Source organism: Lepidochelys olivacea (genome assembly GCF_965140295.1).
Source record: "Lepidochelys olivacea isolate rLepOli2 genome assembly, chromosome: 9".
NCBI lineage: Eukaryota > Metazoa > Chordata > Testudines > Cheloniidae > Lepidochelys > Lepidochelys olivacea.
In genome coordinates, this window is record NC_140419.1 from 3,216,468 (window position 1) to 3,280,498 (window position 64,031).

At 46.0% G+C, this 64,031-nt stretch overlaps 1 protein-coding gene across 7 annotated transcripts; it reads left to right on the forward strand.

Annotated features, from left to right (window-relative positions):
* Positions 1-20,294: 20,294 nt before the first annotated feature.
* Positions 20,295-57,676, forward strand: LOC311526705 (uncharacterized protein). Of its 7 annotated transcripts, XM_084640001.1 has the most exons (6): positions 20,295-20,422; positions 23,266-23,335; positions 23,453-23,549; positions 25,586-25,673; positions 27,430-27,556; positions 28,141-28,489. In XM_084640001.1, exons 1-6 carry the CDS (start codon positions 20,316-20,318, stop codon positions 28,180-28,182), a joined length of 531 nt encoding a protein of 176 aa, XP_084496127.1. In that variant the 5' UTR covers positions 20,295-20,315; the 3' UTR covers positions 28,183-28,489. The 7 variants fall into 7 exon arrangements, 1 of the variants encoding a protein (XP_084496127.1); XR_014713103.1 differs by lacking the exons at positions 27,430-27,556; positions 28,141-28,489 and adding exons at positions 56,959-57,348; positions 57,603-57,676 and having other exon boundaries at positions 23,266-23,549; XR_014713104.1 differs by lacking the exons at positions 27,430-27,556; positions 28,141-28,489 and adding an exon at positions 56,959-57,670 and having other exon boundaries at positions 23,266-23,549.
* The last annotated feature ends 6,355 nt before the right edge of the window (positions 57,677-64,031 follow it).

Below are 64,031 nucleotides of genomic sequence, written 5' to 3' on the forward strand. Positions count from 1 at the left end.
AAAAAATAGAGCCAAATAATTCTTTCTCTAATCTCTCTCAGTGACAGCAAGCTTTAGGTTTTACTTGTGAAACCTAAAGAAGGTGAAACAAAATTAAAAAGGGAAGTGTGATTTCAAGTTGTCAGTGCCCCTTTAAATCAAAAGAAGAACACACAATTTTATTTTGCTCTGCACCAACACAAATACATTAGGAAAAGGTAGGCAAATTATCAAGAATACAAAGAAACCTGGAAAAGCTGATTGATGAGGGAAAAATCAAAGGAGATGTTCAGAGGACACACGTTTGCACTCTGTTTTGGGATAGCTGTCAGGGGATTATTTTTTTTTATGTGCTCGGCTAGTGGCTACATTAATAAGCACCATCAAATGCAAAATAGCTCCTTCCAATCAGCCCTACCCCAGCAGTAAACTCCACTTTCTCATCTGTCCAAAATGCTTTTCTTCTTCACCATCATCTACAGAAGCCAGTCGCATAAAAAAAAAAAAAAAAAAAAAGAGGTCAGAGACAGAGGAATGAAAGAGCCTGGGAGAGAATGAAATTGAAGCTTCCCCTAGAGCTAGTTAATCAAATGAATTAGGATTTCCAATTTATGAAGCCATTAGTGCAAAAGCAAGCCTTGGCACCCAGGCATAACTGGAGGTTACATAATAAATGTCATTTGTACAGCAGATGACTCAGCAAGAGGATTTCCCAAGACATTTTCCTGTGCAAGACTCTAATAGATCTTGCACCTAGAAGTGGTTGGGAATTTTTTGATGAAATATTTTTTCATCAGAAAATCCTGATCCATTGAAACCAAAACAGTTCGTAGAAAGAATCAGTTTTGATGAATTTCTCATATGAAAAAAATGTCAAAATGTGAAAAGTTCTGGGGTTTGAGTCAAAATGACTTTTCATTTAGAAATTTAAAGTTAATTTAAGGTAAAATATGAAAAGACACTTTAAAAGGTCAAGATCGAAACACAATGTTTTAAAATTATTGAATGAAATGTTTCAATTGATCTGATCTGAATTTTTTACCCCCAGAGTTTTGGTTCATGAAAATTTTCTGTCCTGAAAAGGGATGTGGAAAAAATTGGAAATCTCAGAAATTCTTGCGGGATTTGCACATAGCTCTCCTTACACCAGGACATTTTCTCTGACCTGCTGTTGAAACTTTTCTGTGCACAGTTTCATCCCATTCCCCCTAGTTATGACCACTTGGAACACACCAAAGAATTCTTCTCTGACCTTGATGTTTACGCCCAGCTTGCAATATCTCCAGTTTTGCTGTAACAAATTGACTCTCTCTTTTCTCTGCAGCCCGGGAAGCTGCGTATTCCACACATCATGTCTCTGAAGAAAGGACATGCTCCCCAAGGTCTAGCTCATAATCATGCGGTCTTGCGATCACATGCACAAAAGATCACAGAATGACAAAATTGGGGGGGGGGCAAATGATCTGCTCATGCAAACAGCATATATGTGTAAACTGAGTTGCGTGTCCTTTAAAATTTGGCCTTCCTCGTAACTGCAAACTATAGAGTACGAGTCCTGACAAAACTCAGCCATATTCTAACAATGTTCCAGAATGGAAAACAGTACTGTGCAGAAAGCCAGCCCAAAGGAAGCTGCAGAAATGGAGTTGGAGACCAGGGTGCAGCAGCAAAAAGTCAGGGAACCACTCAGAGGAATGGACAATCCTCACTCATTTTTCTGGGGTAGAATTAAGTGATATTAAAAATGGAGTGTAGATACAATGATGTCATATTAAGACAAGTACCTGAAGATCTGCTGGGCAGTCTGGCTCCTTGGCTCAAGTCCTGGGTTCCCATGTTGCTAGTTTGGAAGGTTGATTTATATGCAAATGGACGATCCAAGTCCTATTGAGTTGGTCCTACTTTTCTACCAGCCAGGCTCAGTCTCTGAGTGCTCATTGGAACATAAAGAATAATGATGATTCTTCATAATGGAGTCTTTCTTTTCATTATCCTTAGAAACGTACCTCTCTTCTAACACTGGGTCCTCCTCAGTTCTTGCAGAAGGCAACGTTATGAGCTTGACAATTATATGAGGTGGGAAAGTTGAAATTCTGTCCCTCTGGATCTGCTGTCTAAAAAGCTTTTGAACCCGTAAAGCAGTTTCCCTGAAAGTCCCTGAGCTCTTGTGGAGAGCGGAACAGGTAGTGATAGAGGAAAGGGGAATGAGTAAAAATTAGCTCCAACTCTGGGTTCTAGTGGAAATCTCTTCAAGCAACTGTAAGCAGAGTCAGGATGAGCTCCACCCTGACATCTGGTGGTGAGGTGTGGCAAGTTGTGGAAAAGAACTTCAGGGGCTGATCTCATTTGCATAGGCACACCCACCCCACCTAGAATAAGGCCATAGCTGCCCAAATGGTCACTTTGGCTGCCGTGGGATCCCCAGTGTCTCTGTTATTGGGGCAGGAAGAATAAATTGTTATTACCCTGATTATGGGAATCAAGGACAGTGGAACTGTATTTGGCCTTTTGTTATGATGGAGGGACTCGCCATCAACTAAATAGCACCCGCTAGGCAAGGGACATGGGTTCCAAAACTCTGTGAATTGAGAGAGGCTGGGGACAAGTATTTATACTTGGTGGCATGGGCTCCCTGGCAAGGGCCTTACATGCTAATTGCACTTCCTCCTCTCTCCACTGTGGAATATCAGAGATAACGTTGACTCCTTTAGGCGTCTAGTTACAGGCTGCTGAGCTGAATTCCCTTTGGGCTAATGGTGCACCAGCCCTGAGGCTCCCCTCCTACAAGCTGAAATCACAAAAGAGCTAAAAACTGACTAAGAGCTGAAATCACTAAGTGTTGTGTTAAGTAGTGGGGGAGCCTGAAGCTATATGGTGGAGCAGTTTGCGGGAGGGGCGAGCAGAGCAGAGCAGAGCGGCTGGTGGAGAATTGCAGTTTGTGGGATGGCGAGCAGACCAGAGTGGCTGGTGGAGCAGAGCAGTTTGCGGGATGTTGAGCAGAGCGGAGCGGCTGGTGGAGTCGAGCAGTTTGTTGGATGCCTAGAGCAGCTCATGGGGCGGCTGGCAGAGCGGAGCCCCATGGAGAGAATCATAGAATATCAGGGTTGGAAGGGACCTCAGGAGGTCATCTAGTCCAACCCCCTGCTCAAAAGCAGGACCAATCCCCAATTAAATCATCCCAGCCAGGGCTTTGTCAAGAGGTGGGGCCATCAGCTTTGGACCACATAAGGTGCCCCTTAACCCCTTCTCCCCCCTCCCCCCCAGGTTGGGAGGTAAAACTCTGCAGATAATCTTTTGAAGTCTGGGGCTGCCCTGACCAAGTACAGAGATTTTTGGGCCATTAGACTTTTGGGACTTTGGGTGATTTTGGGTTGCTGGACTCAAGAACCAAAGGGAAAGGACACGCCCCAATTTGCTTGGGATGGGTTTTGCTCATGGGTTGTGTTATGAATCCTGTTGGTGGTGTTTCCCCAACATAATGCCACATTGTTTCTCTCTGTTATTAAAAGGCTTTTTTGCCACACTCAGACTCTGTGCTTGTGAGAGGGGAAGTATTGCCTCTTGGAGGCGCCCAGCGGGGGTGGTATATATTTGTCCCAGGTCACTGGGTGGGGGCTCGAGCCGGTTTTGCATTGTGTTATTGGAATGGATCCCCTAGATATTGAACCCGGCCCTTGTTGCTGCCAACTCCGACAGGCAGAAGGATTTCACAACGTTAAAGAAAAGAGTTTGGGGAGGTGTAACAGGTCTGTCTGCTCCTTCCAGGGACACGTGGCCTGGCGCCTGCCAGCCCTGCTGGATCATCAGACCCAGCTGGGAAGGGGTCAGGTGACCCTTATAAAGGGGGGGTGGGAGAGTTCAGCTGGAAAGAAGCTGCAGGAGGGAGATGGGCTCCTGCAGTAGGCCCCGAAGCAGGGGGATTGAAGGGAAAGGGGTGTCCCGCTTTCAGCGAGAAGCACGGGGAAATGCCTCTGGGAGCCATAGCCCATGGAGGGCAGAGGAACTGCTTTGTTTGGATAGTTTGCATGTGTTTTGAGTTGCAGTTAATAACCTAGGCCCGAAGGGAAGGGCCTGACAAGAGACTTGGGCTGGGCACTGAGTCCTTTCTGGGCTGGTGACAGAGCCCACTGCCCTACAGACAGGTACAACCATCAAGTTTCAGAGCAGAGTCTATCTCTAGCTAATGATCAGAAGGAAACTCTCCCTGCATGTAGGCTATTCCATCCCTGCAGAGTCTCTTGCGCCTTCCTCTGAAGCAGCTGGGGTTGGCCTCTGATGGACACTGGACGCTGAATTAGATGGACGCCTGGTTTGATCCAGTCTGGCAATTCCTGTGTTCTCATTCAAAAGCCTTTGTATCCTCCACCTTCAGGCTCGTTTGAACTGAAAGCTCTGAACCAGAAACTCTGTCACTTATACGTAGAGGATGAGGATGGACAGGACCGATATCACGAGAAAACCATTCTGCCAGCTACACAAGAGTGCGAACCCCCAGCCAAATGTACAAGGCAGCCTTCAGCTCTTTAACAGCCTGCACTCCAGAGATATGCAGAAGCAATTTTTCCTTAGTTGTTCTCTGAATCTTACAAACTACCCTTTGTAACAGGCCATTGTTGGACATGCTCTTGGGGAAAAAATGGTTCACAGGGAGAGTGCACCTCACCCAGAAACCACCAGAACCCGAAAGAGTTCAGTGTGGAAACAGACCAGCTTGTTGTCCATACAAATGAGTGAGTCTCTGGCTGCACAAGAATGGACCTGGTTACTGTAAGTTCTTGCACAAGCTACTGGGGTCTGATCACATAGTCCCTCTTGCATGTAACTCCCACTGAAAGCAGCGAGCGTTTGCAGTGCATGAAGAGGGCAGGTTGGTCAAGCCCAAACGTTCAGTAACACAGAGGCACCACGACTGAGGGTGCCATTTGGCCGGACAAGCTTGGACACTGCGCAGGTTCGCTCCGTCACACAAAGATGGAACGTTACACAGAAGTAGGGGCAGCATAGACGATAGCTCTTAGTTCAGGCTAAAGGTGCAGGGTACGTTGCTTGCTGCCACCTTGGAGCCTTCTGACCAGAGCGGTTTGGGTTTTACAATAGGCAGGTGATGGCTTTAAAGGCCTCTGTAGAAACGTCCCCATTTAAAAAAAAAAAAAAAAAAAAGAAACAGGTTTAAGCGAAACAGCCCAGCTGAGGCAGGCAATCTAAAAAGGAGACTGGCAAAGCAGCCACTGCCTTGCAGGGACACCCAGCCGCGTTTGAGGTGCCGAAGGTGGAGTGGCGAGGAGCTGCGTTCTGTCCAAAGAGAGAGAAATGACCATCGAGCCTTTGGGGTGGAAGAGGGACCAGCCCAGCTCAGTCGGCCACAGACAAAGGAGGGATCACCATATCATGTTCCGTCTGAGCTGCAGTTGCCACCAGCCCAAAGCACGGGAAAACCCTAAAGCTTACAGCCAAAATGAGAGAGATAATGCAATCACCAATGACACCAGAGAGCCTGAGGATTAAACCATGGCTCGTGGGGATGGAATCCCTCCTCCCAGCCTTTGAGATGGTCTTTCCAGGCTGACACAGGGAAATGGCACACCAAATGGCAGGAGCTGAGAATATTTTGCATTGGTGCTGCTCTTGTTGTACTTGTTTGGTGGACAGGCCCTCAGTCTTCGAGGCTCTGGTGCCTTTTCCTGGTGCTAAATTCACAATAAAGGGGGTGGAGGGGAACAGTCATGGGAGAAATGGATGGACACTGCTTGGCTGGGGACATTCTAGCTCTTTCCATGTTGGGCATAAAGAATCGGTTTCAAGGCAAAATGTGAGTGTTACTGGCGCAGAAGACCACCTAAAAATAACACTGACAGCTCCTCACTGCCACGGAGCCAGAAACGGAGCCTGAAACACAATCTTGTATTCCACCAGCAAGCCAGGATAGCACAAAGGGGACAGCCGTGAAGCTGAGACATAAATAGTGGATGACATTCTCCTTGCATTGTGCCCAGTAAATACATTTGTCTCAGAAGACAGCCGGAGCAAGAAGATGTCCATATCTTAATACTGATGGAGAACCTGTTTGTGTCCAATACATTAGAGAAATTATTCAAGAACCGTTCATCCTTGTAAAAATATTACTTTTGTGAGGCTGCCAAGTTCAGCGAGTGTTCAGGTTATTGCCATGCAGGCGGTGGCGGGAGCAGTTTAAAGTTGCTCAGAGGATGTGTTCAACTTGCAAACTTGCTTTCAGATAAAATGTCAGAGCACGGCTCTGCACAATGGAGTCCCTGGCACTCGCTGCATTATCCTGGCTTCACCACTCTCTAGAGATTAAACTTCTCAAGCTGTTTATCCCGCATCATCTCTCCATGACACACTAGCTAGGTTAAGGCTTCCAGAAGTGGCTAGAGGCTTTTGGATGCCCAACACGAGACACTTCAAAGGGGCTTGATTTTCAGAGGACGGGTTCTCAGCCCTTTCTGTAAAGTGCCCCTCCCTTTAAGGCATCCCAAGCTGGCACCCAAAATCACTAGCCCCTTTTGAAAATCTTGGCCTACATAGCTATTAATCAGCTATTTAAACAAGGGCTATTTAAACATGCCTTCAGAAGCATTGATGGGAGAGGACCAGGAGTCAGCATGAATGAGACTTTACAGAGAATTCCTGGCTGTTAATATTTGTTTATTTTAGCAGCCCAGGTGGCACACTCATACTCCTCTCTCATCCGAGATCTCAATGTGCCTTGCAAACATTGATCCATTTGGACTCAAAATACCCCTGCAGCTTACGTAAAATATGACGCCCATTTATAGATGGGGAAACCGAGGCCCAATGAGTTTGAGACCACTTGTTCAAGGACGCACACAACATCAGCAGCACACCTGGGCATGGAAGTGGGATCCCTGCCTCCCAATCCTGTGTGGACAGTAGGTGTGAATTTCTCTCTCTGATCTTGTCTGCCCTCGGGGATATCCCTGATTCTGGTGTCGCTGGCCAGCAATGGCCATAACTGCACCACTGCTGACCCCTAAGTGACAGCAAGTTCAAGTCAGAGTTTGTACCGATCTAGCTAACCAGGATCCGGACATTCCCTCGACAGCGATATGGCTGGATAAAGGAATGTCACACCTTGTCACACCTTTGTACACTGTCCTGGAGGCTGAGCATGCGGCACTCACTGCTGCAGTAAACGTGAGCTCTGTTCATATGAGCTAGTCCTCAGGGTTGCAATAAAAACATTAATGCCATCTCTGTTCCTCTGTGCCTTGACCCTGCTCTTACTCCCCCTCCCACCAGGAGCTGCTGTCCTTTCAGAGTGGGTAAGGGCTGGGGAGAGAGCCCAGGCACCCGTCCTTCTAGGTGAAAAATGAAGAGCTGAATTCACTTCAGATATTTCATACCTTTCTGTCCCTGGGGAGCAGGCTTTGTATGGTTCCTGCAACCACCTCCTCCCAGTAGCAGCCGTTCCAGACATATGCACAGCTTTACAAACCTCCTCATCATATGGTTTGCCAGCACACTGCAGCAGGCTACTAAGTCTCTCATCTGTGGGAACTCCCAACCCATCCTTCATGTTCAACTGCAAAGGGGGAGACAGAATTCTGGAGCGTGGGTGGCTGGCGTGCAGAGACGTACGGGAGGTGGCATCTCTAAAGTCACCAGAGCCTCCTGTCGCAGGTGACACTTGGCTGCTCTCTTATTTCTGAGGCTGCTTGAGATCTTTGTGGGGTGCGATGAGAATGGCTCAGTCTGGCACTGCATTGCATTTCAAACTCAGGGCCCGATGCTGAGTTGCAGGTACTCAGCGCTCAAGTCCCAGTTCCTTCAGAGTATGTCTTGACGGGCAAAAAGGGTGTATTGGTCAATCCAGGCTTTTCAGCCTAGGCTACAACACACGCAGCTAACACGGCTTCAGACTCCGAAGCCTGCAAGGCTTTCCAAGCATACTAAGCTAATGCCACTGCAATAGACTTTGCAGAGGAGGCTGTACTGACTTGGCCAAGCCTCCCGCAAGAACAAGAGAGCAAAGTCTTCCCAGCACCATGTTGCCCTAGAGGTGGGTACAAGCGCAGACAGTGTGGGATGGGCACTCCTGAAGTGCAGGTGAGATTAGGGCAGATAAATTTAAGCCAGATGGGTTCCAGCAGCTCCCCACGGCAGCGTGATGCCGTGTCAGCCCATCTCAGCGTGTAAACTTAAAAGAACTCAGTGGTGAATCTCTTAATGGGATGAGGAAAGAGAGGGACTGGGCTGGAGAACTGGGGAGGATAACGGCTCCTAGCCATGGGAAAATAGGCCCAGAGCTCACAGAGACTGGGGCACCCAGCTCCCAGAGGTGCTGGCTTTTGTTTTTGCTGGTTGGTGTTTTCCACCTTCTGGTTTCACTGTGCGCCATGTACGTGCTCCTGCCACCTACTGCTGACTCGTGGGTGCTGATCACCCCTTATTTTGTTGTCAGTGGGTGCTCAAGCTCTGGATCACACATGGAGTCCGTGTCTATGCCGACTCCAATTGATTTCAGTGGAAGTTAGGTGCCAAAATACCTTTGAGGATCTGGGCCCTGGGGCTCCCCTTGTCAGACCAGACCATTAGCCCATCACTCAGAGAGCTCACCATATACATAAGAACAGCCAGACTGGGTCAGGCCAATGGCCCATCTAACCCTGTATCCTGTCTTCCAACGGTGGCCAATGCCAGATGCTTCAGAGGAAATGAACAGAATGGGGCCATCATCCAGTGATCCGTCCACTGTCATCCAGTCTTAGTATCTGGCAGTAAGAGGCTTAGGGACACCCAGGGCATGGGGTTGCATCCTGGCCATCTTGGCTAATAGCTATTGATGGACCTAACCACCAGGAACTTATCTAGTTCTTTTTTGAATCCAATTATTTTTTGGCGTTCACAAAATCCCCTGGCAATGAGTGCCTTAGATTAACTGTGCACTGTGTGAATAACCAAATAGGGTAGGGAGAGAGGACAAAACAAGGACCCTTCCTTCTTGGGAGTGCATCAGGTGACCTCCTTGTATGGTACAAGGAGAAGTGAATGCCCTGCCCTATAGCTTTCTTCCTGGAGATGACAATTATATGATTGAGGCAATATTTTCAGGGCTATTTCTCCCCGATTTAACACATCCAGTTAGCATCTCTGAGACACCATCAATCAACACTTCTTAAAGGAAGGAAGAAAGGAGCCTCTCTCTTTAGGCTTTATCAGTGACTGCAACAATATTCTTTTGGTTAGCTTGACTCAAAAAGCACATTATCATCATCATCTTTGAAGCGCTCACTTCAAACTTAGTGGAGTACAAAAAAGCCCAAATAACCACTCTCAGCTGAGCTATGAAAGTAGCAATTTAGCTCAGCCTGAGGCTAGCATGTATAATAAAAGAAAACTTTCCCCCACGATACAGTGCAGATAATCTTAATGGACTCCCTTCCACCCCAACCCCTTTTAATTTTAACAGCTGCTGCAAAGCAACTTGCTCTTAGATCTTCAATTAAACGTATGATGGAGCTTCTGGAGGTCCTGGTGCGGCAATGCTGTCTGGGCAACAGAATTCCTAGCGCTAAGTTAATTAACTGAAGATCTGGCCAGACTTTAAGGGAACACAAAATAGCTGTGGAATCCCTGGATTTTCTCTCCAGATAAATTCCTCTTGCTGAAGTTGAAGGTGACACGGAAGAGAAACCATCAAAAGTTACTTTACTAGGTGGGGCCACGTCAGGGCCTCTGCTAGACAAAGTCAGGTTCTTACTGGGCTCAGTCTGTCTCCCACTGAGGCCAGTGAGGGACGAATCAAGCTCATAATGCATAGTCCAGTGCAATAGAGAATGAATCGGAAGACATTTGTATTAGCAAAACTGATATAGGGGCTTTGGTACTCCAGTAGTGAGCACTTAGACAGACAGATGGCTTTAACGATTACTTTACTCTCTGCCAGATCCTCCCTTCGTACGCAGCTTCATTTCAACTAACCCTCCTGCAGGGAGCCATAGGGCTATTTCACTGCCCCAAATCTCCCACGAGACTGAAGATAACAATTTCCCACCATATTGCCTGCATCCTGTCACTCCTGGCTGTGATCTTGTCTCTATTCTCTTACTATTGTGGTGGCACCAAGGGGCATGTCTACACTCAAGCCCCAGGGCTTGGGGGACTTGAGTCAGCTGACCCTGGGTTAGAGAGCCCAGGGCTTAAGTGTCTACACTGATCGTTAACCTTACATTAAGAATTTTCTAACCCAGGCTTCTGACATCCACACTGCAGACCACAGGCATGAATCAAACCAGCCATATCCCAGACTGCCTAGCGCCCTCCCCAAATGTGGCCATGACACATTCCAGGGAGCAGTCCACACCAGTGAGGGGTTATGTCACTGCCTGCCCTGCAACCTTGGGTGCCTCACAATGCTTTGCTGCTGTAGCTCCCACTTGGGCCGCTCTCAAACAGCCTGCAGCTCACACCCCGAGTGTCTGGGTATAGCCACGCCCTGGTCTGGCAACTCTGACAGCATCCTGTCAGCAAACACCAGCCATACCCTGGCTTCCAGCAGCCTCGGTTACCACCTGCAGGGTGACCCCAACACACTCCCAGTCCTGAATTTTCCCCCAAACGTGTTCTGTGCTGTCCAGCCCTCTCCTGCACCATTCAGGTAAGGGAGGTCCGTTACCCCTGTAAAGGGTCAATATTCAACAGATGTAACTGGAGTTCCCAGTCAGTTCTGTTTAAACACAGCACTGGATTGGTTTTGATTAAAAAATAAAGCAAGGCTATTGAACTAAAGAGAGAGAGAGATTTTAAGTGAGCACAAGTACAAAGCATTAAGGTAAAAAATGTCTACAAGAGAAATAAAGATAAAAGAATCTCTAGTAGCTGAAACTTAACACACTAGACTTGGTTCATGGTAAAACCCTTACCAAACGATCCCAGCAACAGGGCTGACCCAATTCTCAGGTCAGGATCGGCCCCCAAAGTCAAAGGACTGGTTCCTTTGGCTTCTTAGTTGAGAGAAAGAGATGGGGAGAGGTATCTTGGGGTGTTTTGCCCCCCACTTTTATAGTCCAGCCACCCTTTCAAGTGGATTCTTCTGAGGTTTATCCCTCAAAGCAAAGTTTATTCAAGCAGTAAAGATGATGACATGGAGTCTGATGGTGAAGATGGCTCCATGCTCTTTCTTCTTCCCTGTGTTTGCTGAAATGCAGATTCCCCTTGTCTCCAGCAATTTCCCCCTCTTGCTGTCTCAAGCCCCCTGTTTACTATAAGAGGTAAATTGAGGTAAACACACATTCCTTTGTTTAGGATAGACCTGTTTAACAACTTTTGCCTAGGCAGGGCTGTCAGGTGCCCGCCACCCAGCCAAACTCCTCATAAAATGGGAATGATGTCAGTACTTTGCCCAAAGTGGGGTTCTGCTCCCTGGTTTTCCTGTATTCAGTCTTTAGAGGCTTAATTCGCTTCCTGTACTGATCACTGGTCCAGTACATTTCCAATGCTGCCAGCTTCTTTGCTATTTGCTGGGATGTGGGATCATTCCTGGTACTCTTAGGAAAGTCCACTGTTTTGTTAGCCTCACAACAGAAATTTACCAAACTCTGGTAAACCTGGCTGTGCTCCCATGTTACGAAGCAGTGTGTTTTGGAAAAGGCTTCTTCTGTTCCATCTCCATTGCAAACATAAAAGATTTTCTGGTGGGGTGTTTGCATCCCAGGGGTCAGAAAACGATGGAAGGGTTAAACACTGACTTGCTGAGCAGCTGCATTGCACCAAGTCAGGTTGCTTCCCTTTTCCCTGGAGTCATTCGGAGAGTTTGGGGACAGAGAGGATATCGGAAGTTGACCCACAGGATTGTGGGATACTTTCTGAAGACCCGAGTCATGGGAGAAATGTGTCTATACTGCAAATCAATAGGGCTCAAACCCTGGGTGCACACACACACACAGACCCCTGAGTCTGAGCAATGTGTGTGTGGAAGAAGGGGGGGCGGCATTCAGCTCAAGCCTGAGCCTGGCTCTGGGCTTACATTGTAGTGTAGACATACCCTGGAACTGCCAGCCCGATTGCCCCAGGCACATAACAAAAAGCTGTTCTTGGTCTCAAAGAGGTCACAATCTAAGAGCCATCTTCAGACGAGCACTGGAGCATATGTTTAACTTTAATCATATACTAAGGTGCTTTCTGGAATTGCAGCCTAAGTAATCTTCTCAAGGTAATATCTTAGAGATATGGCAGCACAGAGCACTCACAGTCTGTTCTGTAACCTATATGGGAAAAAAACCCAACTGGTTAAAAAATAAAAGCGATGAGAAATGTCCTTTCCTGTAATAATAACAGCCCTGAGAATGTGAAAACATAGAATCTGGGTTGTGGATTTATTTATGAGCTCTGTTTACTTTTTGCATTTTTCTCCGCTCAGCCCATGAAATCAGATAAATTGGTTTCTGTTTAGTTTTTAGTTTTCACTTTTTGGTTCTTCTCAGTCACTGTCAACATGCTGCAAAACATGGGTGCCTAGATCTGCTCCACACACAGGTACCTCCTGTCCTGCATGGTGGGCACAGGGCAGGGAAGACACTGGGGCAAGCTCTCCTTATGTCACCGGCACCCCACCCCCTCTTGCATGCCCCAGACAAATGTACATTTGAGAGGGTGAGGGGCAACACCATGGAGATGGCTGTTGTCTTGTGGCAGCTGAAGCAGTGTCGACTGCCTCCATTGGCTCTCCAGGAAGCCCTGCACACAGCCCCGTTGCTTGAGCTCAGCATTCGGCCCTTAATGAATCACAAATGAAAAGGAACCAAGCTGTCAAATAAACGAACGGTAACTACGTCAACGATGGAACTAAAAGGAATAAACTCATTGAAGGAATCGCTTTCTGCACCGCTATTTCAACGTAGTACACTCTGTGGGGACAATTATTACTTTAATTCAGCCTCACCATGCATTATTAATAGGATCTTCCAACCTCAAATCCCCAAGCAGCCTTAAAACAGATCTATGATACACTCCTCAGCAGGAAATAGGCAACCATCCATCGCCCACGATGGACTGCACAGGTAAGTCAATGTCCTTTTCAGACTGGATTTGTTCTGGCATGCATACAAAAGTCCCGCTCTTCCCCGCTACCTCAGCTCCCTCCCCCAAAGACCTTGTCAGGTCAGGAGCAGCATTTCCATAACTCTCCAGTAAACAAGCAGGGTAACCACTTGATGGCTGTGGAAAGTTTCCAGGTGAGTCCTGCGGAATGCACCTGCTGCTTTGATGAAACATATCAGGTGCATGCCAGGAATCCAACCACGTAAACAGAATGGCTGCAGAACAGGTGGTGGTTTGGAAGATCAGAGGATAAAAGGTTACTAATTGTGAGGGGGCGGGGAGGGTCTTTCCTGTGTTTACTGTTGCTGAGTAGAAGCTTTGGAGTTCCTCTTGAAGTTACTCCTTTACTTGTATTAATACAAAGATAAACACCAGTTTACCCAGTTCCTGATTTAAAACGTTAGCTTAAGTGTCCTGGCCAAATTCAGATTTGGGTAACTACATTTGGCTGCCCTAAATTCCTTCTGCAGTTTCAAATGCAGTAGCATATGTCTTGTCCTCAGCTGTTTGTAGTGTTGTTATACGCTGTTAAACAGATCCACTTCAGAAGCGGGTGCATTTCAGAAGCAAATGATAGAGACATGGGCCAGAGCTGGGATTCCCCATATTTTGGGGGAAGACCATTCTGACTCCAAACCAGGACACAGATCCAAATTTCATAGCTGGCACTTATAGGCTAAAACAAAACCCTTGCTTCAAATACGCCAAATGTGTGTTTTCTTGGGGGATTGAGGGAGAAGAGGGAAGGTTAGAGAATGAGGGATGTCAAACTTTAAATCCAGATCTCAACTCTGCGACTTGGGCTCATCACAAACTGTGCATATATTATGGTGTGCTTTAGGGTCTTCCCTAATGACATATGAATAGTACTGAGTGATTCAAAACACAAAACTGGCCTGTTAAATGTAACCGCATCTGAGCCTGGCCTAAGAAATGCTGCCAAATGAAACAGGTGACAGAAAATGTTTGCCATGATGGAGACGTGTGGTTAACATGTTACAGAAAATCAGACAATTAGACAATATTAGCAGAGGTATAAAATGGCCTTCATCAGCGAGGCAGGGGAGAGCGCATGTGCGTAAGGCCACAGTTGATTCTGACTGCTGTCAGAGAGGCCGTACATGACACTAGAAATGAGCATACAGCTGGCCTGAAAGACAAAGTTGTCAATCCGGCTTGCGGCTAAGGGCGCCCCTTGCACTTCTGTTTGTTGCTGGGAAGTCTACACTATTTGACATTTGTTATCATTAAAAATGAGCACGGAAAGTTTCTGCTCACTGGGCTGAGAAGATTCTGGAGGAAACATTATGTCGCGTGTAGCTCTGTTAAGAGGAAGCCAGGCACCTAATGTTAATGATACGTGCAGCCACATTCAGTTCATTAACTCATCTTCAACTCTTTTACCGAACAGCTCTCTGTTTTCTGCCAGTCTTAAGGGACAGATCAAAATTTGACCTAAAAATTATTATTTATTACATCCTTCTCATGCCAGGGCAGAAACTAGTCTCTTCCATCCCTCTCTGATATTAGCTGTTGCTTCCATCTCCTCTACGGCGTTGAGATCACCAATTCTGCCCTCTCTGCTAAGGGTTGTTTCTCTTGGGCATCCTCATTTCCTCACACCAGCTGGTTTCCACTAGACAGCTTCTTGTGGGAGTCTGTGTGTTGGCATCTGGAGTACTTGCCCTAGTTATGTCCAACAAGTCCTTCTAATTCTGGAGGAGACAAGTTGCTGGCTGGGATTTCACAGATCTCTCCATTCAGTACACAGGATTTTTCAGAGACACTTATTTTCAATGGCTATTTTCATTTTCTGTCTAACGTTTGAATAGCTCTCCAGCACTCGCAGCCGCAGATTCATACTGAGATTACATTTGAGTTTGAGTTGAAAATTCTGAGTTTTATTTTGGCACTATCTTTAATTTCCATGAGCTGTTGACTTCAGCGACCTTGACCTTCCCTGTCCTTGACGTCACTTCTTTCCTGAAGTCTTTGTTGGCTAAGATGGTGCTGCCCAGGTAAAAGAACTGTTCTACTTCCCTGATGTTTTTTCCTTCTGAAATCGCCTAAAATTTAGATTGCATAAAAATAAATATAACATTAATATTAACAACTCTCAAAAACAACCCCCCCAGGAAAAATAGAGCGTTAAAAGCAAAACAAAAAATATTGCCAGGATCTTTTTAAATTACTGTATAAAACATTTTTTAAAACCCTAAAAAAATCATTCCCTGCTGCAGCATTTCTAGCCAGAGCATTGCAATGTCATTCCAGAGCTTGAAAGTGAACCTGATGAGAAAAGGGCTATGAATTCAAAGGGTCATTAGAATTATGCAAATGAGAGAGAGGAAAAAATCAAAGCCATCAATAGTAAAAACTAATATGTTTCTCTTTTTATAGTGTTAATAATCTAAGATGTTATTAGCAACGGATCTTTTTATTTAACCTTTATTTAAAAAAATGGTTATTAAAGTATGATCAGCCCCAAGTGTTAAAATACCATGGACTCAGACCCCCAGAATCATGAGATTGGCTTTAGAAGTATGAGATTTAAAAGGAAATGATACATTTTAGGTTCTTTTTATTTGCATTTTGGGCATTTAGGATGCATTTGTGTCACATTTTCAAGCTTTTCTCTACAACCATGTGAGACCCAGGAACCTTCTGATGCCAGCTGGCAAAGGGGATGCATATGATTTCACAGGCATCCTATGGGTCCAATATTTCATAATAGTTAGCCAAAGGGCACCATCTAAGATCTCTTCCAACACTCAGAAATGCACTGGTTCTCCTAATCATTGCAAGATGTATAGATGGATGCTATTTAAGAAGTTATGTATCTGTACTGAAAACTATGTTCTTAAGCCAGGTCTCCAGGTGATAAACAGTTTCCACCAGGCAGAAGGTCATAGACACTTAGCTCTCTGGCAGCCCATTGTATACTGTGTCTCACAATGTAAATCTATTTGCATTACTAAGCCTGATGCGAATGAAGAAAGTTTGACATCATGTGAGAGAAGATCTGCGCCGGGGGTGGGGGCGGGAGGCAAAAAACAGCAGGGGTATCCTGCTTACAAGTAAAGACAATGGATTTTGGGGGTATAACTGGCATACCGAAGAACACGTGGGAACCTTCACTGAGGAGATGAACTGTCGGCCTGTCCTGTCTCTTGAAAGGCGGGTCACAGCCAACTTGGCTGGAAAATGCTGCAAAGATTTTGGGTGAGCTTAACTTTATTAGACAGGGGAATATCTTTTTAATTAAATCTAGACTCTAGAATGCGTGTTATGATTTTACGTGATATGTAACCATTTGCCTCCAATACTTTTACTTGTTATGCCTCAAATCTTTATACTTTGCTAAATAAACTTTTACATGATTTCAAAACTACACACGTCTGCTGTGTGTTAAACAGTTGTATGCAGTGTGGTTGTAGCAGTGTCAGTCCCAGGAGATTATTGTCAAGGCATGGGCCACCCAAATAGCCCGAGAGCTTCAATACAGAAATAAAACCTCCTCTGACCGCAGACACCTATTTGTCACCTACCACCCCACACTGGAACCCCTACAGGGTATCAGCAAACAACTGCAACCCATGCTCTATGGGGACCCCATCCTGAAAGAAATCTTTCCTGAACCCCCACTTGTGGCCTTCAAACACCCCCCTGTGACACTGGGCCAGAAAGGGTTAAGCAACCAGCAAGCTAAATGACCCAAATTCAAGCTTTAAAGACATATTATTGTATGCCTACACTACTCGCTGGATCGGCGGGTAGTGATCGATCTATCGGGCATTGATTTATCGTGTCTAGTGTAGAAGCGATAAATCGATCCCCAATCGCTCTGCCGTCGACTCTGGAACTCCACCAGGGCGAGAGGCGGAAGCGGAGTCGACGGGGGAGCGGCCGCCGTTGATCCCGCGCCGCGAGGACGCGAAGTAAGTGATTCTAAGTCGATCTAAGACATGTCGACTTCCGCTACGCTATTCTCGTAGCTGAAGTTGCGTATCTTAGATCGATTCCCTCCCCCCCCCCGCCCAGTGTAGACCAGTCCTATAGAAAAGTATATAAACGGTAATTAGGGCCATTCCTGATAAATAGCTAACAAAGCCGCGTTCAATAGACTAGCGCTTTGAAATGTAAACCTGTATTGGCCACACTCCTTATTTCTATAGCACTATAAGTTGGCGTGATCCTTTAGAGACCCATAAAAGACAACGTCTCTACCCGATGAGCTTAGTCTTAGTCCCACTGAAGGCATGTCATGAAGGGATATGCCTAGTAGTAGTGTTTTGAAAGATCAGGTTGTAAGGTCTCAGGGATAATGGACAAACCCCGAGAGCTTAAAAACAAGTAGCTACAGCAACAAATTAATGTCGCATTGTGCGCACAGCTTGTGAGCTACGGCAGGCATCTTGCACCCTGGCATCTTGACAGTTAACTTGATTTTTCTAAGTGTATTTTTAACCTAAGAGTGCTAGACAAAAAAAAGACTATTTTGGTTCTGCTTTTATTCCTGGGCTTTGTTAGACCTTGGGGGAGTGGAGAAGAGAAGATAAGCTGGCCTCAAAGCCTTCTTTCTTTTAGGTTTATATCTACCAGCCTTGCTGCTTATCATTGCGCCATTTAATTCCCTCTCTATTAAGCAAAAAGAAGGAGAAAAAGAAGGAGGCCTAGCTGACCCTTGAACTCCTTTGTACGGGAGACAGGCAGAGATCTGACAGAGAGGGCCTGCTGGGGCAAGCACCCTCAAGTTGAGATACTTATTTAAGCTGGCCAAACCTTTCCGAGACTGAAAAATGGGGCTGGTTATCACATAACGGCAGCCTACCTGGAGGTGTCTCTAGGCACGACATACCATTGTGCCCATGCGCCCTTTTGCTTGGTCACAATTTAAGAGCTCTCGGAGCTGGCCAGCGACAGTCAAAGGACAGGATAACTTTCAGGCTCACAGCTACTGAATTTTCACTCTGCTTACATAATAAAAAGGCATTCACTCATTTCAGCATTTACATAATAAAAGGCATTCATCCATCTCGGCATTTAGCTAGGTTTTGTCTCACTCTACTTGTATCCCAAGCTTATTCCATGCAGTCAAGGGGACCATGCTCAGACAAAGGGCCCCCTTTTGGAAAGTTATGCTCAGTAATTACCTGCTTTGGTGTCTAGTTATGGCCCAACTACTAAGTCCCAAAGCAGGTCCAGGTTCAGCCTGAGTCTGGGGGAAAGGTTGAGGGGGTTAGTGCTCGTGAAGGCCTTGTACCAAAATGCGTGACCCTCTGCTACCCGAGGTTAGCAGAGGTGCTCAGACTAACAGCCTTCTGGCTCGAATGGGAAGGCACTGATTATGAAGGGTGAAGAGTGCTTAGTAGAAGACACGGTCTCCGTCCTGAGGAGGGGACAAGCTAAATTTCAGACATGACAAAGGGAGGTTGGCAGAACGAGGAGTGTAGGGGGACAGATCATGCAGCTCCTCCTCGCATCGTGGGGGGTTGTGTTCAGGGTTTCTGCTCGTTTCTTTTTATAAATGAGCAAAGATAAAGATCCAGGACAGAATGTTGGAAACGCATTTATTGTGGGCTCCGCTGAAGGACTAAGAGTTGCCATAAGGGATTTAGAGATGAAATCTAATGCTGACCGAAGTCAATGAAAAGGCTCCAATTGACATCATTGGGCTCTGGCTCGTGCCCTCACAGAGAGGAGAGCTTGCTGCAGCAGAGCGAGAAGGGTGTTCCATGGAGAAGAAATAAAGTGTATGGAAAACACAAACACACACACAGACGCTTGTGAGGAAAATGGATGAATGGGGCATTAGGGCTCTTGCTTTGGGCTCTCACTGCTCCCCTTGCTCCAACTACCCCCAAACCTGTTCCTCTTCAGTGCACTCTGCAAATCATTAGCAATGTCCCTAGACTTGTGCAGAGAGGGGTATAAAGGGGAGAAGGGGCAGAAGAGCCAGGGAATTGGGTAGGAGGGTAGAGTTTGCACATTGTTTCAATTTGTAATTTTTGGTGCACATTTTGCACACCAAGTTGCCTGTGGTCCTAGCATGTGGGCGAGGTGACAGAGAGAACCCTGGCTCTGAACATCCCAGCACGGTGAGGCAGCGGAGATCCGGCCCTAGAGCTGAACTCGGAGGCTCAGGCCATTCTCTAAACTGGGTTTAGATTGGTTTGTTATTTGCTTCAGTGCCCTTCCTCTCCTGTGCCTGATGCCTGCTCTGCGGGGAAAACCTCAGCTGGAATTTTCCAGTTTGGCTTCATGCCCTGATTTGGAAATTGTCCACGCTAGATTCCAATCTCGCCACTTCTCTGTGTCTGCTTGAATTAAAGCCCCGCTAGAGGAGATACGTTAGATCTCATCTGTTCAGGTGAGAGTCACACCTGCCTCTTTGACCTTGTGTCCTGAAAAACAAAATCCCAGTGGTCCAGGTGGTTGCAGCCAGTTACGGACTGCATGCAATGATCGGCCTTGCCCTGGGCACAGCAAGATCACTGAAGCAGTCAGTTCCAGGTCACTTCCTCTGACCTTCTCTCACTATTGGGCTTGCACCTTCTCGGAGGCAAAGCCGTGTTTAGCAGCCTTCTCTTGTTGTTTTATACTGTGCTGCTCCCTGAACTGCAGTGAGTTATTGCTGGGGGTCTCTACCTTGCTCAAACTACTGCAGAAGTGGTAAATGAGGGCTCCAAAGAGTCAGCGACATGCTGTTCTAGGGGAAAGACTGGCTCCAGCTGAATGGTTTGGATTCCTTTATTCATCTAATGGGTGCAGAGGGAGAGAAGAAGCTCATGCTTTTCCACACTTTTTCTCATTATAATAATTTTACAGACAGCAACTGAAAAAATCCCAAACTAGCTCATAGGAAATAATCATGTGTACTACCCTGGTGTAATGCATCCATTGCTGGGGTGGAGGATGACAGCCAACAGACAGCACAATAGCGGCGGGAAAGACATTTTAGCTTTGGAGCAAACCCCCACTCTTAGGAAAAGTGCCATGAGTGTGTTAATGTCCACAGAGAACAGACAGGACTTTGGGTGATCCTGGGCCTAAACCCCCGTGGGACGCAGGGGCTGTAATTCAGAAAGATAAAACATTAAGTTAGTCCTGTCATGTTTACAATCTGTGGGTCCAAGGAGTGCAGTGGTTTCAAACCTGAAGCTTTGACCTCTAAGCTATCTGCTTCTCTAGTTAATTGCTAATCCTTTTTCTGCTCTATTGAAAGAGAAGTCAATGCTCCCGTACCAGGGAAGAAAATGAAAATGATCTGTCAGCCTGGCAAGGTGATCATTCACTTAGGACAGCAGAAACAACAATCTCTTGTGGCCCAGCATAGTGACTCTAGGAGGGAGCTAGTATCCATGTGAGTAAATATTTAATGTTTTATTATGCCACAAATTAGGGCCGTGTCCTCTCCTACAATGAATTAACTGAACCCTCTGCAGTTTTAGGGGAAGCCTTTTCAAATTTCTACTGACCAGACCTGCAATTACCCTGTCCACATTTAATTGCTCAGTTTGATAAATAACACAGTAGATAGATTTTGTGTTTGATTGGTGGGTCTATAGGGGTTGAAGTATCCAATTTCTGCTACGCATGCTGCCTGAGGCTTGTGTGCTATCAATATGCCACTGGTACCTTGAGTTCCCAGCTGAGAGAGAGCACCCATTGTGCTAGGTGCTGTGCATTCATACAGTAAGAGACAGTCCCTATTACAAAGAGCTTATAATCTAAATAGACAATACAGACAAAGGAAGCATGATTATCCCCATTTTACAGATGGGAAACGGAGGCACAGAAAGATTAAATGACTTGCCCCAGGGCACACTAGCAGTCTGTGGCAGAGCCAGGAATTGAATCCTAGCCTCTTTACTCATTGTCCACTGCATTAATCTTTACCTGATTAGAAATGTGCTATTATTTTTCCTCTTTTCACTGTGCTTTTACACACTGGAAAAGGATCCATAGACCATCAAAGAGATGCTCTTTAAAAAAGATGCATTTAAATCCTAATAAATGTGTTGCACTATAATTTAGTCTTGTAATTAAAAGATTCTTAGTAATATTTTACATACTGCCATATATTTAAACAGCAGTTTACCATAGAGTAAAATAGGTTCCCTGCTTCCAAGAGTAAATATCTCCAAGAGCATAAGAATTTACACAAAGCTTGAATGCCTGCCTGTCTCTACCGTGTTTCTGTTGGCTGGAGGAGTGACTGGGAGCTGATTAAAAAGGATACATTGTTTCAACCGTTGTTCTAGTCTGCACTTATTGTGATTAATCCAAGGCAGAACTATCGCAAAAATTACTTTTTTCAGAGTAGCTTTGAGAGCTGCACAGAAGGGAGCTGTGTAGAAGCTGGTTTGGCTGCAGCTTTGAATGTCATGACTAACTATTCTGTTCATCTTTAGTAGAGAGAAGGCAGCAACTAAGGAGAAGCATTTGATAAGGAAATTCAACTGAGAGGTTGCTGGGTTTTTTCAGTTCATGTCTTTAAATGCTATTTTACATTAGATGGTTACCCTATAGACTTAAAAGGATTTCTAGAAAAAAGGGTGCAGGAAATTAAAAGAAAAAGCCACAGGAATTTGGAATTAGACAGCCTGGAGTTTGTTAATTTCCACAAAGGCCTCACTGTTGCCCAACACAACAAACCCAGCGCACATCCCTTCATGGCAGGAGCTGCATTTGCTCCATTTCTCACCCCTACCTACAAAACTGCAAAGTGTGCTTTCAGCACGTCTGAACCCTCACAGACATTGCCTTCTCCTCAGACAGCCCCCGCCCCCATGACGCTGAACCACCACTTAGCTGCCCCAGCCCCAGGGTTTGCTATATAACCTTGTGCAGCTAGCCCCCGCCCAGCCCCTGGCCAATCGCAGGGCGACAGCAATCATGCTGTGCAGGTTATCCCAGGCACTACTATTAAGCCTAATCAGCTGTACCCTCTACATCAATTTCTAGAGGAGATTTCACTCTTGGGTTTGTAAATTTTTATTTTAAAAGCTAGCTAGGGAAAACCCAACTCTCCTCCCTTCTCACAGTTTGTCCCAAACAGCCACAAGCCAGGGAACACTTAGACCTACAGGGATCTCACAGACCTGTTTCCCTGAACCAAGACTCCTAATAAAACCCTGATTTCTGTGGCCCCGAGCCAAGAAAGGACTTTGATGTTGCAACCCTCAGCATCATGAGGCCTAACTTTTAGACTCCTAGAAACACTACAGGAACACGCTGCTAGCCATAAAGCCACCTAGGCTCCCTGTACAACAGGAAAGGAAATACAGGCACCTCAGACTGCTATCCACAGCATGCTAGAGGGTGTAGTCATTGATTTGAGTTTATTGTTCATTTCTTGTGGGATGTTATGACTAACTAACCTGTTAGGACACATGTTCCTAGTGACTCTCAGTCTGAAGCAAGGAGCAGAGGGGACTTTCTCTCTGTAAAGCTTGAAGCTGTCGCCGCTTTAGATCCAACCCATGGTGGTATAATACCACGTTGCTATCTTCTCTTTAAACCAAATAAAAGGCTACAGTGGGGAGCCACCAAAGCTAGCCAATGGGCGATGCCGATGAGATGATGTGTCCAAAGCGCCTTGCCCCTCTTTGGGAGTTCGGTGCCTAAGTCCTGGTTGCAGGAGGCACCTGGCTCTGCTCACGATGCAGGAACCAAAATAGGCAAGCTGCTGCCTACCTCATGTATGGGGCCCAAGACAGCAGGCGTGTTCAGAGGCCTTCTAGCTCCACACAAAAGACCTGGGAGGAGTGGGTTAGCCTAGTGGTTTAGGGGTCTCACCTGGGAGCTGAGATATTCCCCCCAGTTCAAGACCTCCCCTCTGCCTCCTGAAGAGAAAGGATTTGACTCGGGACCCGCTACCTCTCAGGAGAATGCAGTAACCACTGAACGATAGGAAATTCTGAGGCAGGGCTCCCACAGTCTCTCCTGTTGTAGTTGTTCCACTTTAACTGAGTATTGATGCGTCCTGAGAAAGAGCGTGAATGGCTCTGTAGGCTAGTGCAGTGTTGTTCTAGCCGTGTCCGTCCCAGGATATGAGAGACAAAGTGGAGGAGGGACTGTCTTCTATTGGACCAATGTCTGTGTGTGAGAGAGACAAGCTTTGGAGCTTACATAGAGCTCTTCTTCCGATCTAGAGCACTCACTGGAGAGGGGGCAGAGCCTGTTCAAATCCCTTCTCTTCAGCAGGCAGAGTGGGCATTTGAACCGCTGGTCTCCTACATCCCGGAGGAGTACCCGAATTACTGGGATAAAGGTTATAAGCCAGGTCCTCCCCCGCCGGATGTTTTGTGTGGCGTGAGGGGGTCTCCGAATATGCCGACTGGATCGGGCCCTGCAGGCGAGACAGATGTTCTTCCACTCACCTTCCCAGGGTCCGTGCGTCGCCTGGAGTGAGGTAGCAGTACCAATGCCCACAGGCAGAAGCGTCCACACCTCAGGAACGTTTGCAGTGGAAGTGTCGGCACTGAGTGAGTTTTGTTGCCTTGGGGGAAGCAGCTGAGCGAGGGTTTTGTGGATCCCAGCGGTGTCTAAAAACAAGATGTAGGTGCCTAAGTCTGGGGGTTGTGCACTTAAAAGCCTTTGTGGATCCAGGCCTGTCTGTCTCTCTAGGTTTTTTATGCCATGCACTTCACCATACTGGAGGACTGCTCTTACAGCTGTGCTCCTCAAGGGTGATTCTACAGAAGAGTAACTTTGGATTTACAGTAATGGCCCACGGAGATCTTTACATGCAGCAGTGTAGAATAGATCGGGAGGGAATAGGGCTGGGAAGTGGGGGTGGGGGTGGGGGGGGATGTCAAACATTTTAACAGGATCTTGGTTACTGAGGAGACTCAGAAAAAGCAAGAATGTGAAAATGGGCTGGATTCACAAATGACCCTTTCCTCCCAATCCTTAGCTATTGAAATCGGACCATTTGATTGATGGATGAACTTTCTATTGAGTGATTTAGGGGAAACAATCAATAGCGGGCAATTCTATATGAGGCATTTCTAAGTGAATAGTAATAACATCAGGGATAACTTTTCAGACAACTTGCAAGAAAAAACGTTCTGCTGTACAAAGATGTTAATAAATGCCACAATCTATATAGCCTTATAAAAAAGTCCGCTGATGGTCTGTAGTACAGTAATGATCCAAACCACTGTCCCTGACAATGGAGTTTGGGGCCACTAGTGTTTTTGCCAGGGAACTGTAGGCCAGTTATATTGAGGCTGGAGGGCTGAGTGCTATACAGAGACATTATTTTAATGCTTATGCTCAACATCTTCACGCCAGCAGGTGAATGCTGCTTGACGCCGTTGTAGAGGTAATGCTGCATATTTGCAGTATACAGCTCCTTCCAGCCAAGGAACTCAAGCATTAGTTAGTTCAGTGCTACAATACCCCTCACAAGTATTCGCCCTGTTTTAAAGATAAGGAAACTGAGGCAAAGAGGAGGGAAGTGACTTATCCAGCAGCAGACCGTAAGTCAGTGTTAGAACTCAGGTCCCTTGATGCCTTAGTCCCATTTTAACCACTTGATCAGTGATCCCCCTGGCATCCCGTAACGAAGATGAGCCAGGAGTCAGCTGCTGCCACCCTGGGGGATACTAAGCCGTACACGCCCTATAGGGCACCACAGATTTAGCAGTGAATTTCACTCCTGAAGTGAAAAGCTCCTCCAAATGCACTCACTGGGTAGAGTGGCTCGACTGGGAAAAGACAAAAAGAGGAATACAAATACAAGGATGAAATGGAACAGAAAGCAGAGAGAATGACATAGAAATCCAGACACACTGTGGTGAAGGGAGCAGAGAGAGGGAAATGCTGATGAACAAATAAGTGCCACACACACAAATACGTGCCTGAGATTGGGTGCCCTGCTCAGGGAAGCCTATTTCCCTTTCCCTGATGTACAGTACATGGCTCCTTTGGGTAGACAAACAGCTTTGGTTTTGTTTAATAATGAACATATTTCTCTTGGAATAAAAGTGAGTTTACATTCTAGAGGGAGGTAGATAATGGTTCCCAAAGTCATAGTTTTGCAGCCCCAGGCAATAGGTCGACAGCTTTGTGAGATCTCCTACTCCCCTAATTCTTTGCACTTTGGCAGTGGTTTCAGGTGCTGCCACTCAGACTGACACCTGCTCCAGCCGCCCACAGCAGTGCCAGCAGGAAGGAAGCGACAGCTACTCATTTAGAAGTGAGCAGTGGGTTTTTTGCAGGAAACAATGGTGCTCATGGTGCCCTAGCACCAGTAAGTGTCCATTCCAGGTCGGTGATCCTAGGAGATGATACATTCTGAGTGCTCCCAAGGCAAATCCTGGATTCGATTGTTACACTCCTGAGAGAAGCTCTTTTAGCTTTAGTGCTAAAGACTTTTGATTTTGGAGCTGATTCAATACCCAATCCTGTCCACTTGTGGTTTAGCTGCTAGCTGTGTTGCCTGTATTTACCAAGCCACAAACCCATTACGCTGTGTGTAGTAACACTTGGAACATTTCTGTTCTTCGTTGTCCAGATACCCATCACACTGTTTCCACTGGCCCCGTCCAACCAGAATCCACCCTCCCAGGCCTGTCTATACAGTCTAGAGCAACAACTTGCAGGTAAGTCTCATACCATCCTCTGAGTCCATCAGGACAGAATTAGACCCAAAGGGGATTTGCTTCTAGTGATTCTCCAGAAGCCAACTTTCCAAAACGCAGCTCCTGTTGATGCATCCCATCTGCTCTGCTGACTTCCTTTGAAAGCCTGACCTAGGAACATTAATTACCATCAAGGCTAACAAGGATATACCCTTTGTGGCAATAACTATCGTCACTGACGTTTCTTGATACAGAACATCCTTTTCACTTTGGCATTGTGTGTATATCATTGAGATTATTAATGCATGAATCTCTCGCTGATATTAATGAGGCTGATGCACGCGCGCATGGAGGAATAGCCCCCTCTTTCTTGTGCATTTCGCACTCACTCTGCAATGATCGATAGTGATCACCAGCCTCCTCTTTGTCAGGAGAAAAGGTGATTTGTTGCAAAGGACTCATATCTTAATGCCTTCAACAGAAAGCACAAAACAGCATTACTCATCCCTTGTATTACAAGAAATATCCTAAAGAACAGTGTCTGCAGCTACACCAGTCAGGATGGAAACACCTGTCAGAGATGATCTAGGTAATATTTAGTCCTTCCATGAGTGTAGGGGACTGGACTAGATGACCTCTTCAGGTCCATTCCAGTCCTACTATTCTATGATGGCCATCAAATGAATCCTAATGCTTCATGGCACCAGCTGGAGTCTGGAAGAAATCTCTCTTCCATGGCATAGCTTTTGCAAAAAGGGGTCTGGTATAGTGATTGTGGTGACTGCAGGAGCACAGGGAACCATGCTTTGAAATATCCAGTATGGGCCACTGCTGGAGATGAGCTACTAGATATTAGAGTAAACAATCATAGGCAGGCCTTTTTATTTGTTGATAGCAATCCAAAGAACATTAATACAAATAAAGTTAAGATACTCTTCTCACCCTCTCCTCAATGCTCTATCCTTCATAAAGCAATCATAGAATTCAAGGTCAACGTTACTTTTTTTATACAGGAGATTACTGCCTTTGCCCGTTTTCAAAGGCACAGACTGGTTCCAATGTGTTACGTTAATTATATCTAAAAATATTCCCAACATTTTCCCAAACCCTAAAGTCCAAGCTCTACTTTGCTTCAACGAGACGTTTTTCCAGAATAAGGACTTCGTAGTAGCAGGGTCAAGCTCACCATCACTCCAAGTAAAAGATGATCATCTATTCCCAGCACACTGAGACGTTCAATAAATCCAGGCTCTGATGGATCAACGCGACATTGAGTCGAGGACCCTTCACAGGAAACTCTCTGCCTTCATAGAATCATAGAATAACAGAGTTGGAAGGGACCTCTGGAGGCCATCTAGTCCATCCCCCTGCCCAGAGCAGGACCAATCCCAACTAAATCATCCCAGCCAGGGCTTTGTCAAGCCTGACCTTAAAAACTTCTAAGGAAGGGGATTCCACCACCTCCCTAGGTAACGCGTTCCAGTGCTTCACCACCGCCTTCAGTTCTCTTCCACTTAAACCAAAGATACTTTTTGCCCAGGTGCCGCAGCTGACCTCCACTGTGCATATGAGTTCAGGAAAACGGTCTGACGGGTCTCGGTGCACGCGGGACTGTTGTCACCCCCTACCTCTTGCAAGAGGGAGTCTTTCATGTGGTAGCTGGGTGGTAGCACTCCGGCCACTGCCACTCAAGCATACACCTTGCAATGATTACGAGTTTTGACAAGTTATGAGCTTTCTGTCGATAACCTTTTGGGTTCCCCTGTGCTTGTTGTAGTGAGTTTGTCAGGTCTGAGGTGAGAGCTGTTTGCAGAGAACAGGGGACCCTTTGCCGGGGGATCTTTGTGTCGCCAGTGGATGAAATCCAGGCAGGTGGGAACCACATTCCTCAGAGCTATGGCATGGTAAGATTCAGTGGCTGTTTATAAGTCTGAATCTGGATGCACGGCTGGGTCTGCAGCCCCCTCTGAAGTTCAGCTCACGTGCACATCCTGGTTTACTTGTCAAAGTCTTCCAGTCTGAGCACTGAGCTGCTCATTAATTTTCAGTGGACAAATGAGTACTTTGGAGCTACCATTTCTCCCGTTCTGAGTCCTAGCCATTGACCTGGAGCTGGAAAGGTTTTGCAGTTTGCTTGGTGCATGACTCAGATTTTATTGGCACTGTAGCTCTGCAGTTAAATACTTAAAATAACTTTATGGTGCAATTGTTAAATGACAGTCCTGGAGACTGAGGTCCTTGATTTATTCATAGGAAAGGTACAACACAGGGGGAAGTGCTGTGAGCATCACCACTTCTCCCAAACCCAACCCTCGTTGCTGTGCCTTTCTTTTGCCCTGGTGGGACCATCTCTATGGGGGGAAAGGAAAGTTTGGTTTCCATGCTGAGCTCAAGACTGCAACAGGGTACCAGTTAGGATAGCAATTTATATGATGCAGACAATTATTCTCTGGGTGCTGTGTTGAAACAAGCAACTAATTCCCTACAGATATTGAACATACCCATCAGCAAGCAACTTTTGTCATTCTGAGCCTGGGCTGGATTCAACCTAACGAGCTAGAGGAGAAATGGTGTGCATCCCACCACACAGTCCTCCCAGAACGCACGGCTATGAGATACAGCCACAGAGTGTTCAACCACTGAGCCAGGGCTGGGAACACGGTACCGTAAGATCGGAGGGCATACAAGCCATGCTGCATGAACTACTCTCCTCCCCACAAAAGTGTTTTCCTCCATTAATACAATTAATGACACAGTAATATTGGTTTGTTTTTTCTAAACTAACTATCCAGCAAAGACTACCTATGGAGATTTAAGCAATAAAAACAGGCAGCCAATTAGAAAGCCCTGGAAACATTTTGCAATAACATTTGTAGGGCCATTGGCCAACTGTTCAAATGTGCATGTCTGCTGATGTATGTCAGAGCAGCAGTGAGAAGGAAATTATGTGGAGCAAATAGTGCATACTAGAGACCGATTATTATTGGTACCACAGAGGCCCTATTTACTACCAGAAAGAGATATCAACCCCCATTACAGATAGAGAGAATTAGAACTGGTCACAAGATGGTAGGCATTTTCCATTACAAAATTAAAATGTAAGTTTGGTTGTTTTTTTCCCAAAAATTCTTCAATTTGAGCCGTTTTCATTGAAAAACGGGGACATTTCTAAATAAATTTAAATGTTAGTTTAAAATAAAGGTAATTTTTCATCAAAAATGTTTTTTTAATAGAAAGTTTTGACCAAATCTAGCTACACCCCTCTGGAACCCTGTCTAAATTCTAGTCTACACTAGAATTGCTACAGCAGAGCAGCTGTACCGATGTAGCTGGTAGATGCTCTATGCCGAAAGGAGAGAGCTCTCCCATCGGCAAAATTACTCCACCTCCCTGAGCAGCGGTAGGAGAGCGTCTCCTGCCAACATAGGGCTGTCCACACTGGCGCTTAGGTCAGTGTAACTTACGTCACTCGGGCTTTTCCACACCCCTGCGTGAGACTTAAGTTATACCAAGTAAGCGCTAGTGTGTACAAGCCCTAATTCTGTGTGGTCTTTGAAGGATTTCCTTTGAGCAGTTCTAAAGGCATTGCCCTTAAGCTCTGCATTACAACACAGTTTTGTAATGACATGATTATGCAACCCACTGGTCAGCGTCTAACACCTCCCCCTACGTGCCTGAGCCACAGAGGATACAAGGCTGTGACAGACAACAGCAGCAAAGCTTGGTTATTTAGCTCACGCTGTAGAGACTGCTGCTTTCAGCTTGGGATGTCCTTGGTTCAATCCCAATGATGGCCAAGCCCTCAGCCGCATTCAGTGCGGAAGTTGGGTGGTGTTCAGTGAATGACAAAGGGGCTTGTAAACAACGAGGCCGGGGCCTCGTGGATCGGTGCTCTATTGTTGGTCAAATTTCACAATGTAAATCTGGTGTAAATCTCACCAGTATAAGGTAGAGAATGAGTCAGGTGTCTGAAGGTTACCATGCCCACTGGGAGTAAAAAAACCCTTAAGATGTCTTGTCTGCCATCTGGGGGCAATAACTAAGCCCCCGCTGACTAGGCTGTTATTTTTGCCTCATCCCCTATCAAATGTCAGATGACTATGGGGTACGTTGGTTGAGCGTTCTCATAAGTAATGACTTTCTTCTCTCCATGCCCAGTACACACGTGACAGCATCTCCTCTCCAAGCTAAACGGCTGGCTGTGGCAATGGGATGGCCCATTGCTTAGACAAACAGCTGCCTTCTTAACCAAGGATTGAAGAGGTCTTGAAGAACAAAGGACTTTCTAAATCTTTACAGGTGGTCACTCCAGAAGTGGACTCTGGTGAGGCAGAATGGGGAGATTGCACTGTGTCTTCCTAGACTCTACCTGCTTTTTGGGGAAGGAAGAAACTTTATTCCCCACAGATCTCAGTCCAGCCCTGAATTCGCTATTAAATAAGTATCCACATGTCTTTTGCTAATAGAAACGGCAGGCAGAAAAACAGGTTAGCAATTCCCTAAGACAACCTCATCTACCTCCTGAACTCTGGGCTAAGCAGTCATCAGGTTTGCTGAACACAGTTGCAGATGACAAAATTTTTCCAGAGGGGAACAAAGCGAGCCCCAGAAGGACAGCACAGGCACCTTAATCCTAAATGGAGCACAGGATTAGGTCCAAGAGATGAATATAACTGGACCGCTTGGTAATAGTGACTATAATATAACTAAATTTAACATCCCCGCGGCAGGGAAAACAGCACATCAGCCCAACACTGTAGCATTTCATTTCAGAAAGGGGCACTACACAAAAATGAGGAAGTTAATTCAACAGAAATGAAAAAGTACAGCACCAAAAGTGAAATCCCTGCAAGCTGCATGGAAACTTTTTAAAGACACCATAATAGAGGCTCAACTTAAATGTATACCCCACATTAAAAAACATAACAGCACCAAAAAAGTGCCTCCGTGGCTAAACGACAAAGTGAAAGAAGCAGTGAGAGCAAAAAGGCATTCTTAAAAAAGTGGATGATCGAGATGCTAAAGGAGCACTCAAGGACGATAAGGTCATTGCAGAGAAACTACATGAATTCATTGCATCGGTCTTCATGGATGAGGATGTGAAGGAGATTCCCAAATGTGAGCCATTCTTTTTAGGTAACAAATCTGAGGAACTGCCCCTGATTGAGGTGTCATTAGAGGAGATTTTGGAACAAACTGATAAACTAAACAGTCATAAGTCACCAGGACCAGATGGTCTTCACCCAAGAGTTCTGAAGGAACTCAAATGTGAAACTGCAGAACTACTAACTGTAGTCTGTAACCGATCATTTAAATCAGCTTTTTACCAAATGACTGGAGAATAGCCAATGCGATGCCAATTTTTAAAAAGGGCTCCAGAGGTGATCCCGGCAATTACAGGCCGGTAAGCCTGACTTCAGTACCGGGGAAACTGGTTGACACTATAGTAAAGAACAAAATTGTCAGACACATAGATGAACATAATTCGATGGGGAAGAGCCAACGTGGTTTTTGTAAAGGGAAATCATGCCTCACCAATCTACTAGAATTCTTTGAGGGGGTCAACAAGCATGTGGACCAAGGGGATCCAGTGGATATAGTATACTTAGATTTTCAGAAAGCCTTTGACAAGGTCCCTCACCAAAGGCTCTTAAGCAAAGTGGAATGTGTTACCGAGGGAGGTGGTGGAATCTCCTTCCTTAGGTATTTTTAAGGTCAGGCTTGACAAAGCCCTGGCTGGGATGATTTAGTTGGGGATTGGTCCTGCTTTGAGCAGGGGGTTGGACTAGATGACCTCCTGAGGTCCCTTTCAACCCTGATATTCTATGATTCTCACCATCTCTCTCTTTCCAGTAGCCCCTGTTGCATTCTGCTCTTGGACTCGGAAGGAAGGGAATCGGAGTTTACGAGAACATCCAAGTGCAGAGCTGGTTGCAGCCATGCATTCACTGGGCATGGAGAGAAGAAAGACTGGACCAGGTGGTGATAGATGCCACAAGAGGCTGTTGAGTCCAAGACTTTAGTAAGGTTCAAGGAGGGTTTGGACATTCCTATGGATAACAAGGCCACCCAGAGTTATAATAGTTAAGGCCGACAAAGAGTTCTGGAAGAAATAAAAACAACCGGCTTCTGGTTTAAAACCAACACTCACGGCAGGCAAATTATCCTATATCTCCCTAGTGCAGGGTTTTACACTTTCCACCTAAACATCTGGTACTGACCACCATGAAAGCCAGGATATTGGGCTGTATGTAGCACAGGTCTGACCCAGCCTGGCGATTTCCTGTGTTTCCTGTGAGCAGCAGTCAGGCCCAGAGATCTGATTCCCTGACAGCAGATGCAACAGCTCCTTTTGGCTCCGTGACATTTGCACGAGGTTACACTCCTTTATACAGATGCAATGCCTCCACCACAAATACAGTCTGCTCTGAATGACATTCAATTCAGCTGGCAGCTCTCACTTGGTGTGACTGGAAGATGCAAATCAAATAGCTTGTGTGACTGACTGGCAGAGCTGTGCGCGACTTTTCCCTCAGAAGGTCAAAATGGGGAAGGCTGCATTTCACACCCCCCAGCATCTGCAGGGCATTTTTCATAAATTTTGCTCTGAATGAAACTGTCATTACAGCATCATGTCAGAGAGGCTGTTAGAAATGGAAGGTCAAAGGCCAAATTTAGCATGCTTACATCACTATGGTCTCACCGGTCATGGTTTTGAATTGGAGATTGGGAATCAGTATAAACCAGGGTCGAGCTAAATCATTTGGGACCTTTTTAAAACAATGATTCACCCAAAGCATGGAAAGTTTTAGGGGAGATTTTGAGGAAGCTCAGAGTGTACATAAAGGAGAGACTGATAAGGGAAGTTGGAGTATTAACTCAAGGTGATGCAGTTATAAATTCACATTCTTCCTACCTCATTCTCGGATGGCTTATTACACCAATCGATAAATAAAACTAAAGAGAAGCGACAGGCTTCCAGGAAAGCATTTCACTTTCAGTTCAAGAGCAGTAGCCTCAAGCTTCTCCTGCTGATTTTTAATTAAAAAGTGAAAGCCCTTTGACTCTTCCATCTCCGAAGAGAGAGGAAGAGTTTCAAACACACAAATGGCCATTCAGCACCCAAAGGACATGCCAGCTCATCACGTTCACTCAGGGCCAGCACTTTACTTAGCACCGCAGCTCTTAGATACACTTCCAGTGAAAGCGAGAGTATGTGTATTGTCAAGGGCTGCAGACGCAAGTGATGGTGAGTAAGACTATCGGAAAGAAATGGCTACATACAAAACAAAATCAGAACATGCTTTTTAGAGACTAAACTTAACTAACAAGTTACCCTCTACTAGGCTAAAGAAGCTTATCTCACCCACAGTTCTCGCCAGCATTTTCAACCAAGACTGGTTGAGATCCCACTTTCATAAAGCAAATTCACTGTCCATTTATTTCTTACGTAAGGGATGCCAGGGTGTTCCCCCTTCCCTCCCCCGCCCTTCAAATACAGTAGAGCAAAACTTCGAAGAGCACCTGAAGATAAGGTTCTTTCTCCCACACACACACCCATGAGGCTTTTCAGGGTGCCCAAAACTGTAAGCCAGTGTTACCTCTCTGTCTCTGCAAGGGTGAGCTTTGCTGGGACTTAGTCTGTGTGTCAGTGTCCTGCCACACCTGTCTGTCTGCCACACCAACAAACTCCTCCGGACTCTGCCAGTCAAAACCTTGCAGGGAACCTTCAGTAAACTCGGAGACATCTCCCTGCAATCTCCAATCCCTCTCCCTGGCCACTCACAGAAATTATTAAATCCACTGTCTCCAGAGAGACTGAGGGCTCACTCTTCAATTCAATACAACAGTGAAGAGAGGTTTTACAATAAACTCAAACCGAGTGTATTAACAGAGAATGGAGGTTTAAGTGATACTGAGCAGAGATAGCAGAAACAGAAAATGGTTACACACCAAACAAAATAAAACATGCTCTCTAGTGTCTATGAGTTAACTTTAGCAAGCTACAATCTTCACCTAAACAGCTTCCTCACTTACATCAAGCTCCCAGCATCTCCAGTCCTTCTGGCAGGAGGATCAAAGATTTGCAGACTCAGAGGGCGCTGTCCCCTTTCTCCCCTAAGTGGGGGATGGAACTCAGGACATGTCTACTCTGCAACTAGACGCCCATGGCTGGCCCATGCCAGCCGACTCGGGCTCATGGGGCTCGGGCTGCTGGGCTGTTGCATTGCTGTGTAGGCTTCTAGCCTGGGCTCTAGGACCCTGTGAACTGGGAGGCTCCCAGAGCTCCGGCTCTAGCCCAAGCCTGGAAGTCTACACAGCAATGAAACAGCTCCACAGTCTGAGCCCAGCTCAGCTGGCACGGGCTAGCTGCAGGTTTTTCTTTGCTGTGTAGACAGACCCTAAGGGGTTCTCTCCCATTCTCTGCCTTCTGCTGAAATGCACCCCCCAGGTAAGGTTCTTCTCCCCTGCTGTTTGTCTATCCCTGTTGACTTGTATGTAAATGTAACTTCCATTGTCTCTGGCATCACCTTGTTCAGTTTACACTGGAGACAGACAAAACAACATCCCTTTGTCTAGGGCAAATTGTTTATCAAATCTGCCCCCAAAACGTATTTTAAGAACATATTTCCAGCACACATACATAACTCTTTACACACCCGCTGTACATACATCACACAATGACATTAATGATCAGCGTGTTATCAGTTTTTATGTGATCCCTTACAAGGTATGGTTTGGCTAAATATTCATGACAACAGTATATTGGGTGTGCCCTTTGCCAGTTGGCATGAAGGGGCTCTGAGGGTCACCCCCCAACATACACACACACACAGTTTTTCTCTTCCTGTTAGTTTCCTCTGAAGGTCTCACAATCCTTCATTTGTATTCAGTTCGGACTTGATAGGAGACCCGTTGTAAAACAAGACACTACTCAGTTTACGTGTAAACAGGCGGATAAACATCTCTTGTCTGACAGGAAACCTCTTTGTCACCTTTGCTGGTGACCAATCCCTACACACAGACTGTAAGAATATATTTTCAGTGTACATACACATAACTCCTTACACAACTGCTGTATGTATGTTTCACAGTGATAGTGGTGACCAATGTGATGCGTCATTTATTTGCGACCTCATATCACATGCTTTGGTAAACTAGAATGTAAATACCAGACTCGGGAGATTCCTGGGCCCATTGCCATTGGCACTAAGTGGTTCCTAGCTTTCTCTTGCACACACACACTTATACATGAGAGATTCTAATCTCACACTGTAGCTAATTCTGCTTGATCCTGGTGTAAATCAGGAACAATTCCACTAATGTCAATAGTCAAACCATGTGTGATCAGTGTAAGATCAGAATCTGGCCCACTGACTTCAGACTGCAAATTTATGCCACTGTACTGTATATGAGGTCAGAATCAGGCTCACAATAGCTATGTTAAGAGCATAGATGAAATACAACACACGCACACACACACCACACACACACACTGCATTGTGTATACTCAGCAATGCAAAGCTTACAGTTGTCTAGTGTATCATTCCCTGTGAGAGCAAACCCCCCCTCCCCCGTCCCAGCTGTCTACAGACCTGCAGATACCTCCTGAGCATATCCCTGGCTCCTGAGTTCTGCCCCTGTGTCACTGGGAACTCCTCCAGTTGTGTGAGCACGCAGGTGATAATAGATTAGCAAACACACAGCAGGGGCTTTGCCTCCTCTGGGAGCAGGTGACTAAACTCCAGAAAAACCCAAAGCCCTGTTTTTTAAGTTAGTTTCTTGGAGTTAGATGGGGAACCCCTTACTCACACAAGTAATCCTGAAGTCAGCGAGGCTATGCATGAGAGTGGGTTGGAGGAGTGGACAGGTTGCTGATACAGAGCAATCCGGATCACTTGGAAGGCTGGGCAAAAGCAAACAGTATGCATTTTAATACAACCAGATGTAGACATAGATCTAGGAACCAAGAATGCAGGCCATTCTTGCAGGATGGGGGACTCTATCCTGGGAAGCAGTGACTCTGAAAACGATAAATTGGAGAGGGTTCAGAGAAGAGCCATTGGATGATTAAAGGACTGGAAAACCTGCCTTATAGTGATAGACTCCAGGAGCACCATCTATTTAGATTAACAAAGAGAAGATTAAGGGGTGACTTGATCAGTCTGTAAGTATCTACATGGGGAGGAAAACTCGGATGAAGGGCTCTGCACTCTAGCAGACAGAGGTATAACAAGATCCAATGGCTGAAAGCTGAAGCTAGACAAATTCTGACTGGAAATAAGGTGCACGTTTTTAACGAGCAGGGCAATGAATCATTGGAGCAGCTTGCCAAGAGCTGTGATGGATTGTCCAGCACTGGCGATGTTTAAATCAAGAGTCGATGTTTTTCTAGAGGATTGGCTCTAATTCAAATGAGAATAAATTTAGGGCCATGTCCTGTCTTATGCCGGAGGGCAGACTCAGTGCTTGCAATGATCCAATGGGCCTCAGTTCCCCACCTGTACAATGGGATAGCAGCACTGCCCTGCACCATAGGGGTGCTGTGAGAATAAATACACTGGGGAGTGTGAGATACTTCAGTAATGGGGCCGTACAGCCACATTGGATAGATAAATATACATAACCCGCACTTATGTCCGTGCACGGAAATTCCAGCCCACCCTCCCCGCAACCTCCCCTAACTGTCCCCATCTCTCTCCAGTCCACCTTCAACCTCCACACAGTGGATCCCTTCTTGTGACCACTCCCCCAATACCCTGAGAATCCCCCCATCCTCAAAAGCCAAAGCAGGGGCAGAGTGCCAGTTTGCCAGGCCTCCTGCTGCGGTTTCTTTAAGATTCTCCAGCGTCCTGGGGCGTCCCCATTAATCTTGCACCAGAGAGCATCACGCAGCTCTGATGGGAAAGCCCCAGTTTGTACCAGATAGGAAAGGCATATCCGACTGACCTAAAATTTTTACTGAATGTCAAATTCCTCTGGCTCCTTCCAGCCCAGATCATTATTTGGAATGCATCACTTGCTCCCTGTCAGAATCAACCTATGTTAATCTTTCGATCATCTCCCACGCTCTCCTACCTTACATCCCCTTTCCAGCATTTTCTTTAATCAATATTCCCGCCAGACACACTAAGTGCATTTTTTATAAATAAACCTGTACCTTGTACCTAGACGATCTGACATTCTGACAAACTAAATGACCTTCTTTGGCTAAACAATGTAAGAGGTTTGCCTCCCTTATCAAATACTAAAAGTATCAGCCATCACCAATACAAGACACTTGTATTTTACTTTGATTTATATTTAGTGTGCATTCTCTGCTTGTCAGAAGTGCTGCATAGACAGCCCTGGCAACTGAAAGCCTCAGAGCAGAGCAGACATACCACAAGCGATGGTAATGCAAGATGTCATGATTTTTAGGACCAGAAGGGACCTCCATAGAAGTCTGACCTTCTGCATCACACAGGCCAGAGAACCTCACCCAGTGATTTCTATATCAAGACCATATCTTGTCATTGAGCTACAGCATATTTTTTAGAATCACACCTGTCAAGGTTCCTTCCCCACTCTGAACTCTAGGGTACAGATGCGGGGACCTGCATGAAAGACCCCCTAAGCTTATTCTTACCAGCTTAGGTTAAAAACTTCCTCAAGGTACAAACTTTGCCTTGTCCTTGAACCCTACGCAGCCACCAACAAGCATGTTAAACAAAGAACAGGGAAAGAGCCCACTTGGAGACATCTTCCCCCCAAAATATCCCCCCAAGCCCTACACCCCCTTTCCTGGGGAAGGCTTGATAAAAATCCTCACCAATTTGCATAGGTGAACACAGACCCAAACCCTTGGATCTTAAGAACAATGAAAAAACAATCAGGTTCTTAAAAGAAGAATTTTAATTAAAGAAAAAGTAAAAGAATCACCTCTGTAAAATCAGGATAGTAAATACCTTACAGGGTAATCAGATTCAAAACATAGAGAATCCCTCTAGGCAAAACCTTAAGTTACAAATAGTCACAAAAACAGGAATATACATTCCATTCAGCACAGCTATTTTACCAGCCATTTAAACAAAACAGAAATCTAAAGCATATCTAGCTAGATTACTTTTTCTGTTCCCGGCAAAAGCATCACACAGACAGACAGAACCTTTTGTTCCCCCACCCCCCTCCAGCTTTGAAAGTAACTTGTCTCCTCATTGGTCATTTTGGTCAGGTGCCAGAGAGGTTATCCTAGCTTCTTAACCCTTTACAGGTGAAAGGGTTTTGCCTCTGGCCAGGAGGGATTTTATACTTCTGTATACAGAAAGGTGGTTACCCTTCCCTTTATATTTATGACAACACCCTATCTTGATTTAAAGACTCCAAATGATGAAGGATCCATCATTGGATTCGGTTTTGCTGCCTTCTGCTAAATTAAAGAGCCCTCTTCTACCGTCAACTCCACACTGGATGTTTTACAGTGTAGGAATTATTTTGGGGCAGGTCTCTGGCCTGTGTTAAACAGGTGGTCAATTAGATGATCACAATGGTCCCTTCTGGCCTTGGAATCTCTGAGTGTGAGCACCAGAAATCTTCTCCCCATAGGTATTCGTAGATCCTGATAAAGTCACCTCGTAACCTTCCCTCTCCTAAATTAAATAGATTGAGCTTCTTAGGTCTCTAACTATAAGGCAAATTTCCAGCCCTCAAATCATTCTTGTAGCTCATTTTGGAACCCTTTCCAGTTCTTCAACATCCTTTTTAAAGTATGGACACCAGAACTGGACACACAATTCCAGTAACAGTCTCACTAATGCTATAGGCAGAGGTTTCCCACAATGCCCCACTCATGTGCCTCAGTCCTTCCTTGCAGACGCCATCTCCAGGGGGTCTTCATGCATTCCTTGATAGAGATGGAGACCAGACTTGAATAACCTTGACCCTAGGGGAAGTTGGGATCCATGACTGGATCTGGATCCAAACTTCAGGACTTGCCCCTTTCTCTATAATGTGCTGAACACAACCCAGGACCTGAACACCCTGGGACTTTGGATCTGGATCAGAGCTTTGCAGCCTCGATCTGTGTCTATTGCCTCGCCTTTCTGCTGAGACTTCCAACAAGGTGAACCAATTAGTGCCGGTAATGTACGTATAGGTGCAATGTATGTGATGTTCACTGAAACCATTGTTCCGTACCAGGAACTGCACATCACTGATCAGCCAGCCAAAGGTCATAACTTTCACTTACAAAATGGCATGGGCCAGAGTGAGCCTCTTTTCCTTTCTTCCTTTTTTTCTTTTTTTTTTTAAATTCCTTCCTCTCTGCAGGTTTTGTGCCACCACAATCACAGGGACATAGAGACTGCCAGCCCAGAGCAGACCAGGGATCCATCTAGTTCATTATCCTGGCTCTGACAATGGCCAGTAATGAGAGCCAGTCCCAGCTACTTCAGAGGAGGCTGCAGGAGGCTGGTGCTTGTCGAAATTTCCTTCCTCCCCATTAGTCAGAGATTGGCTTCTGCCTTGAAGCAGGGGAGTTTCAGCCTGCAGGTTTTTTTGTTTTCCATAGTAGTATCTGAGTACCAGAGAGTATCCGGAGAGATAGTAGCTGAACCAGGCAAAGGAGAGAAATGTTCTCTAGTGCGTTCTCAACTCCCTGAGCCACCCAGCACCACCAGAGGTCTTCCATTTCATTCCAGTTTCACCAGAACAATGGGCGGCACTCTTCCAAGCAATGCCTAGGGAAGAGAAATGGGAGAACAAAGAGCCATGCAAGACTTGCCTTCTGTCTCTATATTACTAACTAGAGCGAGAGACCAGCTGGCTTTTCACTGCCCCCACTCTGACGTCCTGAGAAGCATATGGGGGCTTATAAAAGTAGAAGACCTTCCTTCATGACTGGGCACCATGGGGACTGGATAGCTAATTCCAATTCATTGCTATTAGGGAAAGAGAGTTGTTGCCATCTAAGCTAATAAGGAGATTTTTCACCATGTCATTTATATAGTGGAAGGAATTGTAAAATCGCTCTGTGACAGATAGCAGTACTGCTGAAGTTTCCTTAGTTTGTCATTGCAAACAAAAGAACCTCAGCAAGCATAAAATTAACTTCTCCACATTGCAAGTGCTCAGCAGTGAGATGAACCAAATTTTCTGCTAATTGAACGCACCGAGTTAGTTATATATTCATACTAAACTGGCACTTTCAGCATCACTGAGTTCTAGCTCTGCAGGGAGCCTTCAGAATAGCAAAACGTCACACCTTGCAACAAATTTACTTCTGATAGGCTCAGTGGATGGGCTGGCATTGCAACCAAGTTAGCTAGACACCAGCCAGAAACAGAGGTGTGGTTTGAAGACAATAGTGCACATTCTGAAAATGCAGTGTTGCCAGCTCTTGGATTTTATCCCAAGTCTCGTGATTTTTAGTGTTTTTCTTAAAGCCCCAGCTGCTGGAATCATGATTCTGTATGAGAATCTTAGCTTTCTTTTTTTTTTTTAAAGGACTTTTTTTAAAGTAAGTTTCTTGCCCTCATGGTTGCAAAGAAAAGCTTGAATACATGAAGTAAGTGGATCCTAAAGGCTCAAAACCAGAAACAAAGCAAAAGAGTCCAACTTTTTTTTGTTGTTCTTAAACTCATGAGTTTTAGGCCCGTATCACAATTTTTGAGGCTCAGATGCAGGATTTTTGTGGGCTTGGTTTTGGCAATACTGGATCTTATTTTGGAGGGGAGGGGAGGGGGTAGCTAGTGTGGACAATGAACGTATGCAGCAGGAAGAGCAGCGGCAGGAGGAAGTAGAAATAGGGAGAGAGGGGAAGAGAGAGTTTAGAGATTCTCAACGGGAGACACTGAATCCAGATCCATCCCCTGTGTTGTGGATGGAATAATTAAATAAAAGCATTTCACCCAAACCTGAGAGTCCCTGCATCCTCAAGACCTCAACAGCTTGGACAGACAAGAGGCTAACCATATGCATAACCATAACCATAACCAAATGCAGTATCTTGACACCAGCACATGGCAAACATGGCATTTCATACACAAAGAGGGGAGCAAGATCTAGGGGTTAAAACACAGGTGTGTAAATCAGCACCTTATCCCCTCTTTGACCCACTATGGACATGTCACTTAACCTCAGAACACAGGAATCTCCAAACCGAAGCCCCGGTTTCCCCAGTTGTACGACAGAGAGGAGAATACTCGCTGCTGAGCTTAGCAAGCCCTCAGAACAGAATTTGTGTTCATCAGGAAAGAAAGCACATGGTCATTTACTGAGAGGGAAACCGATCCATGTGTACTCAGCTACTACGGCTTACGTGGTGGATGGGCCTTCTGCTGGCCCTCTGCCCAGAGCTCAATTTGACCTTGAATGTGCAAACACTCCGGTCATCCCGAATCTGCTCAGGCTTCTGGAAATGTTTTGTTCACACTGAGCATGCATCCCAAGCATTAGTTTAGTCACTCGTAACAACATAAAGTTAGCTTATTTCAATAGTAGCTCCTCTGCTCGTAGCTTGCTACCTCACCTCACCCCTCCTACATCACAGGGGTGGTGTGATCTTACTTAATTAACGCCTGCACAGATTAGCTATCTAATCTATGTATCTATCATAGTCCCGATGTGCTCCTCACTGTAGTAGATAGGCACCACACGGCCCGTAAAAACAAATGGATAAAGGAGGATCGAGAAGTATAAACTATTCTGTATGATTAACTATTTTATTTTATCGAGCACCAGAGCTGCTCAAATGTCCTTAATATAGTTTCATTGAATTTTAACTTTACAGTAAAATGACTTTCAGCCATACTTGCCTTCCTCAGAGATTAGCAATCCAAGTCCTTATTCACTCCCCGATACAGAACATCACATAGTTCCCACCCCCCAAGCTGAGGCATGTTTTAATGGGCTTCTGGGGCAGGGTGACTGATTCACAGTCAGGGGCCTGGTAATTATGTAATTCTGAGGGAAATCCTGGATACCTGCACAAAGCTTGTGCCTTGCTCAGGGCATCTCCGTGAGAGGTCAACATTTACTCCTTGCAAGGGTCTCCCCATGGGGAAGTGGGTGCTGCATCTCTTGAGGCAGTGAATCCAAGAACCTACCGACTTCACCCCTGTCTCTCTCCCCTGCCATGAACCCCTCCTCAAGGAAGACGCAAACCAGGACTCTGCAGTGTGCTGGAGATGTAGAATCCTACAGCTTAGCTTCTTCATGGCCTTACTCCCATGTACAATTACCTGATTGCCAGTTCCTGGTATAGATGTTGAGCATGCTCATGGTGCATATCCAATTTTTGCAGGTGCATCTTGGGATCACTTTGAAAACTGAACTCCTAGGGCTGGACAGTGAAACCCTCACACTGGTGAGCTGATACACAGGGGCATATCCCTTGGCTCCTTTACTCACAGACTGAACATGCACCAGAGCATCACAATCTGGCCCAGAATATCTTTCATCCTGATTACGTCCTCATCCCCTTTCCCACGCGGAATACAGTACACAGTCCCTCAAGGCCACACATTCCTGTGTGTGTCTATAAAGCAGGAACCCGGGATATGTTATACTGATTTGACATGTTATCTTTCTAAAGCAGCCAGACCGTAGGTTTATTATACATCATTCATCAGTTTTAAGACCTTTGGGAGCAGATTTCCTTTGTGGGAAGATTAACCACTGCAGAGAGGAGCTCAGCCCTCCGCAAAAAGGTCTGTTGTTGCTGTAATCTCTTTCAGGCAGAGACTGTAGGTGCTGACGTCTGGTCAGCACCTTGCACATGGTGGGAGCTGCCAGAATTCAAGTGCATAATTATAATCTCCCTAACAAGATTAAATTTTCTAGGCAAAATGTATACGTATTTCAGAGTAGCAGCCGTGTTAGTCTGTATCTGCAAAAAGAAAAGGAGGACTTGTGGCACCTTAGAGACTAACCAATTTATTTGAGCATAAGCTTTCGTGAGCTACAGCTCACTTCATCGGAATGCATCCAGTGGAAAATACAGAAGATGTTTGTTTTTATACACACAAATCATGAAAAAATGGGTGTTTATCACCACAAAAGGTTTTCTCTCCCCCCACCCCACTCTCCTGTTGGTAATAGCTTATGTAAAGTGATCACTCTCCTTACAGCGTGTATGATAATCAAGGTGGGCCATTTCCAGCACAAATCCAGGGTTTAACAAGAACGTCTGAGGAAGGGGGGGGGGGGAGGGTAGGAAAACAAGGGGAAATAGAAAAGGAGTACTTGTGGCACCTTAGAGACTAACCAATTTATTTGAGCATATGAAGTGAGCTGTAGCTCATGAAACCTTATGCTCAAATAAATTGGTTAGTCTCTAAGGTGCCACAAGTCCTCCTTTTCTTTTTGCAAATACAGACTAACATGGCTGTTACTCTGAAAAGGAGAAATAGGTTACCTTGCATAATGACTTAGCCACTCCCAGTCTCTATTCAAGCCTAAGTTAATTGTATCCAATTTGCAACTGAATTCCAATTCAGCAGTCTCTCGCTGGAGTCTGGATTTGAAGTTTTTCTGTGTAATATTGCAACTTTCATGTCTGTAATCGCGTGACCAGAGAGATTGAAGTGTTCTCCGACTGGTTTATGAATGTTATAATTCTTGACATCTGATTTGTGTCCATTTATTCTTTTACGTAGAGACTGTCCAGTTTGACCAATGTACATGGCAGAGGGGCATTGCTGGCACATGATGGCATCTATCACATTGGTGGATGTGCAGGTGAATGAGCCTCTGATAGTGTGCCTGATGTTATTAGGCCCTGTGATGGTGTCCCCTGAATAGATATGTGGGCACAGTTGGCAACGGGCTTTGTTGCAAGGATAGGTTCCTGGGTTAGTGGTTCTGTTGTGTGGTATGTGGTTGCTGGTGAGTATTTGCTTCAGGTTGGGGGGCTGTCTGTAAGCAAGGACTGGCCTGTCTCCCAAGATTTGTGAGAGTGTTGGGTCATCCTTCAGGATAGGTAGTAGATCCTTGGTAATGTGTTGGAAGGGTTTTAGTTGGGGGCTGAAGGTGACGGCTAGTGGCGTTCTGTTATTTTCTTCGTTAGGCCTGTCCTGTAGTAGGTGACTTCTGGGAACTCTTCTGGCTCTATCAATCTGTTTCTTCACTTCAGCAGGTGGGTATTGTAGTTGTAAGAATGCTTGATAGAGATCGTGTAGGTGTTTGTCTCTGTCTGAGGGGTTGGAGCAAATCTGGTTGTATCGCAGAGCTTGGCTGTAGACAATGGATCGTGTGGTGTGGTCAGGGTGAAAGCTGGAGGCATGCAGGTAGGAATAGCGGTCAGTAGGTTTCCGGTATAGGGTGGTGTTTATGTGACCATCGTTTATTAGCACTGTAGTGTCCAGGAAGTGGATCTTTTGTGTGGACTGGACCAGGCTGAGGTTGATGGTGGGATGGAATTTGTTGAAATCATGGTGGAATTCCTCAAGGGCTTCTTTTCCATGGGTCCAGATGATGAAGATGTCATCAATATAGCGCAAGTAGAATAGGGGCGCTGGGGACAAGAGCTGAGGAAGCGTTGTTCTAAGTCAGCCATAAAAATGTTGGCATACTGTGGGGCCATGCGGGTACCCATAGCAGTGCCGCTGATCTGAAGGTATACATTGTCCCCAAATGTAAAATAGTTATGGGTAAGGACAAAGTCACAAAGTTCAGCCACCAGGTTAGCCGTGACATTATCGGGGATAGTGTTCTTGATGGCTTGTAGTCCATCTTTGTGTGGAATGTTGGTGTAGAGGGCTTCTACATCCATAGTGGCCAGGATGGTGTTATCAGGAAGATCACCGATGGATTGTAGTTTCCTCAGGAAGTCAGTGGTGTCTCGAAGGTAACTGGGAGTGCTGGTAGCGTAGGGCCTGAGGAGGGAGTCTACAAAGCCAGATAATCCTGCTGTCAGGGTGCCAATGCCTGAGATGATGGGGCGCCCAGGATTTCCAGGTTTATGGATCTTGGGTAGCAGATAGAATATCCCAGGTCGGAGTTCCAGGGGTGTGTCTGTGCGGATTTGATCTTGTGCTTTTTCAGGGGGTTTCTTGAGCAAATGCTATAGTTTCTTTTGGTAACTTTCAGTGGGATCAGAGGGTAATGGCTTGTAGAAAGTGGTGTTGGAGAGCTGCCGAGCAGCCTCTTGTTCATATTCTGACCTATTCATGATGACAACAGCACCTCCTTTGTCAGCCTTTTTGATTATGATGTCAGAGTTGTTTCTGAGGCTGTTAATGGCATTGTGTTCTGCACGGCTGAGGTTATGGGGCAAGTGATGCTGCTTTTCCACAATTTCAGCCCGTGCACGTCGGCGGAAGCACTCTATGTAGAAGTCCAGTCTGCTGTTTTGACCTTCAGGAGGAGTCCACCCAGAATCCTTCTTTTTGTAATGTTGGTAGGGAGGTCTCTGTGGGTTAGTATGTTGTTCAGAGGTGTGTTGGAAATATTCCTTGAGTCAGAGACGTCGAAAATAGGATTCTAAGTGACCACAGAACTGTATCAGGTTCGTGGGGGTAGAGGGGCAGAAGGAGAGGCCCCGAGATAGGACAGCTGCTTCTGCTGGGCTAAGAGTATAGTTGGATAGATTAACAATATTGCTGGGTGGGTTGAGGGAACCATTGCTGTGGCCCCTTGTGGCATGTAGTAGTTTAGAACAAGTTCTCTTCGGACTTCTACCGCTCCTTTCCTCGAAGGAGCCCTTGAGTTGGCTGCTGTTCTAACATACCGAGCTTTTATTGTCTCCCTGCAATGAAATAAAGTAGAAATACACAGGAACGACCCTAGCCGGTCAAAGCAGGGGTATTGTTAGCCAGTATCCTGTTCCAGACAGCGGCTACTCCAGATGCCTTAGAGCAAGAACCTCAGCAGTAGACAGTTCCTGGATAACAGCAGTGGATGGCCCAACATGACAATGGCCCCAGCAGAGCTCAGAGAGCAATGATGGGTAACTGCCCCACCTCTCCAAAGGCCCTCACCTTCAGGGTCCTGCCGGGATCCCTACTATCCCTGCAGAAGAGCACTCGGAGATAGAATGAGCCAACGTGGGCTTAGCTTCCAGCAGTGTCCCAACCCTCGGCTGCCCATCCAATTCTCAGCTGGTGCAACCCCCACCATGACTGTGCTGCCAGAGTGTCTACGAGAGATCAGCGCTTGGATGAAGAGCAGCTGGCTCAGGCTGAAGTGACGCTGACTGGAAAGGGGAAATGCCTTGAACAGCTGGCCAGGATGTTGTCTCCACCTTCCCCTGATGGCTCGCAGCCCCCATTCGGCGGAGTGGTGCGAAGCCTCAGGGTCCCATTTGACTCCTCGCCAAACCTGGATGACCCAGGAACACCAGTTTCCCCATGTGCCTTCTTTCACCTCCAGCCTGCCAGGAAACTTGGTCCCTTCCTCCTGGAGCAGGACCTGGCCGCAGCAGAGCCTGCGTCTGTCACCTCCGGGCTGCATTACCGTCACTCGTTGCCTTTGAAGCTGAATGTGAAGATGATGCACAGCTGGTATACAATGTGGCTCCCCACCTCCCACGTGGAACACATCAGCCTCAAGTCTCTCCACAGGCTCCCCGTCAGCTCCCCATGCCAGTTTATGCCCTTGGGCCTAATTTTCTAAGTCATGAATGGGTCAAGCCGCAGCTACATTAAAGACGTGAAATAGTTCATGACTGCAGGTGGCCAGGACCTCAGGGTAGGTCTCCTCTGAAGGAAGGCATCTCTGACAGCTCAGCGCACCCCTCCTGTCAACTCAGTGGGAAGATCGCCACCTACAGAGTCACTGCTCCTTTGTGCAGAACACCAGGAATTTCTTGGCAAGCATCCACTGATCAGGCCTCACCCTGCTGAGAACGGCACAGCCGCAGCCCTCCTCTCTGCTGTGTGCCAGCTGATTAGCCGACTGTCAGTGCAGCTGTCCTTCCTTTATGCAGACAGGCAGGCAAACCCCTGCAGTCGAGGTGAGGTACAAAAGGCAAGGGGGAGCAACGGGGCTTGTTTCATCACCTCTGCACTTGCATGGGCTGTATTAGCTGGGTTCAGAGCCTCTATAGGGCAGCTTGTGAGGCAAATTGAGGTGCACTCAAAGAAAACCAGCCTCCAAGATGCAGCCAAGCTCACCCCTCCCAATACTGGAGCGTCCTGGGAGCTCAGTTACTCTGGCAGAAACTCTGCACTCGGACGTGTTTCCAACATACAGTCTCAGAATTTGTCCTTCGTTCTCCTGCGAGGCTTGGGGAAGCAGCTTTACAGTGGCTGCCAACCTACCTCAGCCCTCACCAAGTTTCAGTTTAGCAGCAGTTCACAGAAAGGAAAAGCCAGCAGAATAAAATACGGGGTTGGGTGTGGGACAGGGTGGGGGACTGGAAGGGGTTGCTTTTGTCTGTCAAAAGTCTGCTGGGTCCAAGGACCCAATACTCCTCCCTGCGCAGTTTGCTTAGGGTCTCACTGGTTGAGACAAGCCACTGGAACGCCATAGCTCAAGCTGCCTGTTCCAATGTGTCAACCTTGATGTGTCTGAGTCACTCCCACACATGCTGGGATCATGCCATGTAGGTCTCACCTCTCCCTGCCCTGCTTCACCACCTTTGCCATCCTCCCTAGCAATGTCATTGACTGCTAAGAAGGGTTAGAGAGTTGTTAAATTTCAGTGCATCGGAGCATGTAAATAAGCAGCTCATCAGCTTTTCACGGCATTGTCTGTCTCTGTGAAGACTATTACCTTTAGCACAAATGGTTTCTCTCACTGTTTCTCATACAGTCTGAAGCTAAGTGTTAGGATATTTATGTCTCCTGCAACCACACTAACCAAGCAGAGAAACAGGAGTACGGGTATATGTGGGAGGGCTGGGAGGCGGTGGAATTAACATGATGCTCAAACTAATTTGTAGCCTCTTCCAAGAAGGAAACCTCTTCTGATTCATCCCTTTCCTAACAGAAATTAATCCAGAGCCCTCGCTTCCTGTGACTTACATACTTTGGAGTGTTTGAAATCTAGAGCCCAACTTTTTAATTTGGCTCAAATCTCTATTTATGAACAAGAGAGGTGAACCTGTAACACAAGTTGCCTTCATTCCCCTGAGGAGTGGCACTAAATTCAACGGGGTACTTACTGCTCACCTGTACAAGGACTGTATGCATGAGCAAGGCGAGCAGGCTTAGCCTCAGAGGCAGCCTTACATCATTTCCATCCCACCATACGAGAGTTCTTGTGGCCGAGCAGTTGCTTGAGAAGTCACTGACAAACTCAGAGAAGCTCAGGGAAGAAAGTATAGAACAATGCTGCTGACTTTACATCTTGAACAGCTAGGCTGTGATAGTCAGTGGGAAAGGGCAGAAAACCTTTGGCTATCCTGGTTGAGTCATTCCTTATTATGTGACGAATGACTGGATGAATCACTTGAGTTTCTCATTAAGGCTCAGCGGGAATTAAAAGGACTTCACTAAAAAAAGGAGGACTTGTGGCACCTTAGAGACTAACAAATGTATCTGAGCATAAGCTTTCGTGAGCTACAGCTCACTTCATCAGATGCATTCATTGGAAAATACAGGGGGAGATTTATATACACAGAGAACATGAAATAATGGGTGTTACCATACACACTGTAACGAGAGTACGTAAAAGAATAAATGGACACAAATCAGAGGTCAAGAACTATAACATTCAAAAACCAGTCGGAGAACACTTCAATCTCTTTGGTCACTCGATTACAGACCTAAAAGTGGCAATTCTTCAACAAAAAACTTCAAAAACAGACTCCAACGAGAGACTGCTGAATTGGAATTAATTTGCAAACTGGATACAATTAACTTAGGCTTGAATAAAGACTGGGAGTGGATGGGTCATTACGCAAAGTAAAACTATTTCCCCATGTTTATTCCCCACCACCACCACCCCACTGTTCCTCAGACATTCTTGTCAACTGCTGGAAATGGCCCACCTTGATTTATCGCTACAAAACGGTTCTCCCCTTCCCCCCCGCGCTCTCCTGCTGGTAATAGCTCACCTTAAGTGATCACTCTGGTTACAGTGTGTATGGTAACACACATTGTTTCATGTTCTCTGTGTATATAAATCTGTGTAAATAAATTTGTTAGTCTCTAAGGTGCCACAAGTCCTCCTTTTCTTTTTGCGGATACAGACTAACACGGCTGCTACTCTGAAAGAGGACTTCACTGTAACCCAGATGCTGAGCGTCTCTTGGTAAAATTATATATAAATAGCAATAACATCTACTATAAAGGGTCAAACTAATAGATGGGGGTAGGCTTCATTTTCAATACACAGCAGCTATTGCTAAAGAGGGAGTGGAAAGCGTTAAGCAAGGCCTGAAAACTAAAGTATGTTGTCCGGTTTTTGGATGGTCTTCCTTTCTGGCTCCACTTTGCTCCACACTGATAATGTCCTTTAACCCATGAGCTAAAGTCATTCATCTTCTGATGCCCGCTGCTGGCCACTGGGAATTGGTCACTTTAAGCAAAGAGGCAGAGTCTTAGCAACCCTCCCTCCTGTAGCTGTTTTCTCCACTCTTCCGTCCAGGTGCTCCTCCCATTGAGATCCAGGTGAGTCCCCCAGGTGGCTGAGAGGAGCCGAACTGGGGTCCTGCCCTCCACACCTCGCCCGTGAAGGACCCTGGACTGAGTTCTGCCTGTAGCTGCGTTTTGCAAACCCAACGTCCAGGTTGTGTGGGTGTAAATGGAGGACAAAATTTGGGCTGGAGTGGTGCTCTGTGCGTGCGTGCTGGTGTGTCCTGTGGAAAGGGAGAACTGGGCCCATAGCATTAAGCTCTGCTCCCAGTTGCACCAGCATATGATGGCTCAGCCCGGTATAACTAACAGCATAAGCTGACCCATTGCTTTTAAAGGATCCTGGCTTTGCCCTGTTTAATACATGGAAATACTCACTGGCAGGGGCCAGCAGGTCATTTTACAATAGTCTGCACATTTCTTTCTCTTCTATCCAGGGCAGCTGTTTCTGTGGGTCTGTGATGGGGAGAATTAGCCCCCTATTTTTAATGCATTTATTTTCCAGTTAACCCCCCATCCCCCAAAAAGAAACTGAACGTAAATGAGTTTGTCATTTTTCTTTTGAGTTATAAGCTCTCTGGGGCTGGGGCAGAGCAGCTGCTGGAGTGACACAACAGCAATCCCAGAGCCATTCTTGCAGCTTCCCTGATGAAATCTTGAGCAAATTAAGTCAGCCAACAAACTCCTTCCCCGGTGCCGAGCTGCCAGAGCCCATTAGATGGTGAAAGGAACAGGAGAATGGGCTTGCTCATGGAAATCTATCAGAAATTCTGACTCGGAGACACGCCTGGAAGTGTGACCCCCAGAGCTCTACCAAGGGAGGGAGGGCGGTTACTAATAGGGGTATGGCGGCTGAAAAGTAAATGCAGCTGAGGAGCCAAACCCTCAAGACTGGAGCCCCATTCGGGCTCAGACAACAGCCACATTCTTCCCTTACTCGTCGTTTTGGGCTGGTGTAGCTATGCCGATTTACACCGGTGTTGGTGAGAGGAAAATCAGACTGAGAATCCACCCACGTCACACAAAGGAACAGCTCTTTCCAAGCTGAGAAAGCCACCTTCTGCCTCTGCCTCCCAGGTATTTCTCCCACTTGCAGGGCCTCCATTCTGTACACACCCCAGATTCCCCCTAGAATTCAAGGCAGGACACCCAAAGACAGCAAGGTCAGCTACCCAGTTTGTCCTCGTCTGCCTCTGCTCACCTTGGAGGGTGGCCATCCCTCCTAGAACGTCTCTTGGAGAGACCCCCGTTGTGGGGAGCGTGCTCCTGACTGCGCAGAATGGGGAAAACCCACTCTTTGGCACCAGCCTCACCCTTCTGCCTTGGCTCTACGAAGGGAGAGGTGATGGGATGAGAGTGGAGGGGTGGCTGGCAGGACTGGGCTAGGGTGTGTATGATCCATTGCACCACTGGGGGTCAGCTGGGGAAATCGCTGACATGGTGGATCCAATGGGGCTGAGAAGAGGGCCATGGGCCCCAGGAGCCAGCGTGGGTTGATTCCCTTCCCCTCCCTCAATAAGGACTGTTCATCCTGCCCCCCTTCCCTACCATCACCTGCATGAAAAATATTCTTCTGACAGTCAGCGCCCGGAATCAGCTGCAGGGTGACACAGGCAATTACAAGAAGCCAGGTGTTTTCTTTCCTTTGAGACCTGCTGTGAAAACAGCTAGTGGCCAAGTTTGCTTATCCAGGGGTTGGGCCTCTTAACTATGAGGTGCCACTGAGCTGTCATCAGCACCTCTCCCTGGAGCCAATGAGAACAGATGTGAAAGATGGAAGCACCAGCTGCAGTAACCCTGCCAAAAAGTCATCACATGGCTCGTAGCCATCGACTGACTGGGAATCGGGGAGATGTCTGACAACAGGTGCTGGCAACCAGCAATGCTGCCTTACTCACCTTCCAAGGACAGGCCTGGAAAACAATCTTTCCAAGGTGCTGCAAGCACTGATCAATAAAGCCAATGAAGTGTTGCGTCGCTCCCCTCTTCCTTCTCTGCATCCCCTACCTCCGTCTGCCGGAGAACACGGCACGTCACTGGACAAGGTCAATTTTGCAGCACAATCTGTCGTGAGGAGACAGCAATAACAGTCGCACTAGGGCAGCAGCTGCAGCCACAAACAATCAGAGAGACCTCGGTGGTGGGCCTCCCAAATTGGGGGGAGAAGCTGGTTGGTTGGGGAAGAGAACTGGAGATCATGGCAGGGTGGGGACCAGGCCGTATGCTTGAGGGAGGTATTCTCAAACTGAGCCACAGCCTCATGCTGTGCATGGTCCATAATGTACTCTTCTAAACCTTCTGTGATCAGGCAGGACCGGAGTGCCTGATGTCTCGATTACTACATGAATAGCGGGAGGGAAGTGAAGAGTGCCTGGAGATATGGCAGAGAAGTGCACCGGTGAGGGAAAGTTCTGAGCAGCTGGCGGGACTGGGATGTGGCTCAGCATCCCAGGGCAGGTGGCCAAGGTGCCATCACTGCAAATATGGACCAGGAGGGAGGACGTTCGCTGGAATGATCCAGAAGCCTGTCCTACAGTGAGCTCTGCACAGATAGGCACCTATGCCTGCGTGGAGGTCAGTGCAGGACTGGGGCCATACTGGTCCTGTTCCTGCAGGCTATTGTGGTTCACACTGGACCTCCCATCCCCCATGGTCTCTAGTGGCCTCAAGTCATTATTATTTATTTTTATTACAGTAGCACTTGGAAGTCTCAGCTCAGCCCAGAGCCCCATTGTACTATGGGCTGTAGAGACCCACAGTGCGAAACAGCCACTGACCTGAGACACTCACAACCTAAATACAGGACAGACCAAGGGGAACACAGACACGCAGCATGCTAAGTGACTTGGCCAAGACCAAGCAGCAGAAACTGGGACTATAGCCCAGGTCTCCTCATGGCCAGTTCAGTGCCCTGTCCTTGCACCTGACTAGCTAAGATCTCATGGAGCTGTTGTGTTTTGAAGACTTGGAGGCAACATTTAACTTGGTAACTGGATGGCGACAGTGATGCCTGTCACCGCGAGTGTGATGAGCTGTCACTCCAGAATCTCTCACCTGCACTAAACTAAACAAAGTCCATTATAAAGGAAGTATATAATTTGGGATCCTGGACAAGTACCCACTGCCCTGAACGATGTGGCGAGTTCAGTAACCACAGCCTCAGGTAGAGAAAGGCCTATTCTTCCAGAGAGTTCAAGGCAAAGTGAGACAGTTTCTGACAGGCGAGTTTTAATTTTAAAAGCATAACAAGAAATATATTCTCTTGCAACCCCCCACCCCACCTGCCCTTTCCTCATAACAGCACGAATGACAAGACAAGCTCAGAGAGAGACGCCTTTGCAATGAATGAGGAGTTCAAATGGAATAAGCATAAAATGAGTTTTTCTTTATCTGTCTTATTACTTTAATTTGGCCCCTAACAGAAAACCCAAGAAAGGCAGAAAGATACCTCATCAAATGGCAGAGTGCTTCACAGAAGTTGACAGGACCTTCTGGTTTTTAACGGTCTTTGTCAAGGATTGGGATGCTTTCCTTCTCTTGTTGTTAGGAAGTCAAAATATCCTCTGTCTTTCCTCCATGAGAACTCCCTCTTTCCCAAAGGCTTGAAGCTGGAGCTGCATCTCCCAGCATGTGACATGTACACAGGATGTGGAGAGAAAAGGCAGAGAACAGAAATTAGGGAGATTCGCAAGTCAATTGCATAGCAAGACATATGCAGTCTATGGTAAAAATGGTAAAAGGACTCCATTGGTAGGAGCTCCCCACCCAAAGGAAACAGATGAAATAGTTTTTCACAACCAGGCCTTCCTTGCAGTCCCATACAACTGGTCTGCTTCTTTTAATAGTGCATGTTAAAAAAATAGGGACATTTTCTTTTTCTGTAGCATCTTGTCGCCTCCCCAAAAAGCCAAAGGAAAAATCGGAAAGGAGGAAAAAGACAACTAACTGCTGTAATTGTCTGACTGAACAAGTCAGCTAAGATTAGAACAGGCAAAAGAGAGACATAAAATAGACCGTAGCTCTTACTCTTCACTTTCAGGAATACAAACCTGGACAAGAACCACAGTCCAATATCAGAACAGTGCAGTATCACCTATTGGCCATCTCAGAAAAAGATAACTACCCACTAGTTTGGCAATGACATAGTTTGGCTGTGAAATTAGATATTTTCCAAACCACAAAGTCAGAACCCGATTCAAAATTTTGCAAAGTTTAGATCTGGGGTTTGAGGCATTAGCAATCATAGCAACCACAAGGCTGCTACAGCTTGGCCACGGTGATCAGCCAGCAGCACCAGGATCAGAAAAGTGAAAAGGTTTTAAACCTCCTTTGTGTGTGCACATGCAAACACGTGCACATTGACATGCATGCATATGGACCTGCAGCACATTCAGAGATAGGGCTTATCAATCTCTCCTTAACTAGTCATGCTAAACAGAACCACAGAAATGTAGGGCTGGGAGGGAACTCAAGAGATCATCAAGTCCAGGCCTCTGCGCTGAGCCAGGAACAAGTAGACCTAGACCATCCCTAAGCGGCACCAGACCCCACCAGAACAATAGAAGCAAAACCTGCAAACATACCTCCATGGCTACAATGACCAACACCCCCCACAATACACCTTTCAAGATTCATGGGTCCTACATGTGCCGATCACAACACATGCTGTATCTTATAAGAACATAGGAATGGCCATATTGGGTCAGACCAAAGGTCCATCTTCCGACAGTGGCCAATGCCAGGTGCCCCAGAAGGAACAAACAGAACAGGTAATCATCAAATGATCCATGCCCTGTTGCTCATTCCCAGCCTCTGGCAAACAGAGGCTAGGGACACCATCCCTGCCCATCCTGGCTAGTAGCCATCGATGGACCTATCCTCCATGAATTTATCCAGTTCTTTTTTTAACCCTGTTATAGTCTTGGCCTTCGCAACATCCTCTGGCAAAGAGTTCCACAAGTTGACTGTGCGTTGTGTGAAAAAATACTTCCTTTTGTTTGTTTTAACAAAAGTGCACTAAATACCCCAATAACAACAACGTGGGTGAAACCAGACAATCACTGTTCTCTCAAATGAACTCACACAGGAAAATGATAAAAGAGAAGAACACCCTGTCACCCATGGGAGAACACTTTTCCCAAAGCCATCACTCCCTATCTGGCCTATCAGTCCTCAGCCTCAAAGGAAAACTGCACAACACCTTTAAAAGACAAGCCTGTGAGCTTAAATTAATTACTCTGCTACATACTAAAAAGCATGGACTGAACAGAGAAGCTAGATTTATGGCTTATTACAACAATCTATAACCCACTAACCCCCTCTTTTTGTCCCTTGATTACGGGGGTGTTAGTGGGCCACTTCACTTTGAATGGTCCCTTAGAACATGTGCTAATTACTTATGCTAAACAATCTGTTCCACCTTGTATTGAGCTGTGGCATTCTGAGCACCTTTCTCACCAACAGAAGTTGGTCCAATAAAAGATATGACCTCACCCACCTTGTCTCTCCAATATCTCGGGACCGACATGGCTACACAACACTGCATAGATCAGCCCTGACAGGTGTTTGTCCAACCTGTTCTTTAAAACCAGTGATGGAGATTCCACAACCTCCCTTGGAAGCCTGGTCCAGGTTAACTATCATTATACAGTAGTTAGTTTTTCCTAATACCTAACCTAAATCTCCCTTGCTGCTGATTAAGCCAATTACTTCTTGTCCTACTTTCAGTGGTCATGGAGAACAATTGATCACTGTCCTCTTTAGAACAGCCCTTCACATAATTGAAGACTGTTATCAGGTTCCCCCCTCAGTCTGCTTTTCTCAAGAATAATTTTTTTTAAGCTTTCCTAATAAGTCAGGTTTTCTAAACCTTTGATCATTTTTGTTGCTCTCCTCTGGACTCTCTCCAATTTGTCCACATCTTTCCAAAAGTGCAGCGCCCAAAACTCGACACAACACTCCAGCTGAGGCCTCAGAAATGCTGAGAGGGACAATTACCTCTTGTGTCTCACATGGCTCTCCTGTTCATACGCCCCAGAATGATATTAGTCTCTTTTGCAACTGCATCGCATTGTTGGCTCATATTCAATTTGTGATCCACTACAACCCCCAGACACTAGCTAGTAGCACTATTGCATGGCCAGTTATTCTCCATTTTGGAGCTGTGCACTTGATTTTTCCTTCCTAACTGGCGTACTTTGCACTTGTCTTTATCAAACTTCATCTTCTTGATTTCAGACCTGTTCTCCAGTTTTCCAAGGTTGCTTTGAATTCTAATCTGTCCTCCAATCTGATTGAAACTCTCCCAGTGTATAATGCTCCAGTTGACTTCCTATTTTACCCTAGAGGATGTGAAGTCTGGAATCCTGGCTTCTGTTCCCACTCATTCTCTGTGACCTTGAGCCCCAAAACAGCAAAGCAGTTGTGCTTTAAAAAACACGTGCTTTGCTGGGTTGAGGTCTTGATCTGTCTTTGACTCGGTTTACCTGTCTGTACGAGTATAGCTCCATTAAACGTTTGTGGATTGCTTTGAGATCATAACCTCAGAGGAGTTATATACATATTAGCAATAACTGCTGCCTGAAAAAGAGAAGGATCCCATTCCAAATTATGAGGCAGCCACTGCTTTTCCGACAGTTCAGGGACACGTCAGCAAGGGATTGGGGGGAGAAATACAGTCTGTCCCCAGAGTTTTTTAGAAAGCCCTGCCGTCCATAAGTACTCGTACAGTTTTCTAACTGTGTATGGGCCGTATCTGTTAACTAATGTGTAGCTCATTGCACAGGAAGAAGTTATGCTGGGTGTTGCTCAGAAACTTGACACGTTTTCAACTTGCAATTTGAGTAGCTACATGCGCAAAGTAATTAGTGTACAGTCTGAGAACATTTCCCATGCTGAAGGTGGGCTGGACGCATCCATTTACTGTTGTCTTCTGCATGCCACAGCAAACCCTCAAATGTAAACCCTGCAGAGCTGAAATTCCAGGGGCATAACCCACACAGGGAGATTTACAGAACCCTTTAATTTGCAGTAGAGGCTGATGTTTCCAAATGAAGAGAGTGTCCTGAAAAATCCTGCCACCTTCTGACAAGGAAAAGCCGAACAAACTAGAGGGGAAAGGGAGTGGATTTGACACAATCCTATTTCTTTTCCCCACGGAGGGAGGTTTCTGTTCTGAGTGGGGGTGGTGGGAGGGGAATAGAGGGGCTGCCGCACAGTGAAAGTGAAGGTCTGCTAATTTGCACAACAAGAGCAGGGCTCAGTAGTGCAGCAATTCAGTCTTGAGAACACAGAACATACAATAATACTGCATTGCACCAGGCAGGGATTGCATTCGAGAGAGAACAGAGGTACGTATCATAGACAGCTCAGGCTAAATAGGGGCCTGAGTCCGGATGGGAACAGACTTTCCAACTGTTGGCCAAATATGAAAACAAACTATAAAATAAAATAAAATAAATATCCCCAGAAGAAAATTATATACAACTGTGATAATGCAAATATTATATGCAGGAAGCAAAGAAAAGCAGCGGGATGCTTTGATATGGTTAGGTTCCTATCAACGTAGATGTTGTTATTAACGGCCTGTCCTACTAAATACAATTGTGGCGAGAGGAGGATTTGTTTTTTAACCCAAGCACACAGATACATGCATGCTGAGGGCCCGATCCAAATCCCACTCAAGCCAATGGGAATCTTTCCATTGACTTTGATGGGGTTTAGATTAGGCACTTATTGAGCATAACAGTACCCCCAGAAGTCTTTTTAGAATGCCTAATATTTATATTATTCTTGCTCTTTATTTATAGGACTGCAGCACCTCGGAGCCCCAGTCATCGAGCAGGACCCCATGGCACTGAGTGCTGTACAAACACAGATCAGAGAGATGGTCCCTGCCCCAGGGAACTTACCATCGAAGTAGAGGGGATGGATCTGTGCTGGCATTGTCATTCCAATACACCAGTAGAGGGAATGTCATTGAGCACAGAGCTCTAGGAACAGGGGGTCCCAGGCAGTGCATCCCAGGCTCCCCTGTATATGTTCATGTGGCTACTGGACAAGGAGCACCCTCTGCTGTGTTTGTAATGGACCCCATGTGGGCTGACAGCAGGACCTGCAGAGTGACAGTATGAACCACTCCATCTTGAGCTGAAGGACGAGTTCCCTTCACCACCAGCTGCATGAGACTTACTAGCCTCGTAAGTGCATAAGCGACTGAAGGGAGACAAAGCCCCCCTGTCTCCCAGTGTGGAGACTGGTCTGGGAATCAGGAGACCTTGGTTTTATGCCTAGCTCAGCCACCTCTCCCTGGGGGCAGCCGGGCTTGCTGTTGTAGCCCCATGGCATAGGTACCCTCTGATTCACCACTTTGGGTAATTGGTCCTGTACAGTATGGGACATACTGGGCCTGGAAACCCTATGTCACAACAACCACCTGTATTTTGTACTGCAGCTACCTTTTCTCAGCCATGCTGCCTTGGCTACACAGACGGCCCAATCGCCAAACATCCTCTCCGGCCTTCAGCGACAGTGTCTTCAGAAGAGAACTGGCTAGTTCTTTGTCTTCTCATCATGGGCCTCTCCACGATAATTGATTATTAAAACAATAGCTCATAGCCCTATGTGCCCGGTGCTTTACAAACACTCACTGATCCCCAGCCCACCCCCTGAGGTGGGGAAAGTATCTCCATTTTATACATGGGGAAATTGAGGCAAAACTCTGATCTCTTCCCAACCATGTGCTCATTCGTCTAGCCCTCCTTGCCGCTTGCACATACATACAGGACCACAGACTCACAGATATTAGGCTATTTGTGCCCCACAGTCATGCAATTTCCAGCTGTATTCCCATCAGCCACCTTACGGAGAACCAGGTCTGTCCAGACCGTTGCACGGATAGCCAACCTCTAAAGAAAACCCAGGTTCTTTCAGAAGAGGGTTGGTGGCACTTTTCCCTCTGAGACCTTGTCTATGCTACAGGACAATTTCTTAGCCGGTGCAAATACTCCGGGGAAGTCAATGGGCTACACCCAGGTACACCAGCTGAGGGTCTGGCACTTCAGCTACAAACATGTCAGAGAACCCCATTACAACATGATGATAGTGTCTTGGCCATGTTACAAAACAGTTTGCTTCTGCAGATAGACCAGACCAAACCATCTCACAGCCATGCTAGGTGAATCATGCATGCAACTACTCATTCCCTTGACAATGGGGTGTCCAGATACCTGATTTGCATGAAAAGCCACAGTAATCGTGTGCACATATTAGGTGTGCAATTGCATGGCTCTTCTGTGAAAACAGTGCCATGCTTTTCTTTACTAGTCTGACTCATAATGATTTTGTGACTGTTCAGACAAGACTGCAGAGCAGCCCATCTGATGAAATACTAAACCTGATACAAGGAATTACATATATAACCTTTAAAAACATGTTTACAATACCCAAGTCTGCATGGATCTTATTTTATTGCACGTGCCTTGTAAATGAAGTGCCTGACAAGCCCATTAAATGAGTAAAAATAAGGCTCAACCATGGTAAAATATGACAGCCATCAGCTTTGCAAAAAGAGTGTATCTGATACATGAACAATGCTGCTTGGTGCAAATGTCTATTATATTGGCAGCATTCCATGCTGTGAAATTGCCTGACATTAATGTCTGAGAAAGAAATAAGCCCGTTACCACAATACTGTGTATTAAGGAGATGTCTTTAAAAGGCCGCCTCTGTATTACTAGGTGATAAACTCCATAGTCTAATTAATTGTCCACAAATTCTGTCAGCCAGAGAATTTCCTTGCAGGGCAAAGATCAAAACTCTAGGCATCTTCTCCTTCATCCAGAAAGAAGAATTTATTGCACATACCTTAAGCTTATTAGCAAATATTTTGCCTCCCAACTCAGAAGAGTTTTAAGAACAGGTGCAACTGAGAATTTTTGGTATGCCTAAGAAAATTAATCCTTAAAGTTACAGGCTGCTTATTGCAGCCTCCCTTCCCCATCTTCTCTGGAGATGCATCGTGATGCTGTCACTTATGCCTGTGGAGGCTTTCAAGTTTCTGCTTCTCCCCAGCCCCACCACACCAAATTCTGGCACCGAGGGCCTGCGACGTCCATTGACTTCAGAGGGATCTGGATCACATGGTAATCTGGGCTCACACAAACATGCATTTTAATACAGCAAAATGTAAATGGATGCATCTAGGAACAAGGAATGTAGGCCAGACGTACAGGATGAGGGACTCTATCACTGGAAGCAGGGACTCTGAAAAAGGTAGGGGTGGGTGTGTGTGTGTGTGTGTGTGTGTGTGTAATCAGATGAATATTGGTTCCTGGTGCGAGGCTGTGGCAAAAATGTGAATGTGATCATTGGATGCATAAATAGGGGAATCTGAGTAGGAGTAGAGAGGTTATTTTACCTCTGTATTTGGCACTGGTGCGACTGCTGCTGGAATCCTGTGTCCAGTTCTCGTGCCCACGATTCAAGGAAGATCTTGATAAAGTCAAAAGGTTCAGAGAAGAGCCATGAGAACGATTAAAGGATTAGGAAACTTGACTTTTAGTGATAAGCTAAATAGATTGAGCTCCTTGAGTCTACCAAAGAGAAAGTTAAGGGGTGACTTGATCACAGTCTATAAGTATCTACATGGGGAACAAATATTTAATAATGGACTCTTCAGTCTAGGACACAAAGGTCTAACCAGACCCAATGGCTGGAAAGTTGAAGCTAGACAAATTCAGATTGGAAATAAGGTGTAAATTTTTAACAGGGAGGATAATTAACCAGTCGGACAATTTACCAAGGGGTGTGATGGATTCTCCATAACCGACAATTTTTAAATCAAGATGGGCTGTCTTTCTAAAAGCTCTAGTCTAGGAATTATTTTGGAAAATTCTCTGGTCTGTGTTATATAGGAGATCACACTAGATGATCACAGTTGTCCTTTCTGGCCTTGGAATCGACTTGGGCCTTTACACTGGCCCATTGTACACAAAGGCAAATTTCACCCTAAATGGCTTACTCAAGATCACTCAGTAAGCTAGTGGCAGGGCAGAGAACAGAACCTAGGACTACCAAGAACCTGTTTGGTGCTCTAACCAGGTGTATTCCCCTACCATGGTTTTCTAACAAGGACCACAGAATAGGTTAACAATAGTGAAGAGCCTGAGAAATCTATATGCAGGCTCCCTGTAGGTGTGTGTACCTCGCGAGCTGTCTATTATGAATGCCATACCATCGAAACAGAGACACTGATATCAGAGATAAAACTGTAGCAGCAGCTTTATCCAAGAAAATGGAATAATCTGTCTAATATAGGAAATTTGATAGTAAGTCAATGAATCACAAGGAATAAATTTGAAATATTATAGGAGAAGGGGACAAGCCACTATTGATTTATAATCTGTAAACAACATACATCTTCCAAGAGTCAGCAGGGATGCATTTGCCGCTTGTGATGGTGTGTCATTGTCTAGGAGCTTTTAATTCAGCTCTTTGACCAAGTTCTTTTCACTAACCACACACTCCAAGCCGGAGCAAAATTAATCATTCCTAGTGCTCAGAGTGAAAATTAACCCCCACAGAACTTCCCCTACCTTTGTGTCTCCTCCTCCTCCTTCAGCTGCCTCTTCTTTTTTAAGTGTAACTACACGTCAGCAAAGCCATTACAACTAGAGCATGTTGAGGGTAGCACCAGCAGTCTAACCTTCAAGCACCCAACGCTCAATCCCGAGTGCCCCATTGAGTAATGGGTCCATACCTGTGAGTAACAGCTGCAGGAGAACTAGTTGGAATCACAGTTCTGCACCTTGGCAGGCTCCACTCAGCCCTTCATCTTGAAGTCGTTGTTTGTAGGCCTGGACTGACATTAAACATGTGGGAGGCCTTATGTTTTGGAAGACAGGATTAGGGAGGTAAATAGATCAGCAGGCTGAAAACCAAATGTTTGTGTTAACTAAGATGGGTCAGCAAGCTAAGAGACAGAATGAACTAGCTAAGACACGGGAAGGGAATACCCATTCGCAAAGAACAAGATGGCAATGGACAAAATAAGCCAGGAATGTAAAACTAAAGCTTAGGTTGAACATGGACCATGTAAGGACAGAACATGCTGTACAGGGATTGGTTCCTACAAACTGACCAAGCCAGTTCCAAACTGTTTAAAGCAAAGTATAGTAAATGCAACGAAAGGTGTAAATGTAGATCAAGGGAGAGGATTTCTATGTCATTTGAATCTGTAATGTATCCAGCATCCGGCCCCTATGCTTGAGTCCGATCACTTCAGCATGGCTTTGCTGGATGCCACATAAAAGAACCTGAGTAACAAGAGTGGCATGGAACTGAGTTTTGGGGGGACCTGAGTGGAAGAGGTCTCGGGGGCAACCCCAACAGTTACTAGAGCCAGATGGACTTTTCTCTCTTTCAACATAGTTTGGACAAAATGTGCCTTTTCATTGAAAAAGAAAAATTTTGTGGAAAAATATCAATTTTGATTACTCTTTCTAGTTTTTTGAAGAAAAAACAGAAACCAAGCTTGTCACCAAGCCCCAAAATGTTTACTGAAAAGCTTTTTAAAAAATGGTTTTGATTTTTATTGAAATGTGGGACATTTTGATGAAAATATACATAATGTTTTCATTATTTCCCACAAAAAATACTTGGTACCATTCCGTTTACTACCTCAGGATCTTTTGAACTAGACGTGCTCTGAAATGTTACTATGCCACAATGGCACCTTCTTAATGTCTGGCTCAACACTGCGTGTTCTGAGTCAGATGTGCTGACATTAGTGACTAAATATATTTCTACTCCTGCAGACAGCCCAGAAAGATTGAGCTGGATTCTATCCTTCTTGTACCTCATCAACAGCATTGTAAACTGAGATCCAGTCAGTTGCATCTGTGCAAACCAAGAATCATAGAAATGTCGGGCTGGAAGGGACCTCGAGAGGTCATCAAGAGCATCCCCCTGTGCTAAGGTAGGAACCAAGTACATTTAGACCATCCCTGACAGGGGTTTGGTCCAACCTGTTCTCAAAAACCTGCAGTGATAGGGATTCCACAGTCTCCCTTGGAAGCCTGTTCCAGAGCTTAACCACCCTTATAGGTAGAAAAATTTTCCTAATATGTAATCTAAATCTCCCTTGTTGCAGATTAAGCTAGTTACTTCTTGTCCTACTTTCAGTGGGCCTGGAGAACAAATGATCACTGTCCTTTTTAGAACAGCCCTTAACATATTTGAAAACTGTTATCAGGTCCCCCCTCAGTCTGTTTTTCTCAAGACTACATAAGGCCAGCTTTTAACCTTTCCTCATAGGCCAGGTTTGCTAAACCTTTTATAATATTTCTTGCTGCCCGCTGGACTCTAACCAATTTGTCCACATCTTTTTTAAATTGTGACACCCAGATCTGGATGCAGAACTCCAGCTGAGGCCTCACCAGGGCCAAGTGGAGCCGGACTATTCCCTCCCGTGTCTTACATGCACTTCTATTAACACGCCTCAGAGTGATATTCACTTTTATCTCAACTGCATCACATTGTTGGCTCACATTCAATTTTTGCTCCACTATAACCCCCAGATCCTTTTTGGCAGTACTACCGCCAAGCTAGTTATTCCCCATTTTGTATTTGTGCATTTGATTTTTCTTGCCTTAGTGAAGAACTTTGCATTTGTCTTCATTGAATTTCATCTTGTTGATTTCAAACCAATTCTCCAATTTGTCAATATTGTTTTGAACTCTAATCCTGTCCCACAAAGTGCTTGCAATGAGTCCCAGCTTGTCATCATCCGCAAATTTTATATGCATAAGCTCCACTCCATTATCCAAATCATTAAAGACAATATTGAATAGCATTGGACCCAGGACTGACCCCTGTGGGACCCTACTAGATACATCCCACAGTTTGACAGCAAACAATTGATGATGACTCTTTGAGTACAGACTTTCAACCAGTTGTGCACCCACCTTATAGTAATTTCCTCTAGACCAGTGGTTCTCAAAGCCGGTCTGCCGCTTGTTCAGGGAAAGCCCCTGGCGCGCCAGACCAGTTTGTTTACCTGCAGTGTCCACAGGTTCGGCCGATCGTGACTCCCACTGGCCACGGTTCTCTGCTCCAGGCCAATGGGGGCTGCGGGAAGTGGCGCGGGCCGAGGAATGTGCTGGCTGCCCTTCCTGCAGCCCCCATTGGCCTGGAGTGGCAAACTGCAGCCAGTGGGAGATGCGATCGGCCACACCTGCGGACGCGGCAGGTAAACAAACCGATCCGGTGCCCCAGGGGCTTTCCCGGAACAAGCAGTGAACCGGCTTTGAGAACCACTGCTCTAGACCACATTTCTCTAGTTTGCTTGTAAGATTGTCATGTGGAACTGTGTCCAAAAGCCTTACCAAAATCAAGATCTATCATGGTTACAGCTTCCCCCTATGCATTAGGCCATTAACCCTGTCAAAGAGGGAAATTGGGTTGGTTCAGCATGATTTGTTCTTGACAAATCCATGCTGGCTGCTCCTTATAACTGTATCATCCTCTAGGTGCTTACAAACTGATGGTTTAATCATAGAATCATAGAATCATAGAATATCAGGGTTGGAAGGGACCCCAGAAGGTCATCTAGTCCAACCCCCTGCTCAAAGCAGGACCAATTCCCAGTTAAATCATCCCAACCAGGGCTTTGTCAAGCCTGACCTTAAAAACCTCTAAGGAAGGAGATTCTACCACCTCCCTAGGTAACGCATTCCAGTGTTTCACCACCCTCTTAGTGAAAAAGTTTTTCCTAATATCCAATCTAAACCTCCCCCACTGCAACTTGAGACCATTACTCCTCGTTCTGTCATCTGCTACCATTGAGAACAGTCTAGAGCCATCCTCTTTGGAACCCCCTTTC

What these genes read in the sequence shown, in the direction of transcription:
- LOC311526705 (XM_084640001.1), top strand. Translation starts at nt 20,316, where the DNA reads ATGAAAATGATCTGTCAGCCTGGCAAGGTGATCATTCACTTAGGACAG. An exon ending in AGGAGGGAGCTAGTATCCAT is followed by an intron (nt 20,423 to 23,265) that starts GTGAGTAAATAT and finishes CCTTCTCTTCAG; the next exon opens with CAGGCAGAGTGGGCATTTGA. An exon ending in AGTGGAAGTGTCGGCACTGA is followed by an intron (nt 23,550 to 25,585) that starts GTGAGTTTTGTT and finishes TTCGTTGTCCAG; the next exon opens with ATACCCATCACACTGTTTCC.